At 44.5% G+C, this 72,089-nt stretch overlaps 2 protein-coding genes across 4 annotated transcripts in view; one reads left to right on the plus strand and one right to left on the minus strand.

The window, feature by feature from the left end:
* Positions 1-9,293: 9,293 nt before the first annotated feature.
* Positions 9,294-38,464, minus strand: LOC146200061 (uncharacterized). Of its 3 annotated transcripts, none has more exons than XM_084595331.1 (5): positions 38,309-38,464; positions 11,682-11,740; positions 10,431-10,443; positions 10,307-10,347; positions 9,294-9,619 (listed from the first exon to the last, which is right to left on the minus strand). In XM_084595331.1, exons 2-5 carry the CDS (start codon positions 11,728-11,730, stop codon positions 9,339-9,341), a joined length of 384 nt encoding a protein of 127 aa, XP_084451457.1. In that variant the 5' UTR covers positions 11,731-11,740; positions 38,309-38,464; the 3' UTR covers positions 9,294-9,338. The 3 variants fall into 3 exon arrangements, with proteins under 3 accessions (XP_084451457.1, XP_084451456.1, XP_084451458.1); XM_084595330.1 differs by lacking the exon at positions 10,431-10,443 and adding an exon at positions 12,715-12,854 and having other exon boundaries at positions 38,309-38,456; XM_084595332.1 differs by lacking the exon at positions 38,309-38,464 and adding an exon at positions 12,715-12,849.
* A 31,001-nt stretch (positions 38,465-69,465) lies between these two features.
* Positions 69,466-72,089, plus strand: part of LOC146200062 (uncharacterized) — an 8,664-nt gene continuing 6,040 nt past the window's right edge. Inside the window, exons 1-4 of the mRNA XM_084592860.1 lie at positions 69,466-69,574; positions 69,899-69,957; positions 70,956-70,968; positions 71,042-71,082. Coding sequence (XP_084448986.1) covers positions 69,909-69,957; positions 70,956-70,968; positions 71,042-71,082 — 103 coding nt within the window. The 5' untranslated portion in view covers positions 69,466-69,574; positions 69,899-69,908. The remainder of the gene's footprint in view (positions 69,575-69,898; positions 69,958-70,955; positions 70,969-71,041; positions 71,083-72,089) is intronic.

Raw genomic sequence — 72,089 nt, forward strand, 5'->3', positions numbered from 1 at the left:
CATGCGCTCCTTCGTAAATCCTGGATTAGAGGGCTGCTCTGACTTCCATCTACGTGATATCTGTGTCCAGTGTCGAGTTGGGCTCTCCTGTATACGTGGGTAGAGGTATGAGGGCTCCCGGAGAGGTGTATGTGTTTTGAATTGTGTCTAGGAGGGCGTCGGGATCTTCAATATGTTCGTGTATGAGGCGTGTCACGGGATGTTGTGTTAGAGGTCCTACTACCAGGTCCCATTCCGACCCGCGTAGTGGCGGACGAGGGGCAGCGCATGGGTATGCGTAAACCGAAAACTTTCGCCGAGCAATACTATTTCAGTCCGCGAGAGGTGTTTTAGGTAAAAGCGCTGCATGATGCAGGCTTGCCGGATACAGAAGGTGTGATCAGAATTTGTGATCCGAAAACGTCCTTCACACTGGCACTTAAGAAATTTTTCTTCTTTAACGGGAATTGAACATTATTCCTCCTATCCCCAGCAGAGCGCAGAAACCAATGCTCCTCGCTGGACGCGGGACATAACAGATCATAATTCTTGTGTAGCCATAATCCTGCCGTCTCCTTGCAACGTTAAGAGAAGCTACTATTCGTCGATGTAGGATATTAGCGGGGGTGTTCTGGCGTCTTTTAGTCTCTCCCTGTCAGTGGTAGCTAGCAGATCCGCTTCGTGTGCTAAGTAAGTTCATTTCTTCAAATACTTAATGGACTCGTGCCGCGAAGGGAAAGCATCGGAAATAGGGACAATGATATACGACTTAGCGGACTCCTCAATCCCCGACAGCGAGGACGGAATACTAGCCCCAATATTGTCACTCTTTGGGTCTTAAGTCCCTCCTGGAACTTTTTTTCTATTTATGCGGTTGTTTCATTTTCTGGCTTCGGTATTTTATCCAGTACGCCTCATTAAACCACACCAAATGTAGATTAAATTCACGTCACAAAAGTAGATGGCATCAGGGGTTCATTGCTGTGTAACCGTCGCGTGTAGACATAACAGAAGAATTCTCTCCGGCTAAACGCTCTATATCGTCGAGCATGCGCAGTATACAACGTCGCGTTCCGACGTCCTGCGTGTGTTGTGCAGGGCTTCAGTGCCACAGGGCTTAAAGGTTCTCTTTTGCGAAAATTGGCATAGACGAATTTTGCTTTAACAATGGAGTTTCCGAGAAAGCTGTACAGCTTTCCTTGTAACCATATGGCTGCACTTGGCTGGATGTCAATTAGCAATTATTCCCTTATTTCCCTCATTTTTAAATTTTCTTAAAAGCTCACACTGCAACTGGGACGCAACCATTCCTTCTTCACCGTGCAGGGTGGCGTGATGCCCTTTCGTTTCCAATTAAGTATCTATGTGCTAGCCAACGTCTAGGGAGGGGTGGGGGTAGGTATAGAGCTGGAACAAAACTCTGTAGGCCTGTGTGAGCTTGGCGAACGGGTGCATGCGCTCCTTCGTAAATCCTGGATTAGAGGCCATCTGAGTTTTGTTTAAAGAACCTCAAGCTAAATGTTTGGCAGCCTCGTTTACGGGATTCCCTGAGTGCGCAGGCACCCATACCAGCTCCACATGGCGGGGCGGGGGTGCATCGGTAGAGTCCAATATGCTAAAAACAGGGACATGGACTCGGCCTGGTGCAACGTTTAGAACTGCTGTTTTTGAATCTGTTAAAATGTACTTGGCTTCCGTGCGGGTTATGGCTAATGCAATGGCAACTTTCTCTGCAGCTTCTGGGGAAGTGTCAGGGGAGATAAGAAATTTTATAAGAGGGGATGAGGACGAATCCACAACGGCTGCGATCGCTTCATCACCCGTGCATGCAGCGCCCACCCACACGGCGCCCGACTCACCGCCATTATATAGGTGGAGCGCCTTTGCACGGGCTCTGCGGCGTTGATCATGGTAGGATTAATGCATATTTTTGGGGAGTTGCTTGATACGTAGTCCTTAGTGGATATGTCGAGGGATGGAGAAAAGGGTTGGGTCGTTAGCCGGTATTCTGATTCCAAGGGAGTCTAGGATATACCGTCCCGTGGATGGTTGCGTGAGTCTGGTGTATTAGGTCTGTCGGTAGACCTCCAAAAGCTACCCAATCGTGTTGTGTAGAATCAGGCCTAGCAATTTGTCTTTGGGTGTGTTGAGGGTAAGGTGAAGTGCGACCTTGTGTGCCTTGCGGATCAAGGCATCCAAAGCGTTTAGGTAATGTTTGGACAGTTCGTAAGGAGTAGTGTGATGCACACGGCTGAGGACGAAGGCATGGATGAGGCAACAAAAATCGCGCTCCTTCATGCCCCTATGGCGACCCAAAACTTTGTGGATGAGGTGCGATATCACAACTGCAATCTGCCTCAGTTTCTTTATTGTGGTGGTGTTTTTACCATTGCTCTGGATGTATAGGCCAAATACGCGGAGGTTTTTACCTACGATAGTGGGCTCCCATTCAGTTCAATTGTAATAGGGGAGAGGGGGAATGGCAATTCTTGGGGCGGATGAGCAGCAGTTCGGACTTATCTAGGGAGCAAGACAGTACGATGCTCTTTGAGTAAATTTCGGCCTGGGTGGCTGCTTCCTTCCTATAAGGTGTCTTTGCTGCCATCCCTGCCGTGAGTGGTCCACCCTCTATGCCGTCGGCATAGAGGGTTTGTTCAGATGCGGGATGTGACAGTTTTCGGGCGAGGGGAATTAGGGTGACGTTAAACAAAAAGGGGGAGAGGACGGACCCTTGCGGGGTGCCGACACTTTGAAGCATGTAGGAGGAGGAAGAAAGAGGGCCGAAGTGTACCTCAGCCGTGCGGTCAGTGAGGAATGCTCAAATATAAGTGTACATTCGCGCACCGACATTCAATGTTAATAGGCAGTCATGATCGCCTGATGTTCGATGCGGTCAAAAGATTTTGAAAGGCCTAAAGCTTAAACTGCCTTGGTGTGATAAGGAAGAAATGGGTCAAAAATGTCGTGGGTGAGTTGCAGCATGGCGTCCTGTGAGGACAGCTGGGATCGGAATTCCACCATGCTGTGCAGTATTGTTGTCTGCCATATGTGTTGTAAGTCTCGCTAACACAACATGTTCGAAGAGCTTCCCGAGGTAAGAGGTTAGCGAACTTTGAGGTAGGTTTTTGAGGGTAAGTGGTATATTAGGTTTGGCTATAAATATAACCTTCGCATGACGCCTGGACAGCGGGAGGACACCCTTCACCCAGCACTGGTTAAAGTATGCTGTAATTTCGGTGATCCACTGGTCTTGTAGATTACGGAGCATGGTGTTTGTGGTTTGGTCCAGACCAGGTGCGGAGTTTGTTCGGAGAATAAGGAGGGCTGCTTTGACTTCCGTCTACGTGATATCTGTGTCCAGTGTCGAATTGGGCTGTCCTGTATACGGGGGTAGAGATGTGAGGGCTCCCAGAGAGGTGTATGTGTCTAGGAGGGCGTCGGGATCTTCAATATGTTCGTGAATGAGGCGTGTCACAGGATGTTGTGTTAGAGGTCCCACTACGAGGTCCCATTCCGACCCGCGTAGTGGCGGACGAGGGGCAGCGCATGGGGATGCGTAAACCAAAAACTTTCGACGAGCAATACTATTTCAGTCGGCGAGCGGTATTTAGGGCAAAAGCGCTGCATGATGCAGGCTTGCCGGATACAGAAGGTGTGATCACAATTTCTGATCCGAAAACGTCCTTCACACTGGCACTTAACAAATTTTTCTTCTTTAACGGGAATCGAAAATTATGCCTCCAATGCCCAGCAGAGCGCACGGACCAATACTCTACGCTTGGCGCGGGACATAACAAATCATAATTCTTATGTAGCTACAATCCTGCCGTCTCCATACCACGTAAGAGAAGCTACCATTCGTCGATGTAGGATATCAGCGCGGGTGTGTTGGCGTCTTTCAGTCTCTCCCTGTCAGTGGTAACTAGCAGATGCGCTACATGTGCTAAGTGAATTCCTTTCTTCATACACTTATTGGACTCGTGCCGCTAAGGGAAAGCATCGGAATTGCCAGGGACAATGACATACGACTTAACGGACTCCTCACTCTCTCCGACAGCGAGGACGGAAAACTAGCCCCAACATTGTCACTCTTTGGGTCTTAAGTTTCTCCTGGAACCTTTTTTCTATTTATGCGTTGGTTTCATTTTCTGGCTTCGTTGTTTTATCCAGTACGCCTCATTAAACCATACCAAATGCAGATTCAATTCACGTCACAAAAGTAGATGGCATCAGGGGTTCATTGCTGTGTAACCGTCGCGCTTAGACATAACAGAAGAATTCTCTCCGGCTAAACGCTCTATACCGTGGCGCATGCGCAGAACAGAACGTCGCATTGCGACGTCCTGCGTGTGTTGTGTAGGGCTTCAGTGCCACAGGGCTTAACGGTTTTCTTTTGCGAAAATCGCATGTGCGAATTTTCTTTAACTATGGAGTTTCCAAGAAAGCTGTACATCTTTCCTTTGTAACCATATGGCTGCGCTTGGCTGGATGTCAATGAGTAATTATTCCCTTATTTCCCTCATTTTTAAATTTTCTTAAAAGCTCCCACTGCAATTGGGACGCAACCATTCCTTCTTCACCGTGCAGGGTGGCGTGATGCTCTTTCGTTTCCAATTAAGGATTTATATGCTAGCCAACGTGAAGGTTAGTCCGCGATATGCCTTCAAATCGACAACACATGAACCGCCAACTGTATTCTGGTAATCATAAGTGGTAGTGTACCCTGGTGAGTTTATTGTACGTAAAGTTACGTTCATTGTACGTAAAGGGTTAACACAACACGAATGCAGAAGGTCTCAAAGTCAAGGAGTTTGAACGGGACCTCCTATAATGAATATTGTAAAGAAATATATATTGACCAGTTGCAAAATTTATACAATATTTCGCGTCCGTGAGTTGGGGTGAACGGAACGTGAATTTATTACAGGCAATATTGCTTTAATGAAAACGATTACAAACCTAATAACATAATGAAAACATAAGAAACAATTCATAAAACGATATAAAGGATAACACTGGAATAGTTTACCTTGAAAAGTACGATTAGTATGATAACAAAAACGGACGAAGAGCGGATTTAAAGGTATAAATAGTTAATGATTGTTTGATAGTTACTGGTAAAGAATTCCAAAAAATGGTACCACATAATCGGACTGTTTGTTTCCCGTAATTAGTGTTTGGCAGCAAGAAGTTATTGTTGTTGGCGAAACGTGTGTCGGTACGACTGCGGTATTTGATCATTGGTGGCTAGAGAAAATGGAAGTAGCTCTCTAACAGATTTATACAATAGGATACATAGACTGCAGTCGATTATTTTGTTCACAGAAAAAATACTGTGTGACTGGAGCAAACGAAGGGCATTTTTTGAGAGGCGACTACAAGTAATATTGCGTATAGCTTGATTTTGGATAATTTGCAGAGAAGATAAATGCGAAGGGTACGTGTTTCCCCAAGATGAAATGCAGGGAAACTGATACTGCGCCTTGCCGGAAGAATAGCCACGCAATCTTGTCATTGTTAGGTGGTGCCTAAGAGTCTCTGAAGATTTTCAAACCTTGAAGCCGAACGCTTTTCTTGGTTCAAGGTAAAAATCGCACGTGCGCGAAATTTGTTCCCAAGTACTGTCGGCGAGATTCTGACAGATTCATTTTAGTCATCTAGCGTCCCTGCCATCTCCTTGTTAATAATGTACGGGGCGCGTCAACTAACGATGCCTTACCGCCCTATCCCACAGTTGCAGGAGCTCTGCAACGAACGACGCCAAGGAAAGAAAATTTCGATAAAGTCACTGGAAAAATTCAGAGTACTGCACTCCTTTTCTGCGTTCCGCCGGTACGCTTACTGGCTGATGCTTGCCACGAGATCTCACGGCGCCAGATACCTTCCACACAGAATACTTGTCTCGTGCGGGAGTTCTTTTTTCGATAGTTCCGATAGTGCGTCGAAGTGTATGATGCATGGATGCTGAGCCTTTGGGTATGGCGACAGGAATGAGTCAAGAAGGGCGCTTTCTTTTTTAAAAAAGGAAAACAATTGATCTGCAATGGCCGTCAGTGTGGCCTCACAGAATCGGCCTAGAAAATTTCATGCTATCAAACGGTCGCACGTTTGTGCGAAATACGATGCTTCACTGGTTTCAAATTTTAAGGCGAAATCCTTTCTAAGTTCACGGAGCGAAAACCTTCGCGTTATCTGTGTGTCGTACCTGTGCGCAGATGTGTCACTTGAACAAAGCGGACGTGTGAGGAGGGAGATTAAAGTGAAAACAATTGATGGTGATAGGTAATAAATAAGAGTTATAAATAAACATCGATAGAGATAACCACTAATGCAAAGTAATAATAATCAACATTATCATCATCAGCTGGGCTATACCCACTGCAAGGCGAAGGCCTCTCCCATTTTTCTGCAATTACCCCGTCGTGTACTAGCTGCATCCACTTCACCTCTGCGAGCTACTTAACTTCCTCCACCCAGCTAAATTACTGCCGCCCCTGCTACTCTTTCCTTCCCTGGGAATACAGTTGATTACTGTTAGCGTCCATCGGTTGTCCTTTCTTCATACTACTTGTCCTGCTCATGCCCATTTCTTCTTAATTTCGACTGGAATGTCAGTTACATGAGTGCTTTTTCTGACCCAATCTGCACGTTTCCCATTTCTTAAAGTTAAACGTTACCCTGCCATTTTCCTTTTCCATAACCCTCTGCTCTGTCCTCAGTTTATGTATGACTCTTTTCGTTAACCTTGATATTTCAGCCTCATAGATGAACACCGGTAGGTTACAACTGTTTTGCACTTCACACTTGAATGATACTGATAAGTTGCTATTCATAACATGGGAGTGCCTTCCCCATGTTCCCCATTCCAGTTCTATTTTCCTAGTTACTTACGTTTCGTGGTCCGGATTTGCGGTTACTATCTGTCATAAGTAGGCATATTTGCCTACCCCTTCCAGCACTTCATTACCTGCTACCCTACTTTACCTTAGTCTTCTGCATATTAATATTTAGGCCTACCTTTCTGTTTCTTCGGCGTAGATCCTTAATAATTTGTCGCAATTGATAGCCTGAGTTACTTAAAAAAGCGATGTCATTAGCGAACACCAGATTAATGAGATATTATCCATCGACCACGATGCCTAACTACTCCCATTCCATCTCTGAATACACCACCTAAGCAAGCTGTAAATAACACTGGGCAAGAGGTGTCTCCTTGCCTTACACCTATCATAAGTGGAATTTTATCACTTTCTTTATGGAGAACTATGGTTGTTGCGCAACGTGAGGCTGATATGAGTGATGACAACGATGAGGCAGCTTGTGATGATAATGGGAGTAGCGATGACATTGACGGTAAATTTATTTGATAATGATGGTAATGCCGATAGCTATGATGACAATAAAAGATAAAATATTACGATAACCTAACCAAGCATTCACTTCATTTGGTTCCGCAGGGTTAAGCCACAGCAATTTTTTTTCGGAGTGTTTACCTGGAATGAAGTGCGGCGCTTCGTTCATCGCAGAAACCCTGACGTTAGAAGAAAACAATTCACAAGACGGGACGGGCGCTGTCCCATATTGTGTGTTATATTCTTCTTGCATCTGGCGTTTTTGAGCTGTGTTAATTCGTAACAACTATAACCAACTCACCCAGGCTAAGATTCCCATTGGGTGTAGTTCTTGATCAAATAAGTGTGGGCAGCAACCGCCTAGCGACAGGCGGAAATCACTGCAGCAGAGCACTTTAACAAGCAAAGAAAATATTGAGGACAACGCTCAGTATTTCATGGTAGCCGCGAATTCCAAATTGCCCCCTTTCTTTGCCTTAGGGAATTCACTTTTTACATTTGCGAACACATCAGTGGTCTGCAGCATCAAGTAAAACTACATCGCCCGTTTTTTATTCACTACTTGTAGAGTGGTTACAAACGCATATGCCGCCATTGGCTTGTGTCCATTCTGCTTCAAACTCCACTTGCATGTATCAAAAATATGTATGTCATGTGTGTATTGAGCGAGAAAATAAGAAAGTAAGAAAAGCTGCTGACTGTATTTACTGCGAAGTCGCGCCGATGAGGCTGGAGACGTTCTGAATTCTTGATTTGTTCTCCATGTAGTAAAATGATAGGGGGCACTTTGGATCACTAAACTGCAATGAGGTGAAAGCCTCTAACGCTTGGTGTTCTCAAGCCTTCCACTACGGCATCTATTCCACTTTGTTTCCCTCCCTCTTTCGTGATGACGCCATAGCATCAGCTACCCCGCTTTAACCCCCGCTTTAGCCGAGCCATATGAACGTGCCTGCGTAGCCTAAAGGTAACGTGAATACAATGGTGTTGGCAGCCTGATTCTTATACCACCCTCTCAATGAAAGGCGAGGCCCAAGTTGGCAGCTTCTGCCACATGTAATGCCAGGAAGTCCTGCGTTCAATTAGTGTTTGGCTTGTCAGCTGTCAGCTGCTGCCACCCATGTAACAAAAGCGCTGAGGACGAACGGACGGACACAATCCGCAAGTATGGGCCATTAAAGGCTATCGCCTTACTAGGCGACTGGATACAATCTTGGTGAATGGGTTTTGAAAGTGGTAGGCACGGCCGAAACTAACAATGGGGGATTAAAGGGCATTGCAGAAGGTTATTCTCAAGTAACAAAGAGAGAGTTATAAATTGAAAACATCCCATTTTGGCCTATTCTGCTCTGTCAGTAGTGCTCTACATCTTCAACTATATCTGCCGTGTTCACACGAGCACATATGTAGACTCTCTAGTCCACTGCAGGCATTATTTTACTCCTCCGCAAATTCCACGTCCTTTTTTCTAGGCGCCGCAATGAGTATTCAAGCAAACAAGATGCATTTTCGTTTTGTTAATTTTCGTTTTCAAAAGGGAAGCTTTGGTTAGTCCTCTAATAATTACTTCGCACTTAGTGTAGCAGTGTGAAAAACTGTATGCGTTGTATTTTGCAACTAACAGGATTTGACGATAAGATATGCTTTGTTGTTGATATTTTTCTTCAAATATTTCAAGATTTCTGCACGGTGTGCATATATGTGTACATATTTCGCGATCAAAGTTTTTTAAAGAAGCTATGCTGCGAACGAAGCTGGGCTATCAACCATGCAATCAGCTCATCGACTTTATTTTGTGACTCCCACCTCCAAAGTGGTGGGTCAATTCACTTCAGTTGCATTTACCTTCCAATTGAAACACGTTTTACAATGATCAGATGCACACGTGTTTCGCTTACAAGGAGCACTACGCTACTTTCATCTTTCGCCATAAAATTACCAATAATTGTAAAGCTATCCACCTGTAACTCATTTAGAACGGTTTGAATTCCGCTTGTTCAGCACTGATTAACCAACCGTTCTCTTTATTGCTTCAGCGATAGCACCAGTGACAGTGCCACCAATCGCACCAGAGGCAACACCGGCTATGGCAGCTGCTATTAGTACAGTAACTGTAACGGGACCGTATTCTTCGCTTTCTTCGTCCAGATGTCCTGCGTTTAGGGTGTTGAGGAGACCGATCGCTCTTTCACGGTCAGCAGCTGTGATAAGTGCACGTTGGCCCTGCAGAATTCTTCCTAGCAGCTCCATGTCTTTCCCCATGTTGATGAGCAATGAAGGGTTGTAACCTGGAGGTAAATTTTATACCGCTTTATGCCATGAACAGCCGCTGTACTGAAGCAAACGCAAACACTGTCTCACTTGTCAAATGTTGCGCTAATTGTTCTCACCACGCGTTATATTTCCGCATAACACTGTTATTTTTCCTACTACATAATCACTGAATACAGCTTTACCGTTGCTGAAATCTCAGCGCTTCATGTTTATACCAATAAACCTGATCAGGTGCAAATGAAATAAGATATGTTGCTGCCTGGACAAATTTATTTAACAATTTTTTCGTGCTAAAAGTAATGGCACATAATAACATAGTCCACTGCCAGTAGTTATGCACTCACTTCAATTGTAAATAGGAACTTGCTTCCCTCAAATGAAGATGCTTGTTCAGTTTTCGAGTTAACTATGCACATCTATTTATTGAGAACTGTGTCTGTAATTAATCATTTCAATACTGACTGAAGGGATTTTGCTTTTATTGCTTTCAATTGTGTATGCTAAGGTGAAATGGGACGCGCTGACGTTTATAGAAGTGTTAGGAGAAGCATTCGCATTCGCAGATGCGAATTCACCATACTGAAGGGCTTTTCGGATACGAAAAGCCCCCTTGCGAACACGTACCATGTTTACTTTACCGTGTAACTGAAAACATCCGCATTATCAGTACCTGTCAAAAGCTCGTTACTAATAAATCTTACCTGTCTCAAGCAACTTTTTTCGGAACCCATGGGAAGGCGCCCTGCATGTGCAACAAACAGCAGTCATTTACGCAGCATGAAAGAAAAAAAAGTAACATTGATACCGAGGCAGAATACTACTCACACTGTGGCGGACACTTCAAGTGCCAGTGCCGGAGCGAACATGCAGAGAAAAATAAAGTATTAATTTTTTGAGATATGCATGCGTAGATTACTAATAATAAAGCTCTAGCACGCGAATATGTTAGTACGGAAGCACAGATATGAGTATCAGAGGCGACTTAACGTCTTCCTAGTGCCTGGCAGGTTAACACAGTAACCCTGACAGGGCGACCATTGTCGGTGCTCTAAAGCGGCAAGTGGGACGATGGCATGTACAAGAGGTGCACCTGTAACAGCGTTCCTTCCAGGTGGTGCGTTTGAGGGTTATTTGCTCAATGCGAAACCTCTAACAAATTTCAGTGACCTTATGTGCATAAAATTTGTAACACAGCCAGTTCCTGTACCCCGTAGGGGAATGTCGTAATTTGTTTCCCATTCAGCATAGATTGGATAATCAATGCCAAGCTATTTTTGATAGGTATGCAAATCGATGTCAAATGTAACCCCCATTTTATGCCACTCACTAAAGATCGGTAACATAGTGCCAAACACTGTGGCAGGCTCTCAGTAATGAACCGGAAAACAAAACTATGCCAAAATGTGGTTTCGCACGCCTAAACCGCTTTAAGAGAAGTTACGACCAAGCTAATATTTCAAATAAGAAAAGAAAATTAACATTTGGCTACGATAACAAAGGGTTTCTTTGACCACATTGTTCTAAAGCATTTACTATTCAACCCATAAAATGGTTATGGTGGCAATGGAAAAATATGCCGTTCTTACCGAGTACGAAGCGAATGGAGAGTTATATGTTTCATTAGTGCACCATATATACAGTGCATGTATTACGTTGTGGAGCGTTGAGCTGCAGAGCAAGCATAAATACAACGGTAACCTTTGAAGAAAGCTTTAATATTCATTTACTGACCGTTTTTGGGGCTTGGAGTAAACTAAATATAGATATATAAAGAGCAGAGATCCAGGGCAGCAAAAGATCAGAAGGGGCCTAAAAGCAAACAAATAAAACCGAAAATGGATGCAGTAGCCAAGTTCCATCAATTCATTCATTTCCCAATTCAATGTGTCGAAAAGGGGGTATTATTTCTTCTGTCCTCTTGTGAAATTGTTAGATTGAAGACAATGGCCGCGCCTCAACACTTGTTGTATTTTCTTCGACTATACATATAAAATATTTACTTCGAATACAGAGTTTATGGCCTAAATTTCCCAGAGGTTCTTTCGCACACAAAACTTTTTTCCCAGTTGTACTTACATGTATATGCAATAACTTGAAGGCTCACTAGGACAAAAAGCACCTTCATTGTCGGTGACCTGCGTAGAATGAAGAATAACTTTGATTGCGCATTGAAACCTCAAACCTTAGTTGTAAAAAATTTCAAGAGCAGCAGCAAGAAACAAACAATCTAAAGTGCAATAAAGCGTATCAGTTCGGCATGTCAAATGTGAAGGACACGTATGTGCGTGTGCACAGTTGTGGCTTGTATGTTTTTTTTTTTGTATATTCCACGGAGCTAAGCGTGCAACATTTCTTTTTGAGCAGTACAAAAGCATGCCGAGTTTGCGGCTATATCTGAAGCTAAGGGTAGACATGGTTATCTTCAGTACTTCGCTTTATAATTCATACTAATCTCGTTTGTTCACCACCAAAATAAGTGACCATATTGTGAAACCCAGATGAAGCCTATTTTAGCAGGCACCCAACACATGGCGAAGTAAATTTTCAATACCCAGTTGGCGTACTTTAAAACCATTATATTACTGCATCGAGGGCTTCAAAAAATAAACTTTCAATTGAGGCCTTCCGCAAGCCAAGCCCGCTTCGCTCGCTGTTTTTACACCTGTGTAAAAAACAAAGGAATTAAAAAACCATTTAGGTGCAAACTGCACATATAGCATATACAGTACATGATGGTTCCAAAAATAAATCAAGCAATAATCTACGTTCAAACCCTGTTTGAAACACACTCTTCGAGCTAGCCGTGCAGTTTTCAGTGCCCTGCGAAATTTGATGATTGCTTCTATCAATTACGGTGTCTACATAGCTGCGGAATCAAAAACACTGGAGGGGAGTACTTAATCATCTCCTTTAAGGGAACCCTGAAAAGCTATTTGGCGTAATGTTCTAATGCGAGAGCGAGGAATCCACAGAGGTGGTCCTTATGAGTATTTGAATCACATTTTACCCTCCCCTCCTCCCCCCCTCCCCCCCAGCGTAATATTCGCAAATAATTTTTACAAACCGCTTCTGGCGACCGCTCGCGAGTGACTGGGGCGACTCATCTCACCGCGCAAATCTCCTCCGTGACGTCGCATGGCCCGGGCTTGCTGGGCGCGCCCGTCATTGTACGCCCCCGAAAGACGTGGGCATGACGGGGTACCGTAGTGACTTGTTCACTTTATTTTTTTTCTTGCGCGGCGGCATGGCCTGATTTGAGGGGCGAGAGGAGGAGCATAATTATAGACCGGCAACATCTTCAGTACTAATAAAGTTAGCTTAGCAATTTTTGCATTGCGGTGACGATTGATGGGACACGTATTGCTCGTGCATGTTTATACTTTTATCTTATAGCTTTTCATGATCACTTAAGGGTATTACGCGATAACGGCAGACTCGTATTTACGCTTGTTCAGAGAATTTAAGTTCGCGTATATCAATTTTGCTTTGCAACTTGAATAATCGCCAATCCTTTATGTAGTGCCTCAATTAATTCGCGCATACTTTGCAACATGCAGCAGTAACCACGGATGACAATGCTTAAACACACGGATAGGCATATAAAACAGAAAAAGCGACAACACAGCGCCTGTTTCGTCGTCTTTTTGCTCCTATTTACTCTGTCCGCGTATATAAGCGCAGTCAACTATGGACCAACACCAACCAGCCCGTCAGCTTGTCCTGTGCAGCAGTAAGCAACTCAATATATTTATTTATTTTTATTTATTTATTCGATACTGTCAATTCCATCAGGGATCGTAACAGGCAGGGCATTCAAAAGTACAGCTGCACAAAAAATAACATTGATAATTAATCGAAGTACATAAAATATATGCTTCTCCAGCTCAACGTAAACGGTGAACATGTAAGATAGCCTTAACATCAGTGATAGTGAAAGCGAAGTTATTGATTCAAGAGCTTAAGCGAAGATATTGACTTCAACAGTGGTTAGCGTTTACTAAGTAATTGAACTGAGCTAACACAGGCTCATTCGCCAAGTGCAAATTACGATACATCGCACGGAAACATGCGGCGTATGTTGCAAACCCACATTTCCGTCCTTACATGAAGTGCGTAATCTTTCGTGTCTTCCTGGAAATGGTAAGTAGTTCATTTCCAGGTGTGCACACAGGAACGCATAACAATTGTGTCGTGTTTCCTTACAAGCAAGAACAAAGAGGTTTATCATACAATTCAGGAAGGCTTCGGAGCTGCATGAGCAAACAACGTCCCGTAGATTACCTTGAGTAGAGATAAAGATTATATGATTATGTGAACCTTAAGATTATATGAGCCTTTCTGAGAATGGGTTTCGGCACGCATTTGTTCGAAATACTGTCAGAAAACGTGTCCGTCGATGTACGTGACATGGAAACTCTTCACATGTTCCCCAACAATGGCATCCTAATTACGCTACCCGGTCATAGGCGCTGATATGAAATGATGCCGACCGTGTAGTTCAAGACCACGCGGAAAAAAGAATATTGCTACGTCGGCAAGCCGCGCTGCTGCGTACTGGCGGCCGCTGTTTGCCCCTCTTGTGGTATCACTTCGTTTATAGGACTGTACTTTCGGTTATTCTGTAGGCAGGCGCATCCACTTAAACTGCAACATAGGATTATTAATTATATGCGCTGTTTGAATATTTTGTTTATTTATTGCTGCACAATTTACAAAAATATATTTCACTTTGAATTGCTTTTTATGTTGCAAGAGTCGCAGCTACGCGCCCTACAGGGAAGAGGTAACGCCCTTCAGGGCTTCTGAAGACGGAATTCGAAACGAATGGTATGACCAGACGTGCTTCCAGTCTACAAAAGAATGCATTCAAAACGACTGAGCGCGACAAATGCATCAAAATTAGGCTTTTTTGCTAAGCGCCGCTGTTTCAAAATTCCTTCTGGTACTTGTGCTTTTTCTTGCAGCCATGCCATGCGTAGAAATCTAAGTGAATGTGCCTTCGCATTGTCTATTCTACCTAGAGTTAGGAAGCTAGATTTGGCGGGTGAGAGGCCCGATGGCGAACGCCTTTTGCATCAAGCGAAAAAAATAATGTCCTCGTTGCGATGAATGAAGGAGCGAGGCGATAGCAATAGTAGAGAGAGGAACCCCGCAAGGATCTGTCTTGTCTCCATTCTTATTCAACCTAGCACTGATAGGTCTGCCTCCCAAACTTGAAGAAATTCAAGATCTTCAACACTCCCTATATGCTGACGATGTCACCTTGTGGGTAACAAAAGGTTCGGACGCTCACATAGAGGAAACACTTCAAGAAGCAGTGAATGTAGTTTAGTCATACGCTAGCCAGATTGTGCTGAAAAGCTCACAACCGAAATCTGAACTACTAGCAGTCAGAAGAAAAACGCAAGTCAAAGTAGAGATAAAAATCTGCCTGCAGTGATTACCATTACCTACAGTCGATACTATTCGAATACTCGTGCATTACATCCAGAGCAATAGGAAGAGCAATGTTATTATTAACAGGCTGGAAATGACTATGCAACTAATCACTACACAGAGTAACGGCAAGAAAGAGAGGAATGAAGGAGGCTGACATTTGTCTTCTTATCCATGTCTTTGTACTAAGTCGATTCACATACTCAGTCCCTTATCTCCGCCTCATTCAATCTGACAAGGAGAAATTAAACAGACTCAATAGAAGCACCTAAAAGGCTAGGCTAGGTGTACAGAGAAACACTTCAAACAAAAAACTTCTCTCACTTGGGATACGCAACACTGTAGAGAAGCTGATCACAACACATAAGACAGCACTGCTATAAAGACTAACAAACTCTAAAGCATGGAGACAAATTCTCGACACCGCATGGGAATTAATGTCGAACCACTAGCCAACCACCCAGGACCACTATCAAGAGGAGTGCGCGACAAAATTAACTCTAAACCTTTGTCCAAAAACATTCATCCCTCCTTCCATGAAGGTAGGAGGAAAGCTAGAGCTAGGACTCTAAACAGAAAGTACCGAAGTTCCGATGGGGTGGTGTATACCGACCCCTCGGACTACAATATGGCTGAAGGTGTCTTTGCCATCTGTGTAATTAAGCAGTAGCCGCTTCGGTCGAAGTCTGCTACTGGGACTAGGCGGAAGAAGCCGCAATCGCTTTAGCCATAGCTACAACAAATGCGGATATAAATGTTACTGTTTCAAAAACTGCCATACGTAACTTCTCACGTAGCAGGATATACAATACTGCCAGAAACATCCTCGCAGACATCAGACCCGACAGAGAGATAGAACTTGTATGGACACCTGCTCACTCCGGGAGCCGAGGCAATGAGGCTGACCAACATGCTCGAGGTTTTGTCGGCCAAGCGGTGAGACCTAATGCCGAGGAACTTGAAATGGAAGGATTGCTCACATACAGTGACCTTACACAAAACTTCAAACTCTCTAGGAGAGTATACCCACCACCACACAAATCACTAACAAGACAACAAGAAATTGTTTGGAGGAAACTACAAACGAACTCCTTCCCCAACCCTGCGGTTTACTCACACATATTGCGGTCAGCATAAGGTCACCATGCACTAAGTGCGGAGAGAAAGCCTACCTTTATCATATCCTGTGGGAATTCTCAGAGGACCCGCCTCCCAAAGCTCTTATAGAAGCTCCCTCACTTGAATCCTGGAAGGAAGTGCTGCGTAACGCGAGCCCCGATATACAATTAGGCGCCGTAAACCGCGCTGAAGAAGTCGCCGCAAGCGACCAGCTAACGGAAACTTGGCTTTTCCACTAAGACTACTCCCAACAATAAAGTTTTCTCCCTCTCTCTCCCTCCCTCCGCAATGAGGCGACGCATAGCATGGCAACCGAAGTTGCACAGAATAGGCTGCCCCTTTGACTCCTCATGGGCAAGTTGGGCGAGGGCAGACATCATAATAGTCATGCGGCCAGATTTAGGGATCAACCGTGCAGGCCCAAATTCGGCTTGTCCCGGTTTATCTTATTTGGGCATAATATAGGCATGGCGATGCATATCTGAGCAGATATTTCCGTATCAGGCCATCAGGGGCTGCTCTTTACATACTCTAAGGTGGAGTAAAGCAACTTTGGACTTTATGAAAAATCGGGGCTAACTTAAATGGGGCGCCGACTCAAAAGGCCAATACCGCATGCACATGGATGGGATGAACGGCAAGAGCGGGCATACTCGCACGTTACCTGCGCGGTTCCCTTTTGGGGTACTGGAGGAAAATCAAGCCTAAGGAAAATTTAGGCTTTATGCAGAAAACTCCTGAGGTACCCCAAATGGGGCTGTCCACCAGAAAACTCTATAGGTTCCGCTTGAGCTGCGGCTGGGCTGGAACGTGGTAATACCGGCTTACTTCTCACATCTGTCTCTCGCGGTGAACGTTACAGCAGATGGGACGCAAATGTGGGACATAAACAGATAGAAAATGGGCTAGCCCAAATGGGCGGCCCACTCAGATTTTGAGTAGACCCCACACGAACCGCGACGGGGCTGAAAAGCGGGCATGCCCGCACGTGGCCCACAAGGACCTTTTTTGAGTACTTGCGGACGCTGTACTGTATATTTGGGTTGCATGCGGCGAGAACTTGACGAGCACATTTTGCGCTGCCCATGCAAGGGCGCAGTCGGCCGCAAATTGACCATAACCAATCCTAATACTCAGAAACCCTACCATGCATTTTTAGGTTGCCATTTATTTATGTAATTCATGTTATACACGCTAGTAATTATCTTTTTGGAGGTTTCACATTACAGGTCTAAGTATATTTATGCCATCTCACATCTATGTTAAATATGCAGTATTGACAGAAAACATGCAGCCGTAACCGTTCCCCCTCGCGATTATGTACTGGACTACCTCATAATCTTTTATTCGAGACAAAGCGTCGAAATAGTTTTCACATCAATCGTTGCCACGCACCAATTAGCGAACTTGCCTCAAGTTGGCTCTTAGTCTTATGACAGCCTCGGAGCTCTCCCGTATTCTAATGAAATCAAAGATGTGTTGAATTTCATAAAAAAAAGTTAAGCACCTAGCACAGGTGGGTTCCCGTTGGAATTTTGCACCAACTTCTAGCATAGCGCGGGTACCCTTTTCACAAGGTGATTAATATTTGTTTCAGGCAACACATGTTTTCAGATTCCTTCAAAACTGGTCGCATTCTTCTCATACCTAAAATGCTTCTTCGTCCCACCACGGAGATTAGCAGCCGATTACTTTGGTAACCACTGGTTATAAGATAGCGGTAAAACAACTGTCTGATGCCATCTAAATGTACTTCTATCCCTTGTTTTATGCCACCAGGTTTGTTCAGTACCTGGTCGCGACGGCCATATTCCGTCGCCGGCAACGCGCGATGTTATAGAGTACATCATCTAACGCTACTCTGAAGACGTATTCGTGTCGCACGACCAAGAGAAGGCCGCTTTTTTGGAACATGGGTTCATTTATCCTACCCTTGATGCCTTCGGTTTGCCTACTTTCTTTCTCCTTCTAGTAATTAAGGAGCCGTATAAGGATATTTGGAGCACTCGGTTTCTTGACGGCGGCGAAAGTGGCTCGTGTTTTCTAACCCGTGGTGTTCATCAAGGTTGCCCGCTCTCCCTCCTCTTGTTTGTCCTGGCATTGGAGCCTCTTCGCAGTATATCGCACCCCCCATACCAAAAGTCTCCGATTAACAGGGCACATTGTGCGTCACAGCATACGCCGACGATATCACTGCTTACATTGCGGATGAACTGCGCCTGCTGAATTGTTCTCTACTTTCTGAGTATATTCCTCCTTGTCAAAGCCTGTTGTTATTTCCTCTAAAAGCAACTACTTGTCGTAGTTGCTTAATACGCGCATATCCTCGGCGAGTCTCTTGACGTGTTGCTAGCGTATGTGTATTTTAGGTATACCGTTTGACTGTTTTGGCATGGGGGAGGGAATCGGGACATCGGTCGCGAAGGGCGTCATTGCGAACGCCCGGCTATCCTAGTCATTTAGTATACCTATTCCTGTTTGAGGTTTTCTATCCCATTAAGTTATTCTGGTAACCTTCCGGTATACCTACGCCTCATTACAAAGCCCCCATTCCGCGTTATACGAAACGTGAAGCCTGTGGTGTTTGGGATTTTTATCGCGAAAGGAATACTACGCCAGGTCTAACCGCTCATCATTGTGTGCCGTGTCTGTGGCCCCCGAGCCGGCGCTGCACCGAACAGAAGAAGAAGGAGGAGAAGAAGAACAAGAAGAAGAACGCTCGGCAATCCGCAGCTAATGCTTTCGCTCCATATTCTGTTCAGCAGAGTTGAACCCTTTAAATGTTCTTTTTTTTTTGCTCATGAAGAACAGAACCTGCAGCTACAGTTATGCTATGACAGACACACCAGTGCGGAGAATGTGGAGTTTTTAACCTCTTTGTTGCCTCATCGCTGATAGCATTGAACAACCTTATGCACATTTTAATGTGGGACTTGCCTCCTGCGCGAAAACTGGCAAGGTGTCTTGTGCCCCTCTGCAAGGGAAAGGGATGCTATGATCCTTGTTAATACAGGGCTTCCATGCGAACAACTATCGGCGGTTTTACAATTTTGTATTTATATTTATAGGCTTGCTTAATCTATTTATTCTGGAATCTATATTTCTGAAGATTGTGTGGTCAGTATTATGGACGAGCCACCCGCAAAATGACGTTCCCGAATGCGTCCAATGGGCGTCGTTTTCTTTGTCACACTATAGTGCCTATATTTCTAGGCGCTATAGCCATACTATCTAAGAAACTTGGCCACTCGGTTAGACAGTGTTGCCCAGTACTGGCTCGTTTTTTGCATAAAATTTTTTCATTGCTAACTGGTCAACTTTTCTGTTGTGGCAAAGGTATGCTTCAGTAATGATAAAGCTTTTCAAATGCTCGTGAAACTTTATAGATTTTATCGTGGTTTGGCTTACCACTCTGCCGAAGTTTTTTTCTCATATCTGATCTTGCGGGAATTCTTCCCCGATAGACATCGCAGTGACGTTTATTTAATGTTTTGCTTAAAGATATCATTTTTTTTTTGCGGGAGCCTAGTAGCTTCAATATAATTGGATTCGTTTCGCTTTTATCAGTTTTTCCCACACGATAAAACGGTTCAATGTTAACCGTTGGAATTTCAAGTATGTCTTCGATAATTTCCTTTAAAGCTACGTTCTAAAAACCCGGAAGTCTCGTTTGCTTCTTCTTCAAACCCATGCACAAATAAATTTGTCCTGCGGCTGCAGTTTTCGAACTCATCTCTTCGATTTTCAAGGCCCTGGTTTACGCGGTTCCTTGATGGTAGTTCGTATTAAGATTGAACACGTTTAGCTTCAAGTCTTGATATTGCGTCGAATTTAGTGTCAATGCCAGTCAATCTTTTTTTTTATCTCTTATATATATGCTGCAATTTCCTCTAGTCGCTTAGTAAGTTGTGCATACTCCGGACTGGAATTTGACTAGATACCACTATCATGCCAGAGCAGTTCTTGCTCTTGCAAGAGCATCAGAGGGCAAATTGATAGCCGAAATACCACATCTGTGGGCACGGCAGCAAAATAGTAAGGATCAAATAGAACGCATAAATCTTCCATACTATTTTTTCACCTGTGGAATGAATACAAAGGCATTAAGTAACCACATCCTTGAAATTCCGCCGTGTGCAGTGGACGTGGAGGCTCAAAGCCGGTCTTTTATAGGCGGGTTGTTTAGGGGCGCTTTTACCTGCTCATGCGCGTTGAGATCAATGCGTATCGCCGCTGATTCCTTTATAGGCCGATCCCAGCATTTCATTAGGCGCACAGGGGTCACGTGAAAGCTAATGATGTGCAGAATGAGATGACCGTTTGTCGTCATTAAGGCAGCAGCGAAGTAGCGGACGTTAGTCAACAGCATGCCTACCCACAGCTGCAAAATGAAGACAAACTGATTAAGCGAGCATATTCTTAAAATCAGTATGAATTCTGAAAGCTACTGGAGATGTCCAGCAGCTTGTATATTTTCACTGCGCTGTTTATAAAGCTTCATTTGCATGTTCACTCTCAAGACGGAATCATTTTCACCTTTCCTTTATTTTTCTAATTGCAAAATTTTTGTTTTGCCCGTCATACTTCCATTTTTTCTACAACTGGTTGCAAAGCACCGGCATTTAATTTGCTGGCCAATTTGCTGGCCAATGATCATGGCACACAAGCTCAATTTGGATGCTCCCAGAACCCGCTTAGCCCGAGGCACTACAGCAGGGGGTTACAGTGTTGAAAAAATATCTATATTAGCACAACACACTTAGTGACCAGAAAGCCGCTTCCATCCGCTTATGGAACGGACAAAAAATTAACTAGCATACACATTAGCACCTTCACGGTATTCGAAAACCTTACAACAATGACCAGTTCGAGCAGAGACATAATGTGGCCTGCGTAATTATATTTCCGTGCTATGAACACAGCTAACGTAATGAGGCTAATGAGCGAAACCCACCTTTCGGCAATGTCTAGCATGAAAAAAATTACTGATGATTACATCACTTCCTAACGCGAAATTTGAGCACAGATCATGAGTTGTTTCACCTTTTCTATAAATTGAGGTATGTGTTTCAACTCGGGCGGCGCATATATAAAAATCCGCCGCCACCAATCCGGCGCTCTGATCGCCGCAACAGAAGGGTGGCATTGGAGGAGGAGCGAAGAGAGCAATTAACTTATCGCGAGGTGACAGGAGGCAGCGCATGGGCTATAAGAAACTTCGTGCTGAGTAGAGATAGCAGCGACTAACTGATGCCGCTTGCGTCGCTAGCGAGTCAAGTCAACGCGGCTCTACGTTTCGCTTTGGGATGCATGCACCATGATCCGCTGATGCCGAGCTGGCGCTTCGGCAACCGGAGAACACCATCGCCGCAACGCAGGAATAGGAAAGCGCAAGGGGAGGGGGGCGGGTACATGCAGCGGTGAACGGTGGCGCCAGAAGCGTGCTTCCCGTCTGCGGTGCTAGTTACGAAGGCCAACGGCAACAGCGACAACACGAAACGCAGAAACGGGAACCAAAGAGCTGCGTTCTAAAATTTCACCACAGCAACCAGACAACCAGATAACCTTCTTCACACAGGGGGCCTGTAGTCGTCGGGCAGCGCCACCGCGCACTGATATCCGCGCCGCCAAGGGAGATGCTGCCAATTCTCGCAGGCGCTCCCTAGGGCGACGGTGCAAATCTAGAGCGTTCTCCAACCGTTACTTCGGGCTCTGCTGGTGACGTTACAATCTTCTTTAACGCTGCACCGCGAGCGCATTTGTTCGGGACGTTCTTTTTTTTTTTTTTCAATAGGCTTCATTCGACCAGAAAGCGCGAGTTACCAGCGACGTCGGGGTTCACATGGCGTTTTGAAATCAGCTATTTTCGACAAGTATTTTCGGCCACGGGAAAGACGCTGCTTGCTGCAAAATCGTCACGTATGCAGCGAATTAGAAGCGGTTGCGTCTCGCATACTGCCAAGAATATATTCGCTACTATATAAATATAAATAAATGCGGACAGCGTGGCGCGTACGGTTTCCGCCGTTTGAATTGCTTACCATCGCGCTTGATAGTAACAATTTTCGAAAAGAAATAAAGTCGTCTGTTTTACATCGTAGACGAATTCAGCACAATTTTATTACTACTTGGGCAGATGCGCGGCGATAAGGAATTCGAACAGCGGGTTTTAAAGACTAAGCATTTCTTGAATTAATTTCAACGCCCCTGAATAGCCTGCGTGGCTTCGAGTCGCGCTTTTCTCTCTGTTCATTTCAGTAAACGGTTCATGCTTATTCTCCACTATTCAAAATCGGCTTAAAAAGCACCTTCAAATTACGAAAACAGTACCAAGGTAACGGGTCCCCAAAGGCAAGAGGAGTAAAAGATAAATATTAGCGTCAATCTGTTGCAACGAATTAATTGCCGCTATTGAACTAGGCCGCAAGGTAAACTGGATATCTTCAAGCGAGAAATAGACAGATTGAACTTTGATATCTTGGGTATCAGCGAGCTCAAGTGGACCGGAATGGGAGAATTTAACTCCGGCGACCATTATGCCTTTTATTGTGGGCACGAATCCAAGAGAAGGAATGGGGTCGCTCTCATAGTAAACAGAAGAATGGGCAAAGCACTGCTAGGGTACAACCCCAAAAACGACCGAATGATTTCACTTCGTATCCAAGGTCACCCTTTCAACATAACAGTTATCCAAGTCTATGCACCGACTACTACTGCTGAAGAAGCTGACGTTGAGAGATTTTATGCGGAACTGCAATGCCTTTTAGACCGCACCCCATCATCAGACGTCGTTTTTCTCATAGGAGACTGGAATGCTAAGGTAGGGAGTGAAGAAATATCCGGAATTACAGGCAAGTTCGGTCTTGGTGAGCCAGATGAAGCTGGGCAGAGGCTAGTAGAGTTTTGTCAAGAAAACAACCTGACCATAGCGAATATTCATTTTCAACAGCACAAGAGGCGCCTCTACACATGGAATGCACCGGACGGTATGTACAGGAATCAGATCGATTATATTATTTGCCGGCAGAGATGGAGAAGCGCTATACAAGCAGTGAAAACAAGGCCTGGGGCCGATTGTGACACCGATCATCAGCTTCTTGTTGCCAAGATTAAGCTACGATTGAGGAAAACGCAGAAACCTAGAAGGCCTGTCAGGTATAATCTGGATCAAATTCCATTTGAATATGCTGTGGAAGTGAGGAATCGATTTGAAGAATTAGATCTAGAAGACGAAGAGCCCGAAGAGATGTGGACTGATGTTCGTGATATAATACAAGAAGTTGCTACTAAGGTAATTCCAAAGCAAAAGAAATGTAAGAAAGCAAACTGGTTATCTGAAGAGGCTTTGCAAATAGCTGAGGAAAGGAGGATGGCAAAAGTTACGTGGAAAAGAGAAAGATACAAGGTTCTCAATGCGGATTTTCAGAAAATAGCAAGGAGAACTAAGAATGCCTTCCTGAACATACAGTGCCAAGCAGTTGAGGACAACAGCCAATTAAGGAACACAAGAGCTCTGTATAAGACAATCAAAGATATCAAATGAAGCTTCTGTGCTAAGCTGGGCGTGATAAAGGACAAACGAGGCAAGGACCTCACTGAAGCCTCAGAGATAAAGAAGAGGTGGCAGGAATACACAGAAGAACTGTACAAGAAGGACCCGGATGTGCAAAACCAACATAGGACGGTTGTGATTACTGATCTCGAGCCGGGCATCCTGAAGAGTGAAGTTGAATGGGGCTTAGCCAGCCTTGCTAAGAACAAAGCTAGCGGAATTGATGGTATTCCAGCTGAGTTGCTTCAAAACCTCAACCACGACGCTGTTAACACACTGCATACATTATGTCAAAAGATTTGGACAACACTGCAGTGGCCACAGGATTGGAGGAGGTCAGTTTACATCCCCATTCCAAAGAAAGGCAGTGCCAAAGATTGTTCCAACTACCGTACGATCGCGCTTATTTCGCATGCTAGCAAGGTGATGTTAAAAATCTTGCAAGGTAGGCTGCAGCAGTATGTGCATCGGGAGCTTCCGGACGTGCAAGCTGGGTTTCGCAAGGGCAGAGGAACTAGAGACCAAATTGCCAACCTTCGCTGGATCATGGAAAAAGCAAGAGAGTTCCAGAAACCCATTTACTTCTGCTTTATTGATTATGCGAAAGCGTTTGACTGCGTAGATCACAGCAGATTGTGGCAAGCTCTCCAAGAGATGGGAGTTCCAAATCACCTCATCTGTCTCCTCAGGAACCTTTATGAAGGGCAAGAGGCCACAGTCAGAACTGGGCATGGTCTTACTGATTGGTTTCCGATTGAGAAAGGGGTGAGGCAAGGCTGCATACTGTCGCCCTGCCTATTTAACCTATATGCAGAGTGCATCATGAGGAAGGCCGGTCTGGACGAGTCTTCAGCTGGAGTGAAGATTGCTGGAAAACGTATCAACAACCTTAGATATGCGGATGATACCACTTTAATGGCAGAAAGTGAAGCGGAACTCGAGACTTCTGATGCGCGTACAAGAAGAGAGTGAGAAGTTTGGGCTTAAACTGAACATTAAAAAGACAAAGATCATGGCGTCTTGCCCTATCAAGTCCTGGAGCATCAAGGGACAAGAAGTGGAAGATGTGACAGATTTTCCCTTCTTGGGCTCCAAGATTACCTCGGAAGGAGACTGCAGCCATGAAATTAGGAGACGCCTGCTTCTGGTAAAGAGAGCAATGGTTAACCTTGACCGCCTAGTAAAGAGCAGAGACATTAGTCTGCCAACCAAGATCCGTATAACTCGTGCTATGGTCTTTCGAGTTGTGATGTATGGATGCGAGAGTTGGACGGTGAAAAAGGCTGACCGCCGAAGAATTGACGCGTTTGAATTGGGGTGCTGGCGAAGACTCTTGAGAGTTCCTTGGACTTCCAGAAGATCAAATTAGTCAATATTGTCGACCATAAACCCTGACTGCTCATCGGAGGGTCAAATTCTAAAGTTAAAGCTGAGCTACTTTGGTCATCTGATGAGATGAGAGGAGTCGCTGGAGAACACGCACGAGATTTTACATAAGACACGAGATTTTACATAAGAAAATATATGTATAGCAATTAGAGAAGAATAAGGAGCATGTGAGAAGATTTTTGCGGACAAATAAAACCACAAGCGAAAATACAAACGGAAGGAATAACTTCGTAGTGACATAAGAACTCAATAAATACTGAGATATAAGTAGTTGATTTTCCACACGTGTGCTGAAGGAATTTAATGATGGATTAGTAACAATTGATATGTTCAAGGTGTTCTATTCGCGTATAGCACGAGGAAAGTATGAATATTTGAAAGTGTCAGTACGGAATGAAAACTCGTTTAGAGTGTGTATGTGACTATTACGTGTTTGTCGTGTTTGGGATTTTGAAATGTATCTTTAAATGTCGATTTTTAATTGATTTTGTATGAGTTCGAACATGGTTTTAAGGCGCGCTAGTTTTGCTCTGTTTTGAAGGGTTAGTAGTCCTGCGTGTTTGAGTAGTTTGTTGGTGAATCTGTCCTCCTGTGTTTGTTAAATATACATCTGACCGCCTTACTCTGCACTGCTTCTATTTGTATAATAAGCTTGTTAGTGAACGGAAACCAAACAACACTAGCATATTCTAGAATTGGTCTGACATGTGTCTTATACGCAAGTAGCTTTATTTCCAATGGTGCTAGTTTGAGGCGTCTGTTAATGAAAAATAACTGTTTTAAGGGGGTTGATGTGACATTGTTAACATAAGAATCCCATCTGAGGTCAGAGGTTAGTGTTATGCCTAAATATTTATATTCGGACACCGAATCAAATGTTGTTTAATGTGTACTGAAAATGTTTGGTGTATCTTTCTGGTTACCGATAAAGAAACTAATTTTTTAACATTAATAGTCATCTGCCAATCTTCACACTACTTGTTCACTGCTGTTAAAGCGTTATTTAAAGCTATGTGGTCATTGACGCAGTTAATTTCCTGGTAAAGTACACAGTCATCGGCAAAAAGTTTGATATTGTAAGAAATACTAGTAGGTAAGTCGTTTATAAAACTAAAAATAATACTGGGGCTAGAACACTTCATTGTGTTACACCGGATGTACCATTAGCTGTTTCGGACGTAGCATTGTTAATTTCGACAAATTGAGTATGACTAGTCAAATCATCGACAATCCAATCTACTATAGGGCCAGATCCAAAGGTTGCATTAAGTTTATAATAAGTTTATAATGTGGTACGCGGTCGAAAGCTTTCGAAAAGTCAAAGAAAATGAGGTCGATTTGTTTCTGCTGATCAATAGCGAAGGATATGTCGTAAGTTCGATTTGTCGTGTGACTGTAGAAACTCCTTTCCGAAAGCCGTGCTGAAAAGGTGTTAAAATTTTATTTTTCTCTAAATAGGTTATGTGCTTCAAGATAATGTGCTCTAGTAACTTGCATACAGTGCTTGTTAGTGAAATTGGTCTGAAATTTGAGGGATCTGATTTGCTTCCTGTTCTGTGTATAGGCGTCACTTTAGCTATTTTCCATTGTTTAGGAAGGGTGTGCGATGACAATGACTTGTTAAAAAGTATCACTAAAAATTTTGCTACCCATTCGGCATATCTACGCAAGAAAATGTTAGAGATTCCATCAGGCTCTCATCCTTTCTTTGTGTCCAAGTTTAATAAGGGGTTTAAGACTCTTGCTTCTGTTGCAGTTAGGGGTTCTAAATTATTTCCGGAGCAAAAACTAGTACAAGGCTTATTCCAGTTGTCTGTAGTGAAAATAGAAGTAAGGTAGTTATTCAGCGTGGTTGCAATATTTCTCTTTTCCTCTGGAGAAGCTTGGTTTTCTTTTCGTGATTTAGGGATCATGTAATGCCAGAACTTTTAGTGAGCATCTTTTAAGAAACGAGTCAGCGTATTTGTAAAGTAAAATGTTTTAGCTGTTCTTATTTTGGACTTTAAAACAGTGATGACCGAGGTTCATTTTTCAATTGTTTCTGGTGATGGATGGTGTTTCTGCACTTTTTTCAGCCGTCGAACTTTTCGCTTGGTATGAATTACGGTTCGAGTTATCCATGGATTACGTTTGCGTATTCTCTTAGTCTTGGTAGGCACATATTTAGTAACGCAATATGACAAAATGTTTTTGAATCTCTGCAACAATGTTTCTATGTCAGTATTTATGTCATGCAAAAGAAATGCAAAAAGCAAACTGGTTATCTGAAGAGGCTTTGCAAAGAGCTGAGGAAAGGAGGATGGCAAAAGGTATGGGGGAAAGAGAAAGATACAAGGTTCTCAATGCGGATTTTCGGAAAATAGCAAGGAGAGATAAGAATGCCTTCCTGAACATACAGTGTCAAGCAGTTGAGGACAACAGCCAATTAAGGAACACAAGAGCTCTGTACAAGACAATCAAAGTTATCAAAGGAAGCTTCTGTGCTAAGCTGGGCGTGATAAAGGACAAACGAGGCAAGGACCTCACTGAAGCCTCAGAGATAAAGAAGAGGTGGCAGGAATACACAGAAGAACTGTACAAGAAGGACCCGGATGTGCAAACCCAACATAGGACGGTTGTGATTACTGATCTCGAGCCGGGCATCCTGAAGAGTGAAGTTGAATGGGCCTTAGCCAGCCTTGCTAAGAACAAAGCTAGCGGAATTGATGGTATTCCAGCTGAGTTGCTTCAAAACCTCAACCACGACGCTGTTAACACACTGCATACATTATGTCAAAAGATTTGGACAACCCTGCAGTGGCCACAGGATTGGAGGAGGTCGGTTTACATCCCCATTCCAAAGAAAGGCAGTGCCAAAGATTGTTCCAACTACCGCACGGTCGCGCTTATTTCGCATGCTAGCAAGGTGATGTTAAAAATCCTGCAAGGTAGGCTGCAGCAGTATGTGGATCGGGAGCTTCCGGACGTGCAAGCTGGGTTTCGCAAGGGCAGAGGAACTAGAGACCAAATTGCCAACCTTCGCTGGATCATGGAAAAAGCAAGAGAGTTCCAGAAACCCATTTACTTCTGCTTTATTGATTATGCGAAAGCGTTTGACTGCGTAGATCACAGCAGATTGTGGCAAGCACTCCAAGAGATGGGAGTTCCAATTCACCTCATCTGTCTCCTCAGGAACCTTTATGAAGGGCAAGAGGCCACAGTCAGAACTGGGCATGGTCTTACTGATTGGTTTCCGATTGAGAAAGGGGTGAGGCAAGGCTGCATACTGTCGCCCTGCCTATTTAACCTATATGCAGAGTGCATCATGAGGAAGGCCGGTCTGGACGAGTCTTCAGCTGGAGTGAAGATTGCTGGAAAACGTATCAACAACCTTAGATATGCGGATGATACCACTTTAATGGCAGAAAGTGAAGTGGAACTCAAGAGACTCCTGATGCGCGTACAAGTAGAGAGTGAGAAGTTTTGGGCTTAAACTGAACATTAAAAAGACGAAGATCATGGCGTCTTGCCCTATCAAGTCCTGGAGCATCAATGGACAAGAAGTGGAAGCTGTGACAGATTTTCTGTTCTTGGGCGCCAAGATTACCTCGGAAGGAGACTGCAGCCATGAAATTAGGAGACGCCTGCTTCTGGGAAAGAGAGCAATGGTTAGCCTTGACCGCCTAGTAAAGAGCAGAGACATTAGTCTGTCAACCAAGATCCGTATAACCCGTGCTATGGTCTTTCCAGTTGTGATGTATGAATGCGAGAGTTGGACTGTGAAAAAGGCTGACCGCCGAAGAATTGACGCGTTTGAATTGTGGTGCTGGCGAAGACTCTTAAGAGTTCCTTGGACTGCCAGAAGATCAAATCAGTCGATATTGTCGACCATAAACCCTGACCGCTCATTGGAGGGTCAAATTCTAAAGTTAAAGCTCAGCTACTTTGGTCATCTGATGAGAAGAGAGGAGTCGCTGGAGAAAGATTTGATGTTGGGAAAGGTTGAGGGTCGCCGGAGAAGGGGTAGGCAGCGAACGCAATGGTTAGATGGCATTCTCGAGGCATTGCAGATGAAGCTATGTGATGTTAAGAATATAGTGAGAGACCGGAAAGCATGGCGTGACATGTTTCATAGGGCCACGAAGAGTCGGACACGACTGAACGCCAGAACTGAACTGAACTGATTTATGCCATCTCATAGTTGCTGAAATGACGCTAGTTCGTGTGATAAAGTATCAAGTATGGCAGTGTCGTCAGCTCGGTTGTAGTTGTAGGCTATTGTAGATGGCAAACAAGGGGCAATATGGTGATGCGGGACAGAACACATTATTATTTTGTGGTCGGACAGGTCATTTAAAATTTCAACCTTTGTGTCTTTGACAGGAGAAGTGACTACTCAGCAAAACTAAATCTAAAATGTTAGAGCTGGTTCCTTGCACACGTGTGGGTTCTGTTACAATTTGCGAGAGGTTAAAAGAAAGCATTATATCAAAAACAACATCATCACAAGGTGAAGTATGGTGCAGTGTAGTCCAGTTAAGTTCAGGAAGGTAGAAATCTGCTAAAAATATTAGTCTCGCCCCCTTAACATGATGTTGCATATACGTACACAATGAATGAAGTATGATATAGCGTCAGAACAAGGACTAAGATAGACGCAACCCACAAAGATGGCCGAATCAGAAAAGAAGAGTTTGCAAAAAATTGCTTTACCCCCTCTACTTCAGGTAACGTAACGAAATGTATATCTTTTCTTATCACTAATGCCACGCCTCCGCGTCGCTTCAGCCTGTCCTTGCGTACTATGAAGTAGTTGGGAGGAATAACTTCAAAGTCTGATTTCTCTTGTCAGCCAAGTTTCTGTTATGGAAGACCACCCGACGTAAGATAGGCGCCCGCCTAAACCAAGATGTATGGATCTGCCTGCGTGGGCTAAAACTAACATGTCTCACTAGTGATCCAAGGTTCATCAAAGGCTCTATTATCATTTTACCCACTCTTCACTAAAAAGAAGCCCGATTCGGCTGGTGTTTGAATGACGTTTTGTCACGGAAGACGTACTTTATCCAGCGTCTCAACCTTATCCCTAGCTATTAATCTTTCATCATTGGTTATATTCTTGTATTTTTCGCATTTACATTTAATTCTAAGGGACCGTCAAATCCCTTTTCCTTCAAATGTATGACGTAAGCTTAGTTCATAATAACGTGCTATGCTATGCGGCGTTTAACTACCCCAAACGACAAAGGGTATGAGGAGGTGCATTGTAATGGGCCCGACTTCTCAGCTACTAAATAATCTTTCATTCGTCCTCTATATGCGCCTCAAACTAACTTGATTTCTTTGCCTGCATCGAATTCCGCCGTTTGCGAGAGCGTGGAACGCTCGACAGTAGTGTAGGCATCTGGACGCCAAGTTCGTGTTTTTCGTTTACCCATTGTCATTCACCTTCTTTCCCTGTATAGAACTTCGCGTTCACCCCTCACCCAAGCACACACACACACACACATATTATATATATATATATATATATATATATATATATATATATATATATATATATATATATATATATGTATATATATATATATATATACGTATATATATGTATATTGTTACGATACGAGGGGGTTTGACGCCGGAGCGCTGCACAGGTATAGGAGGCAGCGAACTCAGCTGGTGAACGGCTGCGAGTCCGGGCACGGGCACGAGAGTCTCCTAGTCTTTCTCAACTTCCTATTTCCTTTCTTCATCAATGTGTTTCCTCTTCTTCAGGACTACTACATTTCCCACCTGGACAGCCGAAGCCCCCCTTAGCGAGGGAGTCAGGCGTTCCCACGGGATTGGCACGGCTTCATCCGGGCGTAATCAGGGAGCCCCGTTGTAGCTGAGCGACGACCACTTGCGGTCATGCGTGCAATTTCGTAATTCAGGTCACTGACGCGGTCGAGGGCAACATATGGGCCAGCCTAACGCGCCAACATTTTTTGGGCTAAACCACATTTCCGGAGAGGTCGCCAAAGCCACCCTAAGTCTCCATGTGCGTAAGACACATGGCGATGCAGTCTGTCGTACCGAACGCTCTGTCGCTTTAGAACGCTCTTGCCAAGCCAGAATTCGCAAACGGGTGAGAAGGCGAGCTTCTTCGGCCCGACAAAGAGTTTCGGCGATACAAGGTTCGTCATGGACGGAATAGGGAAGAATCGTGTCGAGGGAATACCGAGGATCACGGGAATAAAGAAGAAAAAACGGGCTGTAGCCGGTCGTCTCATGCGTTTGAGTGTTGAAGGAAAACGTTATAAACGGCAGTATTGTATCCCCGTTCTTGTGGTCTGATACAATGTACATAGAGAGCATGTTGACGAGTGTGCGGTTTGTGCGCTCGGGCAAACCGTTGGTTTGAGGGTGGTATGGTGTGGAGTGTCGAAAATTTGTCGAGCACAAACGGAGAAACTCTTTAACGACATCTGCCGTAAACTGCCGACCTAAACCACTGATTTTCACTTGCGGAGATCCATGGCGCAGAATGACGGAATGGAGCAAAAACATGGACACGTGGTGAGCTGTGGCTGAAGGAAGAGCGGCCGTTTCGCAGTAGCGGGTGAGATAGCCGGCACAAACCACGATCCAGCGATTTCCATCGGAATATTTCGGGAAGGACCCATAAAGTAGATTCCACCTGTCTCAAATGCACCATGTGGTGGAGGCACAGGATGCAGCAGGCCCTGTGGCGTGGATGTAGGACGTTTGTGCCTTTGGCACTCAGTTCAGCTCGCCACATATCCCTCAGTCCTCTGGCGGATTTTCGGCCAATAAAACCGGTCGCGGGCACAGTGGAGGGTTCGTGCAGAGCCAAGGTGACCGGAATTAGGGTCGTCATGCATTGCACGCAGGATGCACGAGCGGTAACTTTCGGGAACCACAAGTAGAAACTTCGTGCCGGTGCTGGAATAAGTCGTTTTGTACAGAAGGCCACCATGGAGACAAAATGGGTTGGGAGCTGTGGAATCCCGCGCAGTCGCAAGCAGTGGCTCGAAGCTTATGTCGGTCTCTTGCGCAGTCCGCAGAGCCGAGGCGTCAGGAAACTCGGGAACAACGAATGAAATGTAGTGATCGAAGTCAGCAGAGTCACATTCGGTCGTGGGAAGGGGGAGACATGATAGGCAGTTTGCGTTGGCGTGTTTGTGGCGACTCTTGTACGAGACAGGGAAGTCGTATTCCTGTAGACGAAGGGCCCAGCGTGCGAGACGACCAGATGGATCACGAAGGTTGACGAGCCAACACAGGGCATGATGGTCCGTCACAACCGTGAAATGGCGTCCATATAAGTAGCACCGAAACCGCTGAACAGCGAAAACTACAGCGAGGTACTCTTGCTCAGTAACAGTGTAGTTGCGCTCAGGTTTGCTGAGGGAACGGCTTGCATACGTAATTACATGCTCTCCGGTTGCCGAACGTTGCACAAGCATAGCACCAACACCAATCCCACTTGCATCAGTGCACACTTCCGTCGGTGCGAGCGGAGGGGTTGAAGTGCCGTAGTATGGGTTGTGACGTGAGCAGAAACTAGCTAGTGGAACGACGCATCACAATCTGAGGTCCAGTCGAAAGGGACGACCTTTTGTAAAAGGGACGTCAGAGGGTAAGCGACGTCGGCAAACCTTGGGATGAATCGTCGAAAGTAGGAGCACAGCCCCAGAGAACTGTGGAGCCCCTCTTGGTTCTGGGGTCTTTCAAATGCTGCAACAGCTGCAGTCTTCTCTGGATCTGGCCGAACGCCATCGCGGTCGACGAGATGTCTAAGTACCAGCGCTTAGCGCTCGCCAAAACGGCACTTTTTAGCAATCAGGAGAAGGCCAGTCTTCCGCACGCGATCTAAAACAATAGCGAGTCGTGTGTTATGTTCAGTAAAAGTCCGGCCAAAAATAACAACTTCGTCTATATAGCACATGCAGATTTTCCACTTGAGACCACGCAGTACTGTGTCCAAAAATCTCTCAAAAGTGGCCGACGCATTACATAGGCCGAAGGGCATCACATTGAATTCAAATAGGCCGTCCGGATTAACAAATGCAATTTTTTCTTTTTCAGCGGGGTCCATCGGAATCTGCCAATACCCCGATCGCAAATCAACCAACGAGAAATAAGATGCAGAGAAAAGGCAATCTAAGGCATCGTTGATGCGCGGGAGAGGGTACACATCCTTTTTATTGATGGAGTTGAGGCGACGGTAGTCGATGCAGAACCTCCATGTTCCGTCCTTTTTTTTACCAATATCACGGGAGCAGCCCAAGGACTGGAGGACTCCTGAATTGCGCACCTGTTCGCCATGTCTTTATTTTGCTCGGTGATCACCTTGCGCTCTGACGGTGACACGCGGTATGGCTTTTGCTGGATCGGATGGGCAGATCCCGTGTTTATCCTGTGGCGTGGGCGCGACAGCGGAAAACGTCGAGAGCCGTCGGATTGCGCTAAAGTAAAGACGGGCATATGCTGGGACAAGAGGTTCTTCAACATCTGTCGTTGTGAGGTGTTCAACGACGCGCTCATCATCACAACAAGCTTCTCATCAGGAGGTGAGTTAGGGGCGGTGTTATCAAGGGAAGTAAGGAAAGTCACATAATTCGGAAGAGCTGCGCTACATGAAGCTAGTTTAGAGCCCGCTGGAAAAAACAACTGGTTCTAGCGAGCGCAATTTATAGTCCACAGTCCGGTACGGCCCTCTTTCACGCAAACAAAACAATGCGGCACTAATACGTTTTTCTTTACGCACTGTAAATAAAGAGGCGCCACAGTAACCTCAAAAGCGTCATTAATAGTACGGGAGCAGGACATGCACACTGACGAAGGAATATAAGGTAGTAGCGCATATTGTCCAGCGACCTCACATCCATTGGCCGCGCTGGCTAGTTTTCCTGCATTGGTGGTGGAGATCGGCGCCGTGGTGACGGGGAACGGCGCATACGAAATGGAGGCGGTGTTACACTACGGTCAGACGCTGGAGAATGGCTGCGGAGTCCTTCGTTTTGAAAACGGCCCCTTCGGGATGGATGTTCGGGCCGATAGCTGTCGATTTAGGGCTGGACGGTTCCTCGGTTCGATGCCATCGGAGGATTCCTGAACTGTGCGCGTCGATTGCAGTAGCGGGAAATGCTACCCGCGACGCCACACAGGTAGCACACGGGCATAGTGCGATCAAACAGCTGCTCTTCAGTGGACTCTTGCGAGGTAGGACGCAACGGATATTGAAATGTAGGTTCCGGGTCGACGCAGCTTTTGCGGTAGGCGCGGTGTACGGTTTGCGTTGGACCGAGTATCTCTGCTCTGATGAGAAAATTGCCGATAAATCTGGTTGAGCCTTGGTCGCGGGGTGTCCAGGTCCTCCCGGAAGGCGAAGTCGGTGTCATTGCCTGGTGTTTAGCTAGACGTTGGTGGGCACGTACGTGCATGGGCTGGAAAAGCGTATGCTTCATCCGCGAAGCCAGAGGGCGGCCGGGTAGACAGCTCACGTCGTGAAATTTCATCCCTTACGATTTCACGAATGGCGAAGAATTTCCATCCCCAAGGAGACTTGGGGATGGAGATTCTTCGACGCTGGCCATCGTAGTGACATTTGCCAGTCCCAAACTTCGGTGTAATGCGGCGTGTCTTGAGGGCCTCAAATGTCCGGCAGTGTCGAATAACGTCGGTGACTGAACTCAAGTTGTCTTTGGCAATGAGGAAGTCTTCCGCAATGACCTTGAGTAGATGGCCTACCTTGCCTTCCTCGGTCATCCGACTGTAGACGGTCTTGCATAATTTCAGTACTGCCTCGACGTACGTTGTGCAATGCTCGCCTGCTATCTGGGCTCTCTCAGAAAGTCTCTGCTCAGCCTGCCTCCTCTTTGCAGTCATATCGCCAAAACATTCTTTGATAGCTTCCACAAAGCCCTCCCAAGTGGTCAGAGAGTCTCCGTGGTTCTCATTCCACATCAAGGCTGTCTGCGTTAAGAAGAACACCACATTCGCTAGTTTCGCCACCGAATCCCAGCGGTTGAAGCGGCTCACACGTTCAAAGTGAGTGAGCCACTCATCAACATCTTCCCCTGCTTGACCGGCAAAAAAACGAGGCTCTCGAAGCGGTAGCGTCGTATTTGAGGCAGTGGGGGGTACATTACCATACGGGGACAGAATGCTTCGCGTTGGTGTTCTAGACTGCTCGTTGGCTGCTGCATTCTCAGAGGAATGGGAGGAAGACCAGCGAGGCGACGGCTCCGGCGAGGCTCCAGCGATTTAGGATGCGTAGTGAGGGTATTCGTATACAGCGCCTGCCACCAAGTTGTTACGACGGAGGTTTGACGTCGAAGCGCTGCAAAGGTATAGGAGGCAGAGAACTCAGCTGGTGAACGGTTTCGAGTCCGGGCACGGGCACGAGAGTCTCCTCGTCTTTCTCAACTTTCTTTTTCCTGTCTTCATCTATGTGTTTTCCTCTTCTTCAGGAATGCTACAATATATATTTTTTTTCCTTGCAAATGCTAATTATCATAATCATCAGCCTGACTATACCCACTGCAGGGCAAAAGCCTCTCCCATATTTCTCAAATTAACCCAGTTCTGTGCTCGCTGCATCCAGTTGACCCCTGCGAACTTCTTAACCTCATCCACCCACCTAATTTTCTGCCACCCCCTGCTACGCTTTCCTTCCCTTGGAATCGAGTTTGTTACCCTAAGCGACCATCCGTTATCCTCTCTTCGCACTACATGTCCTGCCCATGTCCATTTCTTCTTCTTGATTTCCACTAGAATGTCAGTAACTTGAGTTATTTCTCTGACCCATTCTGCTCGCTTCCTATCTCTTAATGTTACCCGTACCATGTTTCGTTCCATAGCCCTCTGCGTTGTCCTCAAATTAAGTAGAACACTCTTGGTTAGCCTCCACGTTTCAGCCCCTTAGGTGAGTACAGGTAAGATGCAACTGTAGTGTACTTTCCTCTTGAGTGATACCGGTAAATTGCTAGCCATAATCTGCGAGTGCTTGCCAAATGCGCTCCATCTCAATCTTATTCTTGTTGTTATTTCCTTGCTATTGCTAATACGTTGGCCGAATGCATGACCAGCCTTTTTATATACGTGTTTCTCAAGGAAACTTGGTTAGTGAGTGCATTATCCGTCAAATCGGGAGGAAATGTTTCTCACTATATTCTATTTGAAAAAATATAGAATCGAAAAGCTTTGCATACTTCCAAGGATTATCGTATTGTCCTAAAGTGCACAGCAATCGTTCTCGACATTCTTTTTAACAATGTGTTGCATGAGATGTCGTTTAACTTTTTGAACCCCCGCCTCTTTAAGTAATATTGACGCGCTTTTGACGTCTGGGGCTCAAGTTCCTTAAATATGTGACTGGAACTTACTCACGATGTTAAGTAAAGAAATTACCTTCGTCATCATTCACAATCAGCCTAATTAAGCCTCGTAGGGGCAAATAGCGTTCCCATATCACTTCCGCTAAACGAGAATTTGCGCCGGATTGCGTCACGCTATTCCCGTAAACATGTTATTTTTGCATTTAGGCTCCTGCTGCGTTTTCCTTTTCTTGAATTATGAACCGCTGCCTCGAACAGCTGTACTTAGCATACGTCCACTGAAAATGTTGATTTCCTTTCCATTTCGACTATAATATTGTGAATTTGTGCGTTTTGTGTTGCACCTTCCGTTTTTTTCCAGTTCCTAATGTCAGTCATATCATCTATCTTTCCGCAGCTCGCTGTGAAGTACACAACGAAAGTTAAGCATCTTTCGGGAGTCTCAGCGCTTTTGCCTCTTACGTGAGTATCGGTTTCTTTCTGTGCCGGTGCTGGGAATTTTTTGGGGGTTCATATTTCTCAGAGGCAGTGCGTAGAACAGTTGCATAATCATGGGCTTTTGAGATCTTTAGGTGTCTGTTAGGCCTGGATACTTGCTGCGCGTGCCTGATGTTCTTTTTTTTTGCTATATAAAGTACCGGTGTTCTATACTTTCCCTCGAGGGTACTCAAAGTTGTTTTCACGAACCGAGAGCGCCTTTAAATCGAATACGTGTCCAGGCCAAACTTTGCCCACACTCTCATTGAGCTCGTTCCTGAGCTGGTGCTACCATACTCTGTAAGTGTTCAAGGTGCTCTGATATCGAAACTATCGAGAAGTTTGGCCTTGGGCAAACTTGAAGGTGCTGAACTGATAGCACTGAATTAAACCAATTTTCTTGATCAGATCGTCTCTGTTTAGGGCGACTACTAGACGGTGAATGTGGAATGAAAGACTAATTAAATAAAGAAGCACCGCCGTGAGCAATCTTTTATTTCGCTGAAAAAAAAAGATATAAGAAAGCTTACCACCTTTGAGTTCCTAAGCAAGGCCTAACCGAAGAAATCAGATTCGGTGGCCACTGCGCCATATTTGTCTTTTTTTTTTCAGCACAGTATTTATAACAATGACACAATGCCCAATATACATGAACTTTCTCTAACCTATGAGGACATTAATTTCAGATCAACGCGAAAAACAATGCAGCAAAAATAAGCAACATTATACCACAAACTAGGCATCGCAGAACACTGCAATTAGGGCGAGTACTATTCCAGTTCGAACTATCTCTGGGCGTATGGTTTACCTTGACGAAGAATAATCCTACTCAAAAGGTAGTTTCTAGACGCAATACAATTACTTGAAATCTATGTCCATCGCGCGCGTTTTCCAAAAGGTGGCGGGTTGCGCCATGCGCTAAGCATTTAATTCCGAATGTTGCGTTACGAATGTCTTGTATTTATAATTATCTTTTACTCTGATGCATTCTTTCTCGCTACCTCTTGAATTGACCTACTTTCAGAAACCTACACGATTAAAATAATTTAGGCCTTCCTTTCACAATCATCCCTAAGGCAGCTTCAAATACTCAAACATGGCTGGACGTTCTGTAGTAGAGCTAAATGAATAATGGAAGGGAACGTTACGTAAACAAGTTATAAACTTGTATTCAATACACGACCGTCCTTAGCCTAGGTAAACTGGCGCCTATAGCGTTTTGCATACTAAAATGTCGTTATATGTGGGCTATGAAAAACGCAGTATTTTACAAAGCCGACTTCACCTTCGTTAGAAATTCATCCCTTCATTATTACTGCAGCGGCCCTTTGCGGAAACTGAAGAAAATATTCGAAAAAAAAAATGAATCAAATCAAGAAAGTTCAAGCTGGTTTGGAGATGCTCACCTTTGGCAAAACTCTCGGTCGAGAGGCTCTTAAACACAAGCAGAACTTCTACTGGCTAGCACCTGTGGCTGTCCCCCTTGCCAACGCAAGTGTAATGGCGCTGGAAAAAGCCACCACGCCTATTCCCCAGCGCTTGCAAAATTCGCAGTATCACAGGGCAATATATCAACGAACAGGCCTCAGTAATCAATTCTGTGGCCGGATACCATTCTTCCTTTAATTCCATCCGAAGCGATGTCGATAGGGAGATAACAACAAAAGGGGTCATCAATTCGCCGTGACGCGTAACTAGAGCATCAAAGTCGTCCCCTGAGCTCAGCCGCAGCTATATTGTGTCTGCGAGCTCCCTATCAATTTAATGCTGGCGATTTATGGTACTGGTCCTTCTAAATGTGGAACTGTTCTGCAGAGATCACTACTTTTCCCTCCAAATGCATTGATTTTCATGTGATTCTATATTGACTTATAATTCATCACAATGAAAAAAAGATTGAAAATGGTATTTGTCAAAGACTTCAGACAGCTTCCAAAAACACTTGACCAACTTTCGTTCGCGTTTGCATTTATCTGGTAATAGTAATTTTTTTGATACCGTAAATCAATAATGATATTTATACTGATGATATTGCCGCTACATGCACCGCATACAGATTCTGTAAACACTATTAGAAGAAGGCATGAAAGCCATGCACGAAGTTTATCAAGTTTTCAACTTCAGCTTAACACGCATCAGGAGATTATTCTTACAAGTTGGAACGTGAGTTGTACCCAAGTGCACAAAAGAAGCCATCAAAGAAAGAGGAGGTAGAAAAGAGGTACCGGCAAACTGGAGTCTATTCCAGTCCGTACCTTTTAGCCAAATGGCACCCGGTGGGTTTAGTCCTGGGTGCAAGAAATGCAATGGAATCGACAATTTGGTCCACACTATGTGGACATGACCTAGATTTGCAGAGCCGAACCGGAGTCACTATTCCGTTAAGGTTCAGCTACTCTACCGGGAAGAACAAGACTAGCGTTAGGTCATCGGCCTGGATATTGCTGCCGCGGCAATCCGAGAAACCCGCCTGACGGCTAGGGGAAATCATGGAGAGTTACAATTACAAGAATTCCTCTCAAATTCGATGACGTGCGCCAATAAACCCATTTATCTCCTTCTCACTTCTCTCCGTTTTTAAAAGTTTGGAAATGTGTAATTACATTATTTCGTGTATTGTGCGGCTTATACTATGAACGCACTTTAATTCACAAGGTCAAAGAAATCACAAAACACATCTAGCGGGAATATTGACAATAAATTAACTTCACAGAAGCGGCAAATATTCAGAAGTGAACAGAATAACTGGCCATGAAACATTGGCTGTTGGTCGATTCCATGCGAAACTGGCCGTATTGTTAAAGCGGTAGTAGTAATTTTAACGAGACAGCGTTAAAGGCTTCGTGTCGCAGAAACGTGGGTATCGGCGTTGTGATGTAAGGCGAAAATGAGAAAGAAGTAAAGAAACAATGAAACTTTTGCGGGAGCCCGCGGAGCAGAACATGGTTCATCGTAATGCGTTGCGAACACGAAACCACTTCGCCAATTACAAGCGCTTTTTTCTCAGCATAGTATTTATTACACTAGTACCTTGTTTGCACCAAGCAAACGCATTGCTCGCTAAGAACAAAGGCGGACCTACTGTATGCATTGCCTTATGACTGTCAGGTATTCTTTAGGAGCGTAAATCAAAATGAACTAATAAGGGAAGCAATAGTAAAAGCGAGCAGCGAACGTCATATCCGCTTTGCTTACCATCCCTGGAAAATTTCTTCGATCGTAGGGCGCTGCCGCAACAAATGGCGCGAGCCGCCGCCAAAATCCCAGCTTTTTACATCCATCCGTCGTCTTTAAAGTGACCACCATCGCTTAGAAAAGCCTCTGCCCCACATCTCCAAATTACCAGACCTTATACCAGCTCTAACCATCTAGTGCCTGCAAGCTTCATAACCTTTTTCGCCTTCATAAATTTCCGGCTTCGCCTGCAACGCTTGTGTGCCATATTTAACATACCGTTTTCAAAATGGTGGCTGAAAACCAGGCCTTTGTTGAAGCGGGAAAGCCGAAAGCTATCATTTGGAATGCTTATAGTTGTTTCATCTTGTATCAGCGTTTTCTGCTTTTTGTCCATATGTTAGTGTGGTACCAAAACTTCACGAAAAAAGCGTCTGTTTTTAAAGATCGTCTATTTTCGCTCAATTGGGATTGAACCATATCAGCCGTGGTGTTCTAAATTGGATATTGACGAAAGGTTTCTTCTAATGTAGTCTGACAACGTTTGAAGTAACTTGCGTCTTTGTTTTAGATAAATGTTTGTGCTCCGTTGCAGCAGGACTCGCTGCGGCATGCACACAGCAGATCCCCCAACGAAGGAATGCACTGTGCTGAGAATGTGAAACAATATAAAAAATAGTTCAGCGGGCAACATTCAGATATTCAGCCTACAATCTTTCCTCATCTGACGATAGTTTAACAAAACTTGCAATTGGGCTAGATGGTGCATTGCTTGACTAAAGATAAAGCTCACAGAAAACACACACAAGTGCGCGTGTCCTGTGTCTGCTTCTCTTGTGTGTGTTTCCTGTGCGCTTTATCTTTAGTCATCTGACGATGCTGCCATTGAACCGACAGAATACAATTCGTGCCGAGATAACGAAAGCGGCTTTCTGGTATTCAGCATTAAATAAGAATAATGAAGAACAATTATCAGCCAATGAATTGTGCAAATGGCGTTATGAACAATGCAATGTGCTTACGCCCCTTAATATTGTTCGGCCCTTCAATTCACTGCACAGCCCAACGCATGCGACACGTGGATTGCCACAAGCGAATTAAAACGATAAACTCAAATAACGGCCAGTGTTTCGAAACCAATCATGCGGCCTTCATTGGTCATCCAGGCACGTACATGGAGTAGCTGTGTAAAATACAATACAAGGCAGCAGTAGCGACTTCTCGGAGCATATTTCTGTCTCTTCATTGTTCACAAAAAAAGCGAATTGTTTGCCTTTGAGAAAATAGCGCATTTAATTTGAAAGCCTTTGTATAAGGTTCAGTCAACAGACTCAGCGTACAATATAATGATCTCATTCTTTACAGACCTGATAAGCGCAGTATAACCGTGCACCATGAGATCATTTATTCCTCGTTTTTTTTTATCCTATATTGAAAGGAATAGCGTACTCTCCTTTAAATGTTATAACTGAAGCTCTTGCTTGCGACGCAGGCTCTTTATTATCTTGCATTCTTTGTGCTTCCAAGTGCTTCTTAGTGCTTCCAAGTGGTTTGAGATTTAGTTTCCTCCAAAACAGCGCACAGTTTATAGTTCTCTACGAGCCTTTTATGGAGTCTTCACCGAACTGTTTCATTATGCTCCTTACGCACACCCAGTGGGTGTCGAGATAGCTTCAACGCGTTTAAGTCGCTACTGCAGCAGAGTAGTTTTAGGAAATCTCTATCACAACAGCATGATTCATGCGCTAGGCAACTGAGCTTACCTCTAACAAGTTTTTTTCACCAACTTTGTGCTAAATTGTGCTATATACGTCATCACAGAATTCGTAGCCCGACTGTCACACCATATCACATGTGTTTGCAAGAATTGTCAGGAATACAATTTTGTTTTTGTATGATTGATGCCAAGGTGGAACATCCATGTACTAACGGAAACACCTGTACTGCCATAACAGGCAGTATGGATGCGAAAGTAGGCACATGACTTCTTCTATACAAAACAGGAGAATGGATCTCACCGTGGGCGCATCGTAGGTGCCTACATTGGGCTGCACATACGGGCACTCTTGATTCCTCGCCTGTGTTGTCGACTACTTGAGGAGGCGCGTGAATATTGACAGCGTTCACGATTAAAGCACAGAGATAAAATCAATCATTTGAATGCTGGTCACCCCTTGTGAATTCCCTTTTCTTTCCCTATCATTTGCTAGCACTATAAGGTGGCTTCTTTCATTATGACCAAATAACCACACCCAGCCCTCTTTAGAATGTTTTTTGATTAACTCACTATTTTGCTCCATTAAAAAGGAGGTGTGTGAGAAGAGTTCTGATTGACGTCTTTAATTATCAGTGTGCGTTAGGCAGCCGATTTTTCTAATTTATTACTTAAGAGGCTAAATAATCAAAAATAATAAATATTATTGCATTCGAATTTTGAATATTTCTATATTTCTGGTGCATATCTTAAAGCTATCATGAAAAACCCGTACTTGCAACAAACAAAATTTCCCCTGCCTAAATTCAATCCGCCTTACCTTACCAGGATTGCGCTACTTCTTAAGAAATACCACATTTTCATGTTTACAATAATAAGAATCACTTTTCTAGAGCCTGCAAAAGAACTCGAACCCTGTCACATTTTTCGAAATCCTTGCAAAATCACGCAACTAGCAGCTCCGTCCCAAACGTTATAACGAGGAAACGATAAGCACAATTCCGGCACAAAGGTATAAATTACGGGGATTTCATTTTTAAAGGTTCGCCATTCTGCTACGAAATGTATTGAAAAAACAACAACAAATGATTGAATGTTTACAGAAGGCCAACAACATATTTCGTCTAGTAGATTTGTTGTGCGCCGTTTAGACATGCAGAATTAAATTCTTGGTAGAGTGTAAACGGAGTGCTTTGTATTTTTTATGTTTGCTTTGTGCTCATCACATTTGTGCTCTCAAATTTCGTTTAGTTCTCCCCCTAGAGATCTGCGTGTTTTGTCTGAATAAAATACACTGATTTTGACTGAATGCGTGGTTGAGCAAGCCGAAGGAAGAGGGTGGATGCATGATGACAACAGGCCGTATATTTTCAATATCAAGTGCATGCATACTACTTTTCAAGAACGTTACATTTTTTTGCCGTCGCACGAGAGGCCGGCACTGCAACACAGCACATATAACTAGACTTTTTTCCGCTTTTATACCATTAACTCGCACAACAACACGCTGCTGTCTTCCATCGGTGTAAGCTAGTACAATAGCCTAATAGCTTAGTCGCTTGTTATGCGGTAATGTTCCTTAGTGTTAAACTATATGCTCTCTAATACGGCCATGCACACTCAAAGATCCATGGAAACACAGGCGGTTTCGGCAGAAAAATATTTGCGGCATTAAAATAACCACGCAATAACAGCTGACATGCCCGAATCGAAAATTTCTCTGAGCGCCCGAAACTACAAATACGCTCCGACGGTAAAAGTATGACTCATGACTCTCTGATCATGAGCTTTGCGCAGATGTTTGGTGATTGCGACACGGCTTAAAGAGATACCGCGCTTGCCATTCATAATAAGGGGTCATAAAGGGGCGTCTCCTCTTGCCACAAAGAGTCGCAAAGCGGAGCATCCGTTACAGAGACCGCAGTATCTTTGTCGACAAGGGCCATCACAGAAACACCCCCTACGAAAACTTCATTTATATTGCACTGTAGAAAATATCTCTTAAATAACACAACAAAGGCCGAGATTGCTGTTTTAGGTACTGAACTACTCTTCCAATACAGACAACAGAATATTTTTCATTCATAAGACAGGCTTTTTTCAGTTTCTGCTACATATGTAGTTTTCCTTGAAATTAACGAAAAATGTTTATGGAGAGGATGTCGTTGTTTTTGAATTTAACAAAAATGGTCTCTCTACGTCAATTTTTTTTCTCGAACACCTCTATCTCCAACGTCGTTCGATACTGGGCTATGAAAGGTATACTCGATCCGTTTCAGAAGTTGTTTGCAGCGCTACGGAAGACAAGAACGACCTATGTTATTGTCATGATAGCTACACTACATGATTATGGTTTTACGTTTATGTCACTGGGCGAGGTACAGTAGAGCACGATGTCAATCGTGTAATTTTTACGATCCTGATTATTTCTCTGGTCGCCCTTATTTTTTGTAACACTACAAAGAGCTGGTGCTCCGTCGTGGTGGCGCAGTGGTCAGGGCGCTCGACTATACTGTGGAGCGTTCACTGTAGTGTCATAACTGCAGATAAATGAGACCTTTGAAATGCCAATGAAAGCATAGTTCTCGCATCAGGAACTGCGGCCCCTAGTTTTTGTTTCAGTGGCCGAGGGACAACGTCGCATCACAGAAATGGAGCACCGACGCAGGGAAAGTTAACGGCGACAAGACGCGATGTATGCAGAAAGTGGTGGATGGCCTCGGGATTGTTCAGCAGGAGGGAAGTACTGACGCTGTTGCCAATAGACAGAGATTTTGGAAGGCGGTCGAGACACGTCCATGCGTTTTTTGCAATGTGTCACATGGCCAAGAAAGTCGCAGAAGCAGCTGATGCGACGATTGTCACTCGCGCACCCAGGCTTGCGCCAGTTGCGCTCGTGGTCGAAGAAAATCTGCGTGACGAAAACCAAGCGGCTGAGCACAGGCAGATAGTCTAGGCGGAGGATATACAGCAGGTGGTCGGGCAGCAATGGACGCATATATCTGCGGCGTTGCTAGAGGTATGGCTTGAGCTGCTTGAGGAAGAGGATCAGCCACCTGTTCTTGAATAATCTGGGATGTATTTGTGGCCATGTGTGGCGAATTTTCGTAATGACAGAAAATAAGGGCGAGCTTTCGAGCAACTTCTTCCATGATGAAACTCTTAATTGGCAGCAGGGGCGAAAACGTTTACCCTCCATCGGTCAGGCCAGCAAGCGACTCAGTGTGCGCCGCGTGCTCGCGAGTCAGAGACCTCGTCTTGCAAGGCTCAGAGGCTCAGAGCACAGGCCGACTTTAGAGCTAATAGCTGGGCGAGCCTTTCTCTAGCAGCTACGCTGAGATCTTAGTCGCGAGCCTACTTGGCGCTTAATACTCTTTGTTCGCTAGGCAGTAATGTTCGAAGATAAAGAAAACACATGAAACGCCATATTCTTTTCTAAGTCTTCACTGCACAGTCACTATAGATCACGTGCGCTCTAAACGTAGTTCTCGCTTGGTGGCAACGCGTTCACTTGTACTTGAGCATTTGTAAACAGAGTATGCCCGTCATCTGAAAGTTTTCACAGACGGTTAAGTGGACAAAGTCAGAAGAGCTAGCGGAGAAGCTTTTCACATTCCATCATTGAGTGATTCTTGGTGCGTACGCTTCACTGAAGTCGTATTGCCCACAACTGCGGAAAACGTTACCATTGAGATGGATTTGCAGAAATTACGATCACGCCCGGCTCAACTTGTTGTGATATGACGAATTCTAAATCCGCACTTCAAAGGTTAGAACGCGGGTTCCCTATTGATGACTTGTCCCTAAGCTGTCTGAGCTAGGTGAATACTCTGCAAAGCAGACTTTTCACTACGTCTCCAATGGGTGCTGTCGCGTAGCTGGCAACGAGGTGGCGGACAGCCTATCGCATAAAGCTCTCTCTGGAACAACAATTACGAAGAGTTCCTGCAGGCAACAATCCTTGAGTCTCCAGTCTTGAATCTAGCTGTGTATGGGGCGATTTTGCATGATCTCTGTGAAGGCTAATGAAAGTGAGAGTTAGGAACATCGCGGACCCGAACCGGAAGTAAATTATTAAGATGCTAGAAATGGTTGATATGCATGGCACGCCTCCAAAAGAGTCTGCTCGAGAACAACTATGGAGACTACGTTGCAGCCCGAGTACCAATCTCCAGGATGATACCCAGGACGGCTAGATGGGAACTGATTGGGTGACAATAAGCACTCCGTTATAACAGCTTAGAAATAAAACTGCTTCCACACGTCGGCAAAGAACTTACCAAGATGCAAAAAGTTTCGAAAGCACCAATTTGTTACGTAACGCCTCGCCCCATTCAAGCATTGTTATAAGATGCAGCCGCCGTTAATTCCCGTCAAAATGATCATTTTGCGACGAATAAAACAAGCTTCATCAAACAATTATATGTATGCCGAAAACGGTAATTCGAGCTTTTCGAATTTAAAAGTTGATCTTTTCGATGAGATCCTTGCTAGCTTACGCCCAGATGGACAGAATGTATTCGTGTAACAGGTGAAACATGTTTGGACATATTGCTACGAAGATGACGAAGCGGGCAGTGGCGCGGGGCGGAGCGCTCGCGCAAGGCCCGCTGGCCATAAAAGCATATTTCATCGTCATGTCTTCACGTCTTTCTGTTTCTGTTGTGTCGCCGTGTTCCATCGCTTATCTGCCACCACGTAACATTTGGTTGGAGGTGCGGTTCATCCCCATCCTCGCTGTGCCCCGTCGAAGCCGACCGTACGCCGGGTCCATCGGCCGAGAGCCCGTGGAGATCGCCGCCCAGCTTTACCCCAGCCCTTTGTGACAGACCCGACCAGCCGTCTCCCCAGCCCCGTCTCCAGCCCTGACCACAACACATGACGACCAGGACCGACCCGACCGACCCCACGACGAAGCGACCTCACGACCACTAGAACGAAGACAGCACCCCCGCCCAAGCCGTTCGGCGTGTCCATGAGCCTTGGCCTTCAGTAAACGATGAAGGTTGGACCTGATGCTCCGGGGCAAGCATTCATCGCATCTTCCCATTCATTGTGGTGTCCAGCGTTTTATGTCCTAATCGTGTGTCTGTGTTCATCGTCGCTTCATGCATTGGACTTCTAGCAATCGATCGGGACGATCGCTCGGTGGCCCCGGGTAATGCTACGAAGATGACGAAGCGGGCAGTGGCGCGGGGCGGAGCGCTCGCGCCAGGCCCGCTGGCCATAAAAGCATATTTCATCGTCATGTCTTCACGTCGTTCTGTTTCTGTTGTGTCGCCGTGTTCCATCGCTTATCATGCCACCACGTAACAATATTTGCACGTCCTGACACACAGGGACACGACGGCAGCAGAAACCTCGGGTCAACAGGGCAACGGCACAGTGCAGCACAACAGCAGCGAAACCAGCACGCGCGTGAGTCCCGACAGCAGCCTAATCTTTTCCCAAGCGATCGCGTTTCTTCTTCCACCTTCGGGCGCTACAATATTACCCGTCCGCTCCCCGCAATCGATGCTAAATAGACCATGTATGGCGTAGCGCGATTCATTATCAAAGACGTCTTTGAGGTCGAGTGCCATCATCAGATGCATTAGACGTTCCTCTCGTGTTCTCGACCTTGCTATTGGTATTACAAGCAAGGTCTTTTTTGCGAATAACTTAGCTTTGAATTTAAAGCTTTAAAGTTGTACATGAATGAGTGAAATATATTTTTTTCTGCAATCTAATTTTGGAGCCGCATCTGTTTAGTCTTCCTTATAGTTTGCTCAGACATGATGTTAATGGGGTGCACCTTAACATCTCGACCTTTCTTCGCTTGCTGAGTTTGGCTATGAGTAAGATATTGTCGGGATTTTACTCTGATAGCAAGCTGTTCTTGTGCCAGCGAAAACTGTTGATGTATTACATTAAGCTTGAGTTTGAGTTACTCACGTTACGGTATGATAGCATAGTTACTTTGCTCTAAGCCGGTCGCGATGCTTTTGGTGTTTAGTGGTGCTGCAGTTTATACTTCGGATATGTGTAAAGGAGGCGCCCACTTCTTACTTGGCACGTTATCAGTATTGCAAAGTGTGCGGAGGGGGGATATATATGTTGCACCCACGTTCTTTCCCCCGTGGAGGCGGAAAATAACGCACCATTGCAACTTCGTACAAAACAAAATATGTCCGTAAATCAAATTTCTGAACCAACAATTGAGGCTTCTACCGCAAGAGGCAATGTTTAAGAAATTTCTGCCTAAAAAAGCCTTGTCTGCATAAAAATATATTGTTCTTGAAGCAGACAGAAAAAGCGTTAAAAATTACGAGAGCACTGCAGAATCTTTACTAGAGAAACAGGAAAGCTGAAGCGCTGTTGTATACATGGTACATCGGGTGCCCCTTGTATAGCATTCGCTAGCAAGACCAGGGCTGGTGCCTCACAGTGGAAATTGTATTTTATTGTCTCCACAGCCGGAGGCTGAGTTTCGATGGAGGTGAAACAGAGAAGCGTCCATGTGCTGGGCGATGTCAGTGCACGTTAAAGATTCCCCCCAGGTTCTCGAAATTACTTCGCAGCACTCCACTAAGGTACCCCTTTCTCTCTTCCTGCTTTTCTATCACCTTCTTCCGAAGAGGCGTCCGTGTGCTGTACGATGTCAGGTGGTAACAACTTTCATTGCCACAAAATGAAAGGAATTATTGCGGGCTAGGGCGAGTCTAGGGTGGTCTCCAGTCGGAAGCGACCTCTTGAGCTCGCGTGACGAGGGCCAGTTGAGTAGTTTTTCTTGGGCTGGCCAGCAGCCTGTCCCATTCCCCCGCTGAGGGAGCTGGCAAGAGTGTCTTTGGAGGGGGATTGCTGGCGCATTCCCACACGATATGGTCTTGAGTGGCCTGCGTCCCGTCACCGCAGTGCCGGCATGCAGAGTTGAATTCTCCATTTGTAATTACCGATGATCGGTAGGGGCTAAGAATGGCCTTTGTTTGTAGGCGTCTGAGTGTCGTGGCTTGCGCCCGGTCGAGGTCGGGGTGAGGGGCGGGGTACGTGCATCTTAGCTCGCGATAAAAATGTGTTATCTCCGGGTATGTGCGCGGCGCCTCGACAGGCGCGTCCGTTCCCGATATATCTCCCGTTTCTCGGTTGGTTAAGCCTCGGGCTAGATGGTCAACCCCTTCGTTTCCGGAGTTACCCGTGTGAGCCGGAACCCCTACGAGATTGATGTTCTGATTGAGAGATCGGTTGCGCAGAATTCGCGCCGCGAGTGCGCTTACAGAATGTTTGGCGAAATTTTGAACGGCGCTTTTTTAGCCGCTTAAAATAGTTTTGGTGCGGGGATCCGCGATGGCCAGTGCGATAGCTACTTCCACTGCCTCGCATATGAAGCTAGCATGAAAGTTTATGGCGTTAATGAAGGTTTACTTTAGAGTGGCCATACATGCCAAGTATGCTCTGTTTTTGATGTGTTGAGCTGCATCCACGTACACTGCTTGCGGATCGTCCTCGTACTGTTTCTCAAGGGTCTGTGCCCTTGTCTTCCTGCAGGCATCATGTCTGCCTGGTAGCATGTTTTTGGCTATTAGTTTCACCACAAATGTACTAGTAATGTCAGCCGATAAATGGGATGTTGCGCACACCTCCTCAGTGGGGTGTATGTGGAGCTTGTCGAGAGACGCGCCCCGCAACACTGCGTGACAAGCGGGTCACTTGTGCTGTCTTATGGGCTTCAATTAGTTCTGGTAGCGTGTTACAAATTCCCAACTGCAGAAGTCGATCTGAGTTAGCGTATACTGGCAAGCCAAGGGCTGCTTTGTATGCTGTTCTAATTATGCTATTAAGTGCATCTTCGTTTCTACGACGCAGATGATAGTACGGGCAAGCGTACATGATTCTGCTTATCATGAAGGCTTGAATGATCTTGCACAGGTCGGCTTCTCTCATACCCCTGCGATGTGTGACAATGCGTCTCACCAGCCCACCTATCTGGTGCGCCGCGATGCGTAGCCGGCGTGTAGCTTCTGTGTTCTGCGTATTATTCTGAATCAACACTCCGAGGACTCTTATCGTGGCTACCGGGGGTATCGGATCGTTGTCAATGTGTGACTGGATAGGTTCTCGAGAATCTGATTCTGCCTGTGAAGCTTGTTTGTTCCTTATAACTAATAGTTCTAATTTAGTCGGTGAACAGGTAAGGCCATTTTCCTGCACGTAAGACTGTACCGTGTCGATAGCTTGTTGTAATGACTCTGTATTCTCTCCATCGGAGCCAGAATTGGTCCATATGGTGATGTCATCTAGTATATGGAATGATGTATGTGTGGGATATCATCAAACAGACGCGGGAGGCCGCTCATAGCGATGTTGAAGAGAAAAGGTGAATGTACGGCGCCTTGTGGTGTTCCTCTCGTCCCTAGCGTAATTTTGTCGCTGGTTTTGTCAACGAAATGGAGCGTAGCCGTACGCGCATTCAGAAAGGCAGCGATGGAGTCGTATGTCCGTTTGCTTAGGTTCGCACGTTAAAGATGCCCAGGTGGTCAAATTACTCCGTAGCCCTCCACTACGGCTCCTCTTTCTCTCTTTCGACTCCCACCTTCCTCCCTTCCCTTACAGCGTGGTTGAGGTGTCCACAGAAAACAAGTGAGACAGTTACCACGCATTTCCCTTCCTATAAATCAATTAGTTTTTTTTTCGTTCCATTACGGCGCGGGTTGGGCATCCACAGAGAGTGTGACAGATGCTGCGCCTTTCCCTAGCTTGACAATCAATGATTAATATTAATAATAATGGCTTGCGTTCGTTGCAGTGATCCCCCAAATTTGAGACTGGACGGTAAACCTGATGTGGCTGGGACAGGCCGGTCATTGCCGCTTACGGCTGGGGGCTAGCCTGCAACCGAATTTGTCTCTCTTGTAGGCCGTCATTGCACCCTCCACCGCTTTGCTGGTAGACGACGGCTGTTGTTGCTACGCGCGTCTTTCCCTCCTTCTTCCTTTTCTGTCTTCTCTATTTTCTCTTTTGTGTGCACGAGGCAGTGGAAGTGGCTCATCTACAGAGACAGTAACAGGCCCGTGCATTTTCTTTTCCTTCTCCTACAGCCACAAACCTGAGCGCTTGTTGCATGGTGCCCTTTGGCGCGCGTCTCCGTTCCAAGTATTGTATTAGCGGCATAGTGCAGCGGAGCTCCTTATCCCGCCCCCTACATTGCCAAGCAGGAAGGCTGGCCAACAATACAAATGGCAGACTCTTGGAAACAGATATGAGCGAGGGAAGCATTTTGGCTTAAATAGACTGCTTTGATAGAGAAAGCATGAAATTAAGTTCTCCTATAATATTTTGTTTTCTGAAAATGGATCAGGCTTTTCAAGTAGTGAAGTGTTTATTTTACAGCGTTGTCGTATTGTAAGCCGCGATGCTTGAAGAGCTTTTATCCTTGATTTTTATTCTTGACAACAGCGGTTTCGAGAATTGATTGTTTTGAGAAACTTACTTATAGCTTCCACGAACTACTACTCTGTGTTGTAAGCTTCTTCCTAGGGATGTGGCCATGGTATCAAGAGCTTTGAAGGCTGGCCAAATCTTCTACTTTAACAGGAATATCTCACTTTGCAGAAGCTTAGACAGTTTGCACAGCTTCTCCGGCCTTCTTCATAAAGCGACCGATACCCTAGGAACGAGACGCTGTAACATTACATTGAGGCAACAGAGACAAGAACAGAAACTTGTTCCGGTGTTGACAAACGCGTCTTGTCGTGAAGGCATAGGATAATTATATTTGGTGTAATTAACCTCACATAACCAGCCTACCACAGGCGCGCTTTAGTGCTTCAGTGTTAGATTGCGATGGCATCCGATTTTTCAGACGGACTCAGCATATGAATTCCATTAAGACGAGCGCTCAGCTCCTCTCGCCACGTGACCAGGGACAAAAAACTACCTCTATACGGAATTGTTAACACGAATATAATAATGCCATAGAAGCTGGGCGAAGTATTATCGGCGTCAAATGAAACGCGAACAGCGGAACGCGTGGCGATAGGCCCAACTGAGGCCGCTTGCCGGTCGTTATCAGAGAGTGGTGCAAATTTCTGGTTCGATATAGTTTACTTGTATTTGGTTTGGCGTTCGTTCTCTGGTTTGCCACTGGAGCGCCACATTCATACTTAGCACCGATTACACCTTGAAACCGCGCTTTGATTGTGCTTCCACCAATGCACATGTTATCAGCATCTGGCTGCGATGCGAACAGTGCAGGTGGCTGATCGGGAACAGTCGGTGCACTACGTGACGTTTTTAATCACTCTTTTTTCTGATGAGCCTCTTTCGACAGAGAAACCGCGCTGCGGCAGTTTAGATAGGTGATAAGTATGAAGTTGGACCTCCAGAAGATCAGATAAGTCGATTTTGTCTACCATAAACCTTGACTGCTCATTGGAGGGTCAAATTCTAGAGTTAAAGCTCAGCTACTTTGGTCATCTGATGAGAAGAGAGGAGTCGCCGGAGAAAGATTTGATGTTGGGAAAGGTTGAGGGTCACCGGAGAAGGGGTATGCAGCGAACGCGATGGTTAGATGTCTTCCTCGAGGCGCTGCAGATGAAGTTATGTGATGTTAGGAAGATAGTGAGAAACCGGAAAGCGTGGTGTGACATGGTCCATAGGGTCACGAAGAGTCGGACACGACTGAACGAGTGAAAGGAACTGAATGAATGTGGCGCTCCAGTGGGAAAACAAGAATATGAACGCTAATTAAAATAGAAGCAAACTATCGCGAACCAGAAATTCGCGCTTCTCTCTGATAACGAAAGGCAAGCGGCCTGAGGTGGGCCTATCGCCACGCGTTCCGCTGTTCGCGTTTCATTTTACGCTGATAGTACATCTGTAGCCGCATATTCATGACTACTTTATGGAGCAGATAAAACAAGAGATGTGTAGAGCGTCTGTCCACGTTGGTGTGCCAGTTCTTTCTTCTGTAAATTGTATGCACACGTTAATTAGGGTTAGTGTTCTGCGCTTGCGCACCTAAGAGTAATCACCCTAAGCATGCAATTACTCAAAGACTGCAAAACTAAAATTGTCTTTTAGCGCTTCGAAATTAGCTACTCAGCTCAGAAGAAATGTCGACATAGAAAGAGCAAGTGATTGGACCCAGTTCCATGCAACAGACAGAGGAGTATCTACAGATCAGGCTGTCACAAGATTAAATGACAGTACTCGCAAAGCATGCGAAAAGGCCGCGGAAGCTATACAACGTACTCTCGAAATAGAAAAATGACATCTGCCTTTTCGCCTCTAACGACAAATTCGCCCGCTGCTTTGAAGAAGCTAACTATGCCTACGAATTGCAAATAGCAGGAGACACACGTCTTTGTAATCGAATTTGCACACCAAAGTAGACAGACGCTCTACACATATCTGTCAAAAAGGTCGTTAGGAGCCTGAAAGCATTGACAGTGCTCGGGAACTACTTAATTCCAGAAAAGCTTTATCTGAAGCAAGCAAAACTCTAGATCTCTTCGGTCACCCATTACCAGAGGGCGGCACAGTTATTATCAGTATTTGTTATACTAAAAATATGGTTTATGCTGATGATACCAACGTTACTTTGCAGGACCCAACGTTCTTTTTATTCATCATGCAGCTAAGGCTTGGCTAAAACAGCTCTCGTCGGTTGAATGCAAGTTAGCTTGTTTTAAATGCTAACCAACCGAAGTACGTTATACTCAAGGCAAAAAATTCACGAAAGCTTCCTTCTCATTGTGCAGAATACTTTTTGCTAAGGAAACTTTTATAAAATATTTATGATTATTAAAAATATCATTTTGGACACACCTTGGAGATTAGGTTCGAAGCATTTCTCCCGTTCTGCGCAATACCAATTGCCATTAAAAAACAAATGCGCTTCCCTCTCTTACACTGCCATCTGCACTACTGGCTTCTGGTTTGAAATATCACCACATTTAGCAATAATTACAAAGTTTCTTGTCACTCAGAAAGCCATTCGAGCGCTTGGAAACTTACTATTCACTAAGAGCAAGCGCCAGTTCTCCATCAAGCACGAACCTTTAACATCCTAAAAAAAAGGAGTGTACATGCAGATTCTAAATTGTAATTACAAGAAAGTCTTCACAAACAACTACTTAATAGTCATTGAAATTTATAACGTACGTCACCCGCTTTTTGCAGTTGATGATGCCGTAGGAACAACGCTTTTCAGAAAATGGCTTACCTCAACTTTCGTACTACTGCTGATATATCTACATTGGTTGGTTTGGTTTATGGGGTTTAACGTCTCAAAGCAACTCAGGCTATGAGTTACTTTGAGTCCTCTACTACACCGTAGTAGAGGACTCCGGATATTTCGATCACGTGGGGTACTTTAGCGTGCACTGACATCGCACAGCACACGGGTGCCTTGCTTTCCGCCTCCACCGAAAAGCGGCCGTCGAGGCCTGGATTCGATGCCGCGTCCTTGGGAATAGTAGTCGAGCGCCGTAACCACTGCGCCAGCCCGGCGGGGTATATATATTTATTTACATTAATAACTACTAGTGAGTGATTATTTAAAAAAGTGTTAATACATTTCTGGTCCTATAGCCTGACCAACTGCAATATATTCAATATTTAATTTTAGATCAGTGGTTTTGTTTTATTTTTTTCTTTTCGTACCACTACCGCCCCTTCTGTGACTACTACCAGCAATACTTGTCAGTCAGTTTTAGTGTATGTTCAACTTTGTGTTTTATTTGATATTTAATGCCTCAGGGCATCAGTAGGGTATAAGATGAAGGATGAATAAATGAATAAATGAATGAAAAAAGGTTGGCTGATTTTATGAAGTCCAGAAGTGAGCGATGATGAGGTCCCTGCGTCCAAGTGGCGTATAAGGCAGGATTCGTTGCTGAAAGGCCAGCTATGCTCAGGTGCCGAATTCGGGTTGGTTTGAGTGCTGGGCAGTCCCACAGCAAGTGATGTATGTCGGCCTCGACTTCTTTGCTTTTACAGGTCGAGCACCCTGGGTGGGGATATCAGGGATATAAAGGGATAAAATAAACTTTGTGTTTTGTGCGCTAACCGTAAAGCCCAGTCTTTCATAAAAAAAATTTTTTTCAGTAACCCTCTGAGCCATTCCACCGATCCTGTATATGCAAATTGTACATATTGAAGTAATATTTTTGCATGATGATTTCTTGTGTTGTAGTAGTCTTCACTACTACGTTTGGGAGGAAAGGACTACGTTTGGGAGGAAAGGTGTACATAACAACTTAGCATGTCCTGCCCAGCTCTGTTTACTTGTAAAGAAACCAAATACATTTCACTTCAAGTAAACGTTCCAAAACGACTCGACTATGCGACACACCCTAGTGCAGGGCTCCATAATTTTCGATCACCTGAGCTTCTTTCACTAGCACTGACATCACGACAGCACAGGAAGGCCGAGCTGTTCGCCTCCGTCGAAAAGTTGCCGCCCTGCAGGGATTCGACCCCGCATCCTGAGACACAGCAGTTGAAAGCCCTAATCAATCCACCACGGTGGGGGTGCCTCTACTATTTCCCTTCATGTTGGAAATTCATCGTCATCAGCCGGTCTGTACAAATAGCAGTGCGGATACCTCTTCATTATTACTCCAGTAACCTCGGTCCGGTGCTACCTGCATCCACTTGACCCCTGAGAACCTCTTAACCTGATCCACCCACCCAACTTTGTACTGCCCCCTGCTACGCTTTCATTATATTGAATTACAATCTGTATGGCCTTAGCAACTATCAGTTAGGCTCTCTTCACAGCGTCGCGCGGCACTCTCGCTGCCCGCTCCTTCATCTTCTTCGCTCATGTGGTGAATGAAACAGGCGGCACTCCAATTGTTCTTCTGTTTCTTACACTAAAGAAGCTCCACCGATACATCAGTATCGGTATCGCTTCTTCTTCTTTTTTGTTTTCTTCTTCTTATTCTTGTTCTTCTTCTTTTTCGTCTTCCTTTTCCTGTTCCTCTTCTTTTTCACAGACACGGCCAACTTCATTCAGATCTTTACATAACGCCGGCTTCCGAGGGTCAGTGATGTCTTCATACAGACTAGCGGAAATCACAGAGGCTTGATCCCTTGAAAGAGTAGCAGTAATCACTTTTTAAAGTGCAAATATCAAACTGAGTACTTACAGCGATGATCTGATCGTGGAAACGACAAAAGAAGATGACCAGTCCCTTTTCTACAAGAAAAATAACCAGCGAAAGTAAGATGAGGACACAGCTAAAGAAACACAAACAAACGTGATCGCAGGACTTACAGCTGATCTATTATTTGACAACCGCGCGCACTTATACTTACCCGCTCCTGCAAGTGCATATCCTAAAAGCACAGTGGGGTTGACTTTCAAACATCTGATAAAAAGTGTGCTCTTTATCGGTGATCAGGTGTTAAAATTACGACTATCCCACAGCTATTAAGAGCATGACCTCACTCTTTTTAGCATGTGCTCTTGCTCAGGAAGGTGTTGATAAATACTTTGTTGCGCTGGTAATAAATCGACAGTATGTGCGGCAACCTAGTGTGTTTATGCTTTTTTCTCCTCTACCCTGCTTTTTTTTCCTAGTGTTCTTTCCTAGTAGGCATAAATCAACTGGCCCCGCAATTCACCCTTCCATCCCACTTCTTGTTCCAGTGTTTTCACGAATCAGGTGGCTTCCGGTCAAGGAGCTAAACCTCTGAAAATGACGGAAACGCGGAATGGAAACTTTGGTGCTTACTCACTGCAAAAGCGTCGACACCCAAAAATTGTTATAAATTATTTTCATATGAATTTGAGAGAAGGGTATGCTCCAATCTACAAGTAAAGCTATAACTATGCGGGCTGCATCTATAAGAACCTCCAAAATTTCAAAAAATAGGATTTCTAGACACCAAAACTGCTTCTTGGGAAAATTGCGCCATTGCTGATGGACGCAAATGGAAAGTGAATGTAGACAAGGTAGCTAAGTGAGGCATTTGGTAATGAATGATTAGTTGTCTACTTGCGTAGTAATTTGGAACGGCGAACTTTAATAGTCATATCAGTGTTTATATATCTGAAAACGCGATCATCGCTACCCTGGGGTTTAAGTTTGGAAAATATTGTACAAAAGAGGCGCGGTAGTGTTTTTAATCTTCGCTTTAAGCAAAACTCCCAGTCCTGTGTACCAAGGCGTAAATGCCCCTTCACACTCTCTCTCTGACCTGCATTGTGGGTCTCGCCGCTGCCAGCTTCTCCAGTCCATGCGGAACACAGGTGACATAGAGTTTCCATCATTGATTGTGGCCGCTGGATACTGCGCACACCTCGCATTTTTGAAAATCAAGTGCTTTTGGTATGAGCAAGCTACAACGTGTTTAGCCACAGTGATGCGGTTACATGCGTTTCCAAAGTTACGATTCCAATTTGGAGATTAATTGTTGCCTGCTAGAAATTTGTGATTCCATCTAAAGTACGTACCTGTAACAGTTAGAAATTTATGTATAAACATTTTTTTAACCAGTTTAATAAGCTTTAAGCGCACTGGTCGAGCAAAGCTAATCTTTGTAAAGCCGTCCCGAAAGCAGTTTGGACAATTGAAGCTCAACCTAGCTGGAGAACAGCGCCTTCTGTGGCTTAGGTCGTGTGTCAGTCGACAGATGACACCACTGACTCGTTAATCGTGTTTTGGTATACACTTGAAGGCCGTCTTTATACAGCAGCTTGATAAGAAATATGGTGTATTGTGCAGGTGACGCATCCCTATTGCAAAAACCAGCGTCTCCAGCGCAAAACCAGTACGATTTTCGCGCTGGTTTTGCACTGGATCTGCTGGCCACGCTTGTGGTCTGCGATATTCACTGGAGCAGTAACGGGAAGACACTGGCTGCACTGGTGCGATGGAAGAAAGACGCTGGGATTAGCCTTTTGACGCTGGGTGTGTCGCTGGCGTCCGCAATGCACTGGGAGAAGCGCTGTTTGTGCGCTGGTGGCGCACTGGTCCCAGTGCCCCAGTATAGCCGGTGCGGCCTGCGGCGTCAGCCGGAGTAACATGCCTCAGGGGCCAACAGGGCAACGGCGTACTTTCAATCGACCGTCGGGGGGCATATGAAAAATATGGTTCAAGCAAGCGCTTTTTGCTGCGAAGTCGTTGCGCATTTGTAAGAAAACAAAGGCAGTATCTTTTTTCTAGAGTTTCCATGTTTCGATAGGTCGTTTCGAGCGTTTAGAGAGAGACAACGACCGCCGCGCCTCGATCTCATGACACACTGGCGATTAACGCACACCTAAAGCTGGAATTGAATAATGTGGGCTACCATGCTTAACCAACTTCACAGCTGATCTTAAGGGCACTCTAACACAATGATTACTGCCAAAATGTTTAATGCGGGCCCAATCACAGGCGACCGTAGCCTGCACCACGGCCCAGTATAAACAGCAGAAAGAAAAACTAAAACCAGGAAGAGAGTAGTTTACCGAGCGATGGCCCCATGAGAGAAAAAGCAACAACATACAGCGCTTGTAATACATAATATTTGGCGTGTTTCTCAAGCTTTTGCACTCCTTCTAACTCTGCGTATCAAGCAGCCGAGCCCCCGGTCATCGCAACGCTTCCCGTAATGTTTACATACAAATAATGTTTAGTTACACGCAATTAGGGTCATCGCTGCGGGGCTTGCCGGTATTGAAGCTTGGTCGCACTTTTTTCCTTGAAGGCTTCTACTAAAGCTCCGTGTTCAGCGAAAATTGCGCCCGCGGTAGCAGAGCACCACCCAAGAGCAGGCGTTGGTAAATTTGCCAGCGATGTCAAACTCCACATGTTAAAATGATTCCAGTGCACAAAATAGCGCGCATAGGCACCCAGAACATTAGTTGCAAGTCGTGAGAGCCGACAGCAAGCTAAAATGATCAAGAAGTTGCAATTGTTAGAGCGGTAGCAATGGCCTCTAGACTGCGAAACATGAAGTCCCAACCTTATAAATGCGGGTTATGGCATAAAATGCAGGAATGTTTCAAGAACATCCAGTTTGCGGTGTGGTCGAGTGTACAAAAAGCCCTTTCTGTTCCTTCATAATATGCAGGAAAGAGGAGACGATTGAACACGTGTTTCTCGAATGCTGGGATGCCGTATTTTTATGGGACGTGCTCCAGAGGACGCTTAAAAAAGAACTACCCATAAGCCCACATGGTATCCGATTCTTGCCAGTAGAAGCGAACAATGATACACCGTTGGATCTTTTGATGCTATTGGCTCTCCACAGCATATGGAAAAGCAGAATGGCTGTAGAGCACGGTGACGTCGATGCACGTTCAGCGAGACAGATCTTTAGAAAGAGCATACGGGCATATGTGGACGAACAGAAAGCTTTAAAACTAGAGCCAGAATGGTTAGTTAGTTCTGAAGGGTTGTCACATATGAGGGATTTTTAATCCGACAACTTCAGCTAAGGAAGGCTGAAGCTTTAAGAGGACACAACAGCGCTGTTGTGTCCTCTTCTTGTCCCGTCCGTCTTTGCGCTGTAATAATGAATCTTTTATTTTGTCATGTTATTGATGTCACATGTGTCTTTTTTCTGTACGTCCTCGGTCAGGAAATAAAGAAAAAAAAAAGCGGTGTGGTCGAGTGGTTAGCGTGCTGAGGTAATGATTGACATGTTCCTAGGGACTGAGTGCGAGGCGCGCATGGTGTACTAATTTTTTTTTCTTTTACTTCTTTAGGTTTTTTATGTACCTAACTTGTTTCGTTACTTTTAATTTTTATCCTACGCCTTTTTTTCTCCGGGCGAACAGTGCCGCCAGTGCGGAGCGTCCCAGTATGCCGCGTCCCAGTGCGCCCAGTTTCCAGCGTCCTACTGGGACCATAATCAGGTATGGCGCTGGGGCGCTGGCACCCAGTGACACTGGTTTTTGCAATAGGGATGTAATGCTATTCCGTCTTCAATAGAACAGAAACTCTTTACTTTACCGCCGATTTTTACATTGTTACGAGAAGCGAAGAAAACAGTAATGACAATGATATTAGTAGTTTTTCCGACGAAGCAGCTGAAAGATGAGAAGTGGCTGTCATCAGTAAGCTTCAGAGGATGGAGATTGGCGCCAACAATATTCCGACGAAACCTCCACGGTTTACAATTTTGTACTCCCCTAGCAATATATTTCGGATTAAATGCCTGAAGAAGCCTTCGGGTATATTGTTACTTATCGGCAGGTAGCTAGGTTTCATATAGTAAGCATTAAAGTTAACTGTATTAATTTGACTTATTTTCCGTTTCAGATATCTTTCAGTACCAAATACTGTTTTTTTATTGCTGTAGTCAATATTATCAATAAAATTGTCAGTTGTGTTTAGGAATCTCTTTAAATAATAAAATGCAAAAGAAGCTAGTTTAAAGTCCCGCGAAAGGCTCGGTACTAAACCTAGAGAACGCGCACAGGTGTACTTTAGAAACGCGTTTAACCGCATCACTGTGGCTAAACACGTTGTAGCTTGCTCATACCAAAAGGCACTTGATTTTAAAAAATGCGAGGTGTGCGCAGTACACCCATCGTACAACTATGACACTGCAGTCATCATCTTATCTGTGATAAACTATCTCTAAAAATTTATTCAGAGTTTTATTGAAACCCTTCATGCCTAAATACCCTTTCCTATTTCGTTTTAACTCAATGTTCACCTAAAGCTGCTGTTCAAACCGAATAGGAAAGAACAGCTAGCTTAGCTAGATGAAAAACCTAATCTCAACTTTATCTCATCTTTAAACGTACAAAGTAATAATAGGCTTGCCTGAAATACCTATGTTATGCATGAATCACTGAACAAAAGACTAACCACATTGTTGCGTTGTCATTCACGTACACGATTAAAAGTTTCACTCTACTCTTGAAGCGTACCAATTCTGCTAACAATATAGTAACAACGATTTAAGAATGGCATTTTGAAATAGATTTTAGATGCAAAGTCTAAAAGATATTTTTCTTGATGCTACTTTTTCAGTCTCTTGTAATTATTTGTGGTTAATGCGTCCTCTTCAATAAACAGACGAACCATCACTTTGGTCCATTCCTCCATAGTACAATTTTTATGCATCTGACCAATTAGTACACGTGCGGCTCTGGTGCGATCAGAAAGCGCAGTCTTCCTTGTGGTTTCTCGCTTGAACGCCAGCTTGGTGCAGGTGGGTACGAATCACTTAAAATGCGACGCTTAATAAAACCTCGTTCTTCATATCTGCTCGTCCAATAGAGAGTTGTCTACGGCGGCTGTAGTGATGAGTAGGCATTCTTCAGCGATAGTGGACGGCGACAGGGAACCATGAGGAACTATATCGAGTTTGCCGCTAATTTCTCGTTATTCTGTAATCCGATTCTCCTCTTCTATAAGTGCTCCCGGTAAAAAACGATTTTCATCTTCCTCGCTTGTCAAGCTAACGGTATGATTTTTTGATGAAGTTGAAAAAATCTAGGAGCTGGTAGCTTAGATTTCAAATCGAGGCCAATAGAACAGAAATAACCAATTCACATTCCAGTCATATCTATTTTTTTCTTCCAGGTTTTGTGTTTTGATATAGGCCTTGCTAGAGGCCTGATATTGGCCTGTAGGAGCCTGATTTTTGGTACAGGATTTGATACAGGTGTTTTCAGTCCTGAATATGGGGATATTACGTAGGAGGGTATTACTCCTTATGGAATGCCCCCGACGTGGGACATTTAACATAATAAAGTGAAAGAAAGACATGGTGCGCTTCCACTAGGTATTCTAGTATTGCGTTGACCGGAATCAACGCTGAAAGCATGCATCACACGGTTTCCCGAAGCCAGTGCTAAACCCCTGTAGCCAGGAGAAGATTTCATCTCAGCGGTGACGACAAGTTAAATCCTCGACTTACATATATAGCGGCACCCCAGACGTTTGTGATTTGGTCAAAGGCCGTAGGCCTAGCGCGCTGACGCAACACCTATGCGGGAAAACAACTCTTTGCATTGTTCGCATTTCTTACCAACACGGCATTATTCCTAACGGATAATACTTAAGCTAGAGATTCCCATTTGGGATCAACGCAAGTACGCTGCCGCGAACTATGGTACTCGTTGTTCGTGCTGACATGCGGCCCTATCACTTTGCTTATAACTGACAGGAGGATGTTACGTTCACTGTTTACACTCAGTATCGCTGCGAAGTGACGTTATCACTTTCTTTGCAGCACACAATGCCTCGAGATATGCCGCAAACGATTGCTGTGATGCGTGACCACTCTCAAATTTTCACAGACGGTTCTAGTACTTTTCGCCGGTTGATGAAACTGTTTTTTCGAAGTCTTTAATTTAACTCTACTGAGTGAAATTGTCAATCTTACTTTGCCTGCCATTGCTTACTTTTACGACGGAGTCGAGCTGATCGGTTCTTCTTCAGGTGCCAATTAGCGCAGAGAGAAGATTTCATTATCAAGCCTGTATTTTTCCAACTATTGCATGCATCTCGAACATTTGCCGCCGTACGGGAGAGCTGTCACATTGCTCTTGTTGGATCGAGTACTCCTGGCCGGTTGATCAAATAGTTTTCACGAAGACTTTAATTTGATCGCTACCACTAGAAAATGCCATTTGTAGTTTGACTGCCAACACTTGCAGATATCTCTGCCATTGAGTCGATAGTTCTGTTGCTACCGTCGTACAGCCCAGTGAAAAGTCGATTTCATTGCCAAGGCAGCCTTCTTGCCCACTGCCTACATTATTGTCACAACCATGTGGCAATGCGGCAGGGCAATCATAATGAGGCGGAAAACGAAGACTTGATGAAAGGTCGGTCCAAACTTTGTAAGTTAATGAATTAATGTGAGTAAAGGAGCAGATTTAGTAGGGGAGATCCTGCTTTTATACAGAAGAATTAGGTGTAGATTTTGACTGCACCGTAAAAAAATATGGGAGGACACTTCAACTTCGCGTTTAAGCACATGACGCTAGACACTTAGTGGTTCACGTCGGTAGCTTTCATTAGGAACATTTTTTTTGCCTATATATTCATTGCTTTTCGTCTGGCCCCTACGTTTCTGTTTATGCCTCTACAGTCATAAACGCGCTGTATAGCATACGGCATTAACCTACTACACCACTGGCGATATTGACGGACAACGCGACAACCGGAGGTAGTCAATTTGGTAAACGTCCGCGCGACCGCGAGACCGTGGGCGCGCGAGAACGCGTTTTTCTGTTTGTTTGTTTTTTTCTTTTTCCGTGTGTGCCGCGACGTCACACGTTTGGCGCGATACCACTGGCCGGAGGAGTGTCCTTTGAGGGCTGTTTGCTGCTTTTTTCCTGATTTGTATCCAATTATGCTTTGCAGGTAAAGTGAACGCCGAGGTATTTGTTCAGAAGTCTTCTGGCGGACTAGTTGCTGAAACTTGTTCATCTTCAAACCTGCGGGAATAAAACAAGGACAAAGCGGAGAGTGTGTTGCGTGTACTTTGTCTCCGCTCTTTCCTTGCCTAATTCCCGCAGTTTTGAAGACGGAGGTATTTTTATGAAGAGGCTCATTTCAAACACACGTATAGATGTGAGAGATTTCTGGTGGAATAGTTTAAGGATACACGCTTTGCACGGCAGCTCTAATGGTTGCGGTGTGCGCATTCCTTTACAGATCTTCTGCAGCATACACGAACGAAGCTGCTCGCTCTTCCTGGCTTCTATCGTTTTACAAATACTCTATTGGCATGAAGATGTTACGTACCCTTTTATGGGAAAATCCACATAACATAGGTATAAAACGCTAATTATTTATTCCTTTTTTATTTATTTATTTATTTAATAATGATTACCCTTAAGGCCGGTGGCGTTTCAGAGATGATGGGTTTTAAAATAATAAAACAGATATTAAAGAACAAAATTGTTAAATATGTCGTGGTCTTCTTGGTTAAACAGTTTTAGCTACACTAGTAAGTATATAGTTGTATGTGCAAGGCAAAAATAACATTAGTTGAAACATCAGTGACTACAGTTGTTAAAAGCCTGAGTATACAATGTGGTACGGAAGCACAGGTTGTCTTGAAAGCTGACTGTCGATCCGGGAAGGTGATTCCGATCTGCTGATGTGCGAGGAATGTACGACTGCGGACAGGCTTTGATTTTTTATGCTGCATACTGACTTCAAGCGCACGATCAAGCCGTGATGAAATAAAATACGGAGCAGAAATCAATTAATCTCGTCAGTTCAGTTCAGTTCAGGCGTTCAGTCGTGTCCGACTCTTCGTGACCCTATGGACCATGTCATGCCACGCTTTCCGGTCTCTCACTATCTTCTTAACATCACATAGCTTCATCTGCAATGCCTCGAGAATGCCATCTAACCATCGCGTTCGCTGCCTACCCCTTCTCCGGCGACCCTCAACCTTTCCCAACATCAAATCTTTCTCCAGCGACTCCTCTCTTCTCATCAGATGACCAAAGTAGCTGAGCTTTAACTTTAGAATTTCACCCTCCAATGAGCAGTCAGGGTTTATGGTCGACAATATCGACTGATTTGATCTTCTGGCAGTCCAAGGAACTCTTAAGAGTCTTCGCCAGCACCACAATTCAAACGCGTCAATTCTTCGGCGGTCAGCCTTTTTCACAGTCCAACTCTCGCATCCATACATCACAACTGGAAAGACCTTAGCACGGGTTATACGGATCTTGGTTGGCAGACTAATGTCTCTGCTCTTTACTAGGCGGTCAAGGCTAACCATTGCTCTCTTTCCCAGAAGCAGGCGTCTCCTAATTTCATGGCTGCAGTCTCCTTCCGAGGTAATCTTGGCGCCCAAGAACAGAAAATCTGTCACAGCTTCCACTTCTTGTCCATTGATGCTCCAGGACTTGATAGGGCAAGACGCCATGATCTTCGTCTTTTTAATGTTCAGTTTAAGCCCAAACTTCTCACTCTCTTCTTGTACGCGCACCAGAAGTCTCTTGAGTTCCACTTCACTTTCTGCCATTAAAGTGGTATCATACGCATATCTAAGGTTGTTGATACGTTTTCCAGCAATCTTCACTCCATTAATCTCGTAGAATGGGGCAATTATATGATGTTTCTGAAATAGGCATAAAAGTGAGAATTTCCGACGGGAGGGTAAAGTAAGCGTGTTTTCATGGATGTTACACTTGCTGTACGGTTGTAGTTAAGAAGGATGAAGCGGACAGAGTTGCTTTGCACCAGCTAGAATGAATTAAGTTAGTGTAGCTTGGATCCCAAATACTGATCCGTATTCGAGTTTGGTGCGAACAAGCGTTTTACACAGCATCAGTTTTAATGAAGAAGGAGTGCTAGAGAAATCGCTGCGCAGACAGCCCAACACGCTGTTCGCGTTGTTAATTACGGTGTTGATGTGGGTTGACGAAGTGGGAGAGGAAGGTATGTTGGCGCCAAGATATCGATGTTATGTGACTGCCTCGAGTAGAGTTAGTTACGGTGCTGATGTCTTTGACCAAGTGAAAGAGGAATGTATATGGGCGCCAAGATATCGATATTATGCAACTGCGTCGAGTAGAGTCAATTACAGTGTTGATGTGGGTTGACAAAGCGGGAGAGGAAGGTATATGGACGCCAAGATATCGATATTTTGTGACTGCCTCGAGTAGTGTTTTGTTCAGGTTATATGTTTAGTAGCAGGTGATGTGAGGGAAGCACGTAAAACTTTGCATGTAGAGGAATTAAGTTACGTTAGCCATAATTCCCACCATGCGAATATGGAAGTGAGGTCTTGTAGAGCATAGTCATAGGAACGTAGTGCACAGCCATATGAACCTATAGAACAGCCATACTAACGTAGAGTACAGCAATAGGAACGTGCGTGCGTGGCAGTAGCGTTCATATATCAGGATCGAAGATTGCCTGAGGTTTGATTCCTATCTAGAAGAAAAAGCCTGAGTTGACAGCTCGTGCCAAATCTGTCATCATACCTTTTCTCGTGACATCACGAAACCCGCCTACCAAGCAGTGTCGGACCATGTCACCTGACAAATACCGAATGCCAGAGGTCTGCCTGGTATTGTTCGCTCACTGCCCCGACAAAGCTGTCAAAGCCGAAGTCGGAGGTTCTGGAAAACGGTGCCTTCAATGCTTGCGCTTTAAAATGTTCGCTTCGGCTTAGCACGAAACCAATATCATGTCTTTAAGCATTGTTGTAGCGCATATTTCATGTGTGCCATGAAACATGCGTGCAGCACGGAAACAGAGAACAGGCTACCTGAACAGGCGGGCAGGCGGGCAGGCGGGCAGGCGGGCAGGCGGGCAGGCGGGCAGGCAGGCACGCAGGCACGCAGGCACGCAGGTAGGCAGGCAGGCGCAAAAGCAACTGGGGTACAATGCGCCAAACACAAGAAAAAATGCGTGCTTAGCCATTGTTTCCTTTACGCTGTTGTTTTTAAAACACTATATTGTGGAAATATATGCGTACATATATTTTTGTATCTCACACGTATTTTCTTTTTCAGGATGTGGCCGAGAAAAAGAATAACACTACAACCGGCCACTTAGTGGAAGGTTAGGACTACCACTTTTCAATGGTAAAACTTTGCGAGAAATGGGACGAGTAGAGGGGCAGGAGATTGGTGATAACTATCTAGATGCGGTGCGACAAATAGCAGGAGTATATGGATCGTTACGGTGGGATGTTTCCCACGGGGAAACGTTCAGAGACAAGACGCTATGTAACCACTGTGTTCTATTGGTTGGTCCGACTGCCTATGAGTTCTTAACCACAACACTCATGGCCCTATAACGACTGTCGCTTCCGATTCCATACCACAATAGAATGTTCATGATGAAGCATCGCCATTCAGGTCACATGAAAGGGACCAAATATTATAAGTCATTGCTTTTTGTCAAATTGGAAATAATTTGTTTGACACCAGCTTTTGCTTGAAAAATTTTATCAACTGTGATGAGGTGTTTTAAGTGTTTTAATTTTTTGTCACATATTTATTTAGGCAATACATATTCTTCTGCGCCCCCTCCCCCCCCTTACATGAAATAATTCCCTTGAGGTGCTGCAGGTAATTGTATAAATAAATCAACTGTTTATTGCGCACAGTACCCTTCTTGTCATTCGCGCTAGTTCTCGTTTTTATTTATGTTTGGCTCCAGGTTTTTAATAATGTCACAGAATCTCTGAACTCAGGTGAACCAACAACCGCGACCACTCAGTGATCATGGCCTGCGCTGCCTACAGAATGAGTAGATAAGGACCCATAAACGACTAATACGTTATAGTTAACAAGACCGGAACCATCCACACTGAACAAAATTTAATCCGGAGACGTTCATGGATAAGGGCCTCTGTGCTTTCGAAGCAATCGCTTGTAAAATAAAATAAAAATTTAAAACAACAACCAAATGTTTGACAAGAGTTCAAGGCTTTTTGTCTTCAAGCCTTTAGGGTTGCTTTTATTAGGACGAAGTGCCATCACATATGTATCTTGAAACTTCTACCGACAGTGATGTCTGCTATTTAAATTATTTCTGAGCTTTTACATAGAACTTCGAGCGTAGTCGGCACTGCAGCAGTGGCGAATGAATAACAGTTATTAGGCTGGCCAAAAATTACGCACTTGGTAAAAAAAATTCATGCCTAAATCAGTAATTACTATACACGTACTGCACAGAAAGTGCATCACACAATGCGGTCGGTAAGCAGCCCTTCCATTGATAAACAAAACGAATCGCTATATATAGGGCTCGGACAGAGCCCCACCACAAAAATGTTTAGTGGTCTCGACAGAGCACCAATATAAAGGACTGCAGAATGCTTGTCGCGGCGTCTTTTTTTATCGGGTCATGATTTCGGGAGGGCTACGTTTCTCACGCGCAAACGTTCAGGGACAATAAGACATACACCCTGGAGTACTAGCTGTTGGTTCGACACCCTAAATCTGCTGCCTATGTAGTTCTTAGACACAAAATCCACAGCACGATATAATGTGCGCGATGAGGTGTCTCCAATCTGAAGTCACATGCAGGGCACCAAACATTCTGGGCCATTGCTTCTTCTAGTCCAGCTGAGAGAGGGGGCCCCGGTGCGGGTACAGGGATAAACCCAGGAACACGCGCAGCTCAGAAGGGGCAAGACCGGGTTTGTGTATATATCCCACACTATTTCCAGGTAGGATGTACGTCCCGGCCTACTGCTGACGCCTCGCGATTTTAGTGAATTCAAGTCACTGGCAGCTGTTCTTGACGTGTGTTTCGTGTCTTCTATGCACCGTTGTTTGGTTTCAAATTATTCAAGAGCTTAAAATTTTAAATCTTGCGACCACCAGTGTACGGGCTTACAATACGGATTAAATATCCCTCCCCATTCAATTGCGCACTACCGAACATGGTGGCTTTCATTCGTACCCAGCATTATTTGACGACTCACCATTATTCAGAGTTGGGCACATTTAACACAGAGTATCTGAAGAGTCGAGCGTCATTGTCCCACATCACAATAAATTCGGCGGACGCAGATAAACCGTAACAATGTAAACCATTTCGAAGGTGAGGAAAAATGTCTCAACGCTCTGTAAAGGTTCAAAAGACACGAGTGGCAATGCTTTACCAACACGAAGGCGCCCTGTTTACAAGGCGAGCGCTACAAAAGAATTGCTACTCTCCCTCCACTGGCTCTGTGCAGTCTTTGTTTTTGAATTCATAGGGCACCTTTATGCTGGGTAGCATATGTTCTAGGCGCTCCAGTTTAGCACTATCAGTCCCACAATGCATCAGACAAGATTTTGCTCATCGCTTGTATCGCCGCGGCACCTTATCAGTTTTATGGCAGTGGTGACAGTAAACGCGCGCATTGTCACGGTGTTGCATCCTGGGATGGTCAGCCTGACGCGGTTTTATGGATTGCACTGTACACGCGACGCCCGCATGACGTTTTCGAATTACGCATAAAAATGATGACGTTCTACGGAGACATAGCACCACGGTTAAGCCCTTATTCTAAATTGTAATCACTCTTATGGCTAATGCGGACACCTGACTGCAAATTTTCATTTGAAATCACGTACCTATACATAATTGATCGAAAGCTAACAAATATTTGTTACTTAGTTCAAAGGTAACACAATTCGCCTGTTCTTTGTAGTCCGGCTACATATGTTTAATAAGCTGCAAAGGCTTCATCTGAGGTCAAAAGTACTTAGGAATTATTAATTTCCTACATAAAATATCCGTAGCAGCACACTGCATACTAACTGTGCACAAAGTAATTGGCGCTAGTTATAGCGAAGTTGTTGAAAGCCCACACACTCACAGTAAGAGACATGCCTGTTCATTCGGCTCTAATGCATATATAACCATGGTGCCTTAAGCGGGTAACATCGCCTGAACACAAATGTTACCTGCGATATTTCATTTGAGTCAGCTTATCCGTAGTCACCCGTGCTCAAAAACAGGGGGAAAATAATAATGGTGTGGCGCTGTCAGTACGCCGGAATAATCGTTTCTCTATTTCAGCATGGTCACAGAAAAGTAGGCAATTTTGTTTCGTCGAGCTCCTGACGAAATAGGTCTTTGTTTCTAAATGTCACCTAATGCCAGAACGAGGGATTTAGTTGTGCAACCTGTACGCAGACAGTAAAGATATATCGGAATGACGTGGGCCATGGATAAGAAACTGATTATTTTTCCAGTTGCAATGCCGACATAAAACAGGCTTGATAAAGCCAAGCTCTTTGTGTCAACTTCTAGATAAATGGATAGAAGTTCGCTCCTGGAACTTCAATAACGAATAAAATCAGGTGACACGACACAAGGTGAAGAGCCCGTCACTTTGCCTTCCTGTTTGAAGAGGACGTCAAAAGCAGGTGGATAGCTTTATACTCTGTACTCTTGTCTCAGAAAATTTGCACACTTAATTTCGAAAACAATATATTGCATTTATATTATCTCATCCCAAAATCACTAGCTGTAAAGCGGTAATGTTTTTCACTTTGGTGTAGCGCGTTTTTAATCCTGTATAATTGCTTATCTTCCGATCCATTTTACTAACTTTTACGGCATTTTGATGACCTCCTGAAGTGACATAACTTGCACAAAAGCTAAAAGACATCACCATAACATATTTACTCAAAAGCAAAATTATTACATGCAGTCATATTTACTTTCATATTGATTTGTTTCTTGTGCAGGCAATTTACCATGAAGGTATCTCTGGTTCTGCTTCTACTTACCGTGTCAACATCTGCCTGTAAGAAAATTTTCATTTCAAAGCACTTCCTGAGTTTCAGAGACATATTAATCACACATGTTACCTGCATACCCTCTAGTTATCAGAGAACACCAATATTAAGTTTCTAGCTTTTTATGTATTTCAGGAGATACAATCAACCAGTTCTGACTCAAACTATCATACTATCCTCTATACTTGAATAATTAAGTATTTTTGAGATGGCCTGAACGCGTATACGTAAACTTCATTACTGAGGGCATGCAGGGCACAAAATTACTTCAATACCTGTTTAATCACATTAAGAAATATATACTTGAAGTGTCGGATAGGATGGCGACCTGTGCAGGCAACGAAACTAAGTATTATTCTGTACAGTACTGTTAATTATAGCTTAGAAAAACCCGCCCCCTTAGTGGTGCCTCGAAACATGATTTCTCAGAAAAGGCGCTTACAAATTTAGAAAAGAATTGATTTTTGCTTAATAAATTTTGCTTGCCAAATGAAGAGTAATCTGAGAACAACTGATTACTGAAAGGCTTACAATAAATTACATCATCCCTTATTTTTGTCTTGGAATTAGGTGCCCCATTTGTAACTTTTTCATTTGGATTCCATCAAAACACAAGTCCTATGGTCAGAATGGCAGTTGCTAGGTTGTGGTCAGCACTGCATACAATACTTATTATTACTTGTCTAAAATTTCCAGTTGATAAAAGCGGTGAATGCATATGTTTCAAATTTGAGAGCATACGATTAGAGAGGTAAACTTGACAGACATCATTACCACTACAGAAGGCATAAGCACGCTTTTTGCATTCTAAAAGCAAGCTGAACACAAGATGTTCTCAAAGTATTATGCTAAACTAGGCATCTCCGCTCGCACAAATGTATGGTTCAGAAATCATGGGCACGCGATATTTTGTTCAGAGTATTGTATGTGTCCTTTGGAAAGCGATCGATTAATTTATACTTATTTATCATTTACTTTTATTTCATGACTGACTTGTGCCCTCCAGACGCAGCTACTCTGTAAGTGAACTTTTTTATACCCTCCTACGGTTACTTTTTTGAGGCTTCAATCACTGCTGTTTCTGCATCGCAGGACCCCCCTTGCAGGAATTAGGAAACTTATTCCCCAGAAAGGTAAGACGTGTATAACTGCATGGTACCCAAATGAGATACTTGAACATGCCAAAGAAACCAATTCGTCACGTCTTCTTGTCCTCTTTCGTAAAGCATTTAATAGAAAGACTGAGGTCGGACTGGAGTTTAACAAAACAGTTTTAAGAGCAATTGATGCATGAGACTTCTTGTTCATTTGAACAAGTTATAAGAAACTTTCTGGTGCACCACCATGATGTCCTTTTTTGTATTTGTTTTAAGGATGCATTACAACCCTTGCTGACCATTAAGTAATGATATCAGTTTTAAATAAGGGCTGCATCGTTGCGAAGTAATTTAAGCTACAATACACATATTCGATGGGTTTTAAATTTTTAGTTCAATTCGTACGCCTTCCAGCCCATATTCCACGAAATTCAAGCGGCTTGGCAGCACTCATCGAAAGCTCTTAATGTGATTTATTGCGTTTTTGCTTCCTCATTAACAAAAAACTTGCATTGTACTGGGCGGAACGCAATGAAGGCAGCCTAATCTCTCTAACTGTTATTTATCATGCAAAAAGTTATGCATTTACATACAGGCAAATTTCAACGTTAAGGGGCGACACTACGTCTAGCCATTTTCTGGTTCAAAAAAAGACAGCAAAAGAGTAATGCCATTTTTGCACGTAGATGGTATTCTTCACTTGAAACATGAGCTACACACAATACATTTAAGAATACAATATATTTATTTCTATTTTATGCACGTGCCCATGATTAAGAAATGCGCCGCAATTTGGATTGCGTTCTCGTAACTCCAAGTGCGAGAAAGGGCGGATTTGTGTAAGAGTGCACGATTCGTTGTCTAACGTTTGTAGAAAATTCTGGAATCGCAGTTTAGCGCTATATCGTGTAATCTTTATAATTGTTTAAAAATATTTCAAAGCTACGAGAGGTACGCCTGCGCAGTCTAAGCCGTCGGTTTTAAAGCAAGGTGATTGCCATAATCATAACGAATCCTGACGATTGGGCTAGCAAAAATTAAAT

The sequence above is a fragment of the Amblyomma maculatum genome, chromosome 2, assembly GCF_055883805.1.
Source record: "Amblyomma maculatum isolate TAMU_Amacu chromosome 2, ASM5588380v1, whole genome shotgun sequence".
Lineage (NCBI taxonomy): Eukaryota > Metazoa > Arthropoda > Arachnida > Ixodida > Ixodidae > Amblyomma > Amblyomma maculatum.

Excerpts from the sequence above, each read along its gene's own strand:
- LOC146200061 (XM_084595330.1), bottom strand. The coding sequence starts at position 12,771 with ATGACGGGCGCGCCCAGCAAGCCCGGGCCATGCGACGTCACGGAGGAG. Across the intron at positions 11,741-12,714 it reads TCACGGAGGAGATTTGCGCG|GTCACCGACAATGAAGGTGC; the intron begins GTGAGATGAGTC and ends CATTCTACGCAG. Across the intron at positions 10,348-11,681 it reads TCAAGTTATTGCATATACAT|GGCGCCTTCCCATGGGTTCC; the intron begins GTAAGTACAACT and ends TTGCACATGCAG.